Source organism: Neovison vison, chromosome 2 (genome assembly GCF_020171115.1).
Source record: "Neovison vison isolate M4711 chromosome 2, ASM_NN_V1, whole genome shotgun sequence".
NCBI classification, from domain to species: domain Eukaryota; kingdom Metazoa; phylum Chordata; class Mammalia; order Carnivora; family Mustelidae; genus Neogale; species Neogale vison.
Window position 1 is genome coordinate 86923927 of NC_058092.1, and position 72089 is coordinate 86996015.

At 41.3% G+C, this 72089-nt stretch overlaps 1 protein-coding gene and 1 long non-coding RNA gene across 2 annotated transcripts; both read left to right on the forward strand.

Moving 5' to 3' along the window:
• The first annotated feature begins 12257 nt into the window (after positions 1 to 12257).
• LOC122898775 lies at positions 12258 to 24281 on the forward strand. The gene is made up of 3 exons (XR_006383055.1): positions 12258 to 12277; positions 20874 to 20985; positions 24262 to 24281. It is a non-coding gene; the product is annotated as an uncharacterized LOC122898775 (long non-coding RNA).
• A 43211-nt stretch (positions 24282 to 67492) lies between these two features.
• On the forward strand, positions 67493 to 68458 carry LOC122899168 (eukaryotic translation initiation factor 2A-like). Its single transcript, XM_044236780.1, has one exon. It carries the CDS (start codon positions 67493 to 67495, stop codon positions 68456 to 68458), a length of 966 nt encoding a protein of 321 aa, XP_044092715.1.
• The last annotated feature ends 3631 nt before the right edge of the window (positions 68459 to 72089 follow it).

Consider the following 72089-nt stretch of genomic DNA (forward strand, 5'->3'; position numbering starts at 1 on the left):
ATAAGTGACCAATTGAGTTACAATTTACCCTATAGTAGACATTTGAACCAGCTTATCACCTTGGTGAGAATTGGCACCCAAAATGCAGGGCCCACACTCCTTGGTAGCTAGGGAGACAGTATGTGGGCTCTACTGGTTCCAGGTCTCTACCTGACCCAACTCATCCCTGCATTCAGGCTGTTATCTCTACCTGACCTGACCCACCCTTGTATTGGGGCTTGGTTACCTGGGACTGGTTTCCCAAACTTGCTTTTAAATAAGTTCCCCTGGGGGGCCAGGGTCAATTTAAGTTTTACTGGATAAACAACAGCTGAGGTGGGGCCACTCTGGCTAAATAGGCCCTTACAATTACGGCTGTTGGGAATGCAGCATATTTTTTTAAAACATATATGTAAACACAATTGTTTATGTATATAACAACATTTATGTATATATAACACATACACATGTATATCACAGACATAGACACACACACACACACGCATAAACATACAGATAGATGAAGAAAAAGACCTTAAAATCCATAATTAAATTTTAGTCATCCATGAATAAGGTACAATAATACAAAAGTCACTACTTGTAATATATGTTGAATCCAAATTGTGTTTTGGTAGATGGAATAACTTAAGTTTACCTGCTTTGATGGCTACAGAATTTTACTAACATTTGTGGAGAAAACACAACTTTTTATTCATCTACTTTTAAATATTCTCCACCTTTTTTTTCCCCTTTGTTAAGAATTACCTCCTTGAAGTTTCAATTTCCTTTTCTTCCTTCCCTCCTCCCTCCCTCCCTTTCTCTCTCTTTCTTTCTTTCTTTCTTTGTCAAAGAGATGGCCTAGATAAGGGTTCTGTGAGATTGAAAAAAAAGAGCTCTGGGAGATGATCAGGTAGAACATTTACATCTCAAAAGCAAAGGGACAGAATAGAAGTTTCTCTAAGAAGGACTTTTGTTCCTGAAGGCCAGGCTTTTTATAGTACTTTACAAGTCTTTTAAGATGAATAAGGGAGGTATGGGGATTAATAAAAAGGTAGGTAGACTTTAAATAGTTTCTGGAGCCACATTTCTGGTTTTACAGACTGTAAAATAAAGAAAGTTGCTTTTAATTTGTCAAAGAATTGGGTTGTGCCCAAATGACATCAAGGGACTGATCTGCCATCCAATCATCCCATCACATTTTTGTCAATTTGCTGTTTCTATCAGGAGATTTCCAACTAAGATGGAAATCAAAAGATTTCTATGTTCTGGATTTAGAACTTGGCTTTGGAATATTTTAGTAAATCCTTCCACAAAGGAAGTGTTCCCTGGGTCCCATCCACAGGGTCAGAGTGGGGTTTGAAGTGAAGAGTGTAAGCCTAAGTAAGCCTAAGTACCAGGACTTGGTGAGGACTTTTATTAATTTTTATTTTAGCTTCCCTTGGCAATTTAGCGGGAGACCCCTCAGAATCCCATCAGCCCTGGGAGGGGCCCATACGGGGGTCTCCTTCAAGGGTAGCTATGGAGGTGCCTCTAGGTAACTTGGTAAGCTTTTGTTAATGGCCATGTAGTCTCTTCAGAGTGGAAAGACAATTCAGACAGAGAGTTGCTAGAAATGAGTGCCTGAACAAAGAAAAATAGAAGGAGTAGGAGTTGTATCCATCCTACTGTCTTCTGTTTCAGGGACCGTTTATGTCTTTAATTTTTTCATTAGCTTTTTGTAATGACTTTTTCAGTGAAGGTGCTTGGAGTCTTGAAGCCTTTTGGAAACTTCTGTATCCCATTCTGCTTGATTTGGGAGCCCTTGCTTTAAAGTGTGCTGCTTAAATGAATAATCTTATCTAACTGAAATGTTCTCCATAATGACCATTGTCATTCCAGGCTGTAATTTCCCTGAGGGCTGGCAGTGGTTTGGTAGGATCCTTAAAGAGCCAGGATTGGAGTTTGACCCATATTTCTGTGCACACATATCTAGCTGCAAATGGGGGTGTGTGACCACATTTCTTTCCAGCTATTTACTGGGGCCCCTAACATGAAAATAAGCCAAGTTTTTAGTACACAAATTTAATAAGATTTTGCCACTTTTGTAGATATTTATAGCTTCCAGGATCATAGTTCTTAGACATAAAATAAGCAGGTGTGATGGAAAGTGGCATGCTCAACTCTTTGGAATTTAAGGATCCGATTTTTTTTAGCTAAGCCTTTGGGTCTTCTGGAGCCAAGCTAATTCCCAAGAGGGATGTGCCACTGGGCTGGGGATTGTGTGGTGTTTTACACTGTACCTCACTGCATGGAAATTTCTTGAAGTTGTTGGGTGACCTACTGTCAATCTAACCTATTCTGTGACCAACTTATCCTAACACAGGAGTCTTAGAGTTGGGTGGTGAGTGCTCTAATAGCCTCTAAGTGTTTGACCTGTGCCCACCAATTTGTGGCTTTTGGCTTCCAAGATTCCCTTTAACAATAGCCTTTACCGGGCTTGTGCACCTGAATGTTTATAGCAGCAATGTCTACTATAGCCAAACTATGGAAAGAACCTAGATGTCTATCAACAGATGAAGAGATAAAGAAGATGTGGTATATATATACAATGGAATACTATGCAGCCACCAAAAGAAATGAAATCTTGCCATTTGCAATGACATGGATGGAATTAGAGGGTATTATGCTGAGTGAAATAAGTCAATCAGAGAAAGACAATTATCATATGATCTCCCTGATGTGAGGAATTTGAGAGGCAGAGTGGAGAGTTTGGGGGGTAGGGAAGGAAAAAAATGAAACAAGATGGGATCAGGAGGGAGACAAACCATAAGAGACTCTTAATCTCACAAAACAAACTAAGGGTTGCCAGGGGTAGGGAGGTATGGAGAGGGTGGTTGGGTTATGAACATTGGGGAGGGTATGTGCTATGATGAGTGGTGTGACGTGTGTAAGACTGATGATTCACAGACCTGTACCCCTGGAGCAAATAATACATTATATGTTAATTTTTTTAAAAAATAGCCTTTACCTATACAAAACAAGAGAGATAAACACGTTCCCATTAACATCTCAGCAGTAACCACAGATATTACTGCAGACTGACTAGTAGAAAGCCTTGTGTGTATCACCCGCAATTTCCAACACTGAACCAGGGACTGGGGAAAGGACTGAACCAGCAGGTTCTAACAAATGGGGATTCCAAACAAATGCAGAACTAGGGACTGAATCATGTGAAGGATCTCAAGTTCCAAGTGGAACTGTCTGCTAGTTCAAGCTCACCTGCTAAGCCCTGGACTGGAAAGCCAATTAAATCAGCAGTGTGATGCAGGAGAGTAGAACTGCGAACCCAGAGGAACTAACCTATGGCCCTCAGAAACAGTGAGAAAGAGAACTAACTCAAAAGGTCCATGGGTACAATGTCTGTGTTTCCTGTCTCCAAAGCTGTTGAAAGTCTCTTTTGGATCCCACTGCTGCCATCATATCTGTTAAAAAATAAGAGTTAACCTAATTAATTTTATCTATTTGTTTTTCTTTTCAAAATTTTATTTAAATCCTAGTTAGTTAATGTATATAGTGCAATATTGGTTTCAGTTATCACTTATATACAACACCCAGTGCTCATCATAACAAGTACTCTCCTGGCCCATTCAGCTCATCCCATACCCATCAATTCCCAGCTTGTTCTCTATCTTTAAGAGTCTCTTATGGTTTGTTTCCCTCTCCCTCCCATATGTCCACCTGTTTTGTTTCTTAAATGCCACATATGAGTGAAATCATATGGTATTTGTCTTTTTCTGACCTATTTCACTTAGCATAATACACTCTAGCTCCATCTATGTTGTTGTGAATGGCAAGATTTCATTCTTTTTGATGACTGAGTAACATTGGACAAGGAGGTCATTAACAAAGAATGGACTGTTTGTGGCAAGGCCATCTTCCTTTAGGAGAAGGTAGAGATCTATCAGGCAGATTACCTCAGTACTGACCAGGAAATTCCAGATTAGCTGTTCTAAGATTCTACTCATGGGAGATGTTGAAAGTGTAATTAAGTTCAGTGTTAAGTCTTGATTTGGTGACCTGGGCTTAGCCCAAGTGACTCCCTTGAGGCCTGTTGTCCCTTTTTTAACTCTAGCAAGCAGCAAGTCAGGGATTTGAAGCCAGGCATGCTATTTCTGGAGTCTATGCTTCTAAGTATTAACTATTACTTCATGCTCCCATTCTCTCTTTTCTTAAAATTTTTATTTTAATTCCAGTTAGATAACATACATTTTATATCAGTTTCAGGTGTACAGCATAGTAATCCAACACTTCCATATATTACCCTGTGCTCATCATGACAAGTGCATTCCTTAATCCCCATCACCTGTTTAGCCCACTCCCCACCACCCCACCCCTCTGGTAACCATCAATTTGTCCTCTATAATTAAGAGTCTGTTTCTTGTTTTGTTTCTCTCTCTCTTATTTTTTCCCTTTGCGTGTTTTTTTGTTGTTGTTGTTTGTTTCTTAATTTCCACGTATGAGTGAAATCATATGGTATTTGTCTTTCTCTGATTTTTTCCACTTAGCATAATACTCTAGCTCCATCCATGGTGTTGTGAATGGCAAGATTTCATTCCTTTTTTATGGCTGAATAATATCCCATTATATATATCACACATTCTTTATCCATTCATTAATCAATGGACTCTTGGGTTGCTTCCATGTCTTGGCTATGGTAAGTAATGCTGCTATAAACATAAGGATGTACATATCTCTTTGAGTTAATGTTCTTGTATTTTGGGGGGTGAGTATTCAGCAGTGCAATTGCAAAAACAAAACAAAACCAAGACTCTGCCACCCAGGCGCCCTCAGGGACATTTTTATTCTTGGCCTCTATTGTACCTCTGCACTTATCACAGTATTTGGTTAACAGTGAGCACTGAGTAGTATTTGTTGAATACATAAAAAAGTGAATGAAAGGCAATACTGAAAGGTGAGCAAGAGCTTGGTTCTGGAATCAGATGGATCAGGATTTGACTTAATCTTCTGATCCTGGGAGATTTATGAAACCTCTTGAAATATGTTCTGTCTCTGTAAAAGGGAGCTAATAATAGTATCTACCTCATAGCTATGTTGTGAGGTTTAAATGAGATAACCTATCTTCTGGACACACTGTAAAACTGCAATGCATCCCAGCTGTAACTATCATCACTGTTGTCCCTGTTCTGAGCTGCATCGCAGGTCACTGTTCAGCCTGTGGGTTGACAGCCCTTGGATGAGATCCTATTCCTATCCTAACCGGCTGAGGTTGGCAGTTAGGGCCGGGGCAAGACATTCTTGCTGAGCCTGTGGGTGGAGCAGGTACTTGACTGTCATGCCCATGACGGTGCTCAAAGCCAGAAAGAAGCACTTCCCATAGGGCCTCTTTCCCCTTCTTTGTTGCCTTTCTCAACCTCTCTCCCTTCCTGTTGTTTGTATTGCTCTTAACCCAGGCTGAATTAAGCCAGTCCTCTTCTTAGCTCCCTTTCTGCCACGGGAAAGCATCTTTGGGAGTATAAGGGATTTTCTCTCTCTGTTAACAGGGTATACTCAGCAGAGACAGGTATTTGATGTTACAGTAAGATAGGTTAACCAGGCTTCTGAGGAAACACACAGTGGCTTGATATAGCCCAGAACTGATAACCTCTGTTTTCTCTTCTTCCTGGGTCACAGGAAACGCTGACAACTCCACCCTTCCCAGTGGTTACTGGCAGAAAACTAATTTGTAGGTATATTCAGAAGACAGATGGAAAAGAAAATGCAAACAGGGAAGGTGGAAAAGCATTGGGCTTTGAAAAATGGGAAAGGGAGGGTAGGAAGCTTGATTGCCTTATGTTTATTCAAGGAGAGAAGAGAGAAGCTATTGCTTTTCTAGGGATCAGTCAGAGAAGACTTCCTGGAAAAGTACCGAATTATCCAGGTTCATGTCTGCCAACTCCTAAAGACTTCCTGCCTGCAGCCCTTCTGAACTAATTTGTAGTTATCTGGGCATTTTGTCTTGACTGTGTGATACTGTCCTCTCTTCCAGGAATGGTTATTTTATTCCTTGTTCCCTTAAGGCCTCAAGAATTCCTGCCCCTCGTAACTGTTCCACTGTTGATTTCAGTACCTGTGCCCGAGACATTATAGGTATCTCATAAATGCTTGGTGAATGAATAAGGGATATTCAGAAGGTTTTCAGTGCATATAAAGATTGTAAAGTGATGAAAAAAGTAAACCCTGGGCGCATACAAGGGAGGTCCTATAATGTGACTGAGTCTTGGGAATTACTTATCCCAAAAGGTGATATACATGAATGAAAGAAATAGGTGAAAAAAAAAAGGCTGGATATAGTCCTGGAGGACAGTAGTTATCCTAGGTGACAGAGGGGAGCTTGAACTGGCAGAGACTTGAATGGGTGGTGACTTGGGCTCCACCCAAGAGTCTGGCAGTGGGTAAGTTCCTCCAGTTCCTCCGGCTGCCACTGGGCCCTGTTTCAACTAGCTGTGTACCGGTAGAGAGGGTCAGTGACAACTCTGAGGATAGGACACCTTGTTCTAACTGGTCCCCCTGGAGGAACTAAGTTTTTGTGATTTGCACAAAGTCCCACACTAGTGTTGGTCCTGGAGGGGCCATATTTTGATACCTTTTTGTTGATGCCATGAAGAAACCGTTGCCCTCTTCTCCCTAATTGTCACCACTAGAAACAGTATGCAACCACAGACTCTCCTAGGATAACAATGCTTATCTCCCTCTCTCTTTCTCTCTCTTGTTTTTTGCTACTGAGGGACAGAGAGCTACTTGATGTATGAAGGTAAAAGGAAAGATTTTTCCAATGTTGAGTTAGGTAGCTACCCTCCATAAATCCCCTTACTCTCTCTCATCCTTCCTTGATGATTAAATGTTAAAAGTGTCACCTGAAGAAGCTCTTGGGCCTCTCTTTAAAAGGAGCACAGATTGTCATCTTTTCCAAGATGGTTTCGGTGAGGCTAGGCTTGACTTTAGAGATATACTTCATATCTCTTACAAGCCTCTGTTATTATCTGATTCTAGTATTTAAAATTTACATGTACTGAATATTCATATATGCAATCAGCTCTGATTATTCTGGGGCAGAGTGTGTATATTGATTGGGTTAGTGGCCCATTCACAATCACTTTTGATTTCAAGCTCTTATTAAGATAATCACAGACTCTGCTTAATTAATTCCTTTGTTGAAATTATTACTATCGGTTTTTATTCCTACATGGGAGTTAATGCAAAGATGTTTTTCTCATGCAAAGTAGTGCTTCCGCCTTATCTTTTCTTCTGATTGCCATTTCTGGAAGAAAGAAGGCAAATAAGACCTGTATGTATTAGTCTACAGGGGATGCTGTTTATGAGAGGCACATGATGCAATGGGAAGTAGACAGAATAGGCATCATTCATTTAACAAATATTTTTTAAATGCAGCTACTACAGTCTGGGGCTCTATGCACTGGGTTCAAATCCCAGCTCTGTCACTTACTAGCTCAGGGACCCAGGGCGATTAACTATCTCAGTTCGCCCAGGGCTGTTTTGGTGTTAGCATGCAAAGTCCTGCAGGCCTGGAAGCCTCTTCCTCCTGGGCTTGGAAGTCACTTGCCCTATCTGTAAAATAGGGGAACTGATTCTTTTTTTTGTCTTGAGTTGGCGCGGGGTCAAGTGAGATAAGGTGAAACAGCTTTGTCAAGTTGTAAATTGCCACAGAAATATAAAGTACTGTCCCCCCCCCCAGCCCCCCACCTCATGTATGTGTAGTGAGGGCTAGGTTCTGGAGCTGGATTTTTATACTCCAGGCAAGGCAGTTACCATGGGGTGGGGGAATGCCCAACTCATCAGCTACTGGGATAGTTTTCATTTGACTGTCAAGTTTGGTGCCCAAGGGCAGTGGAAGTATTACATCGGAGTCCTGCAAGCAAATGGTAAAGGGGTCCAAGGGAAGAGGCAATGGGCTTCTCTGTGTTCTTAAGCACATGGCAATAGCCATGGCGGAGTCTGGGAATCTCTATGGGAGGGGATTGATAGGAGCAGCCCAGATGGTCTAGTAGAGGGGCTTGAGCACTGGGTAGGTATCTTCAACATGAACAGGGTTGAAATAGTACTAAAATAGGCACCAAGACAGAACCCTGTTATCAGACAGGACTGGAGGTTGGATATGGACCCTTAGGATGACTCAAAAGCTGGGCCATAGAATATGGGACTGGAGCTAGAGGTAGGAAGAAAAGTCTGAGAAAGGAATGGCAGTAGAATAGAAGATTTTACAACTCTGCTGGGACAGATCTCTGCATGGTTTTACTATCTTTTTACAGAGTTTGCTATTCTGGAGAGGCTAATACCTATATACTCTCAACTTTTTCTTTATTCACACTACTCTCTCTCTCTCTCTTTTTTTTTTTGTAAACGTTTATGCTTTACTTTTATGATACTCAATGCGTTTTCATAAGTGCATATTATGTGCCAATGATGGATGATAGTCAGAAGAAATGCAGGCAGGGGCAAGGGGTTCCCGTTCTAAGAGGAAAACGACCCTTCAAAGGAAAAAGACCCCATCCTGTTATTCTGGGCTTTACTCAGTGCTCCAGCTTTAAGTCTTCCTACTGGGAGGGCTTATAACTTGTATGTGCCAGAAAGAAAGGAAATGGCCTTGGCGTCCTAACCCAGACCCAGAGGCCAGCTCAACAGCCAGTGGGATATTTAACCAAAGAGCTGGATCTGGTGGCCTGCAGCTGGCTTCGCCATAGGGTAGCAGCAGCCACAGCTCCCTAAATCCCTGAGGCTAAGAAACACCACCCTAGAAGGAGCCCTGCCACCCTTTCCCACAGGGACAACTACCTGATAGGTAGATGAGGGCGTGGGCAAAAACCTAATTGAGCGACAGGCACCTGGAGGCTTAATCCGATTAAAATAGCCCACCAACATTCTCATAAAATCCCCTAGACTTAGAAGCCCTGAAGGCAATCCCTCGCATCCATCCTCTCCCTCTTTGGGAGCTTTGTGCTCTCGCTCAATATCACTCAATAAACCTTGCTTTTCTGCCTACCACTCATCATCTGGTCTACCTCTTCATTCTTCCAGCTGGTGTGACCAATAGCTGCAGGTGTTAAGGAAAAAGAAATTCTGCCAACACCAGATCTCTGGGATGTTTACAAATCCCTGGCACATGCTCTATCATGGAAACATCTCTTGTGAGGCAGGTAGGAATTCCTCTATTCTACAGACAGGGAAAGAGGCTCAGAGAGGTGAGCTAACTAACATAATGTTACACAGTATGTCATGGAGTTGGGATTTGAACTCGGTTCTGCTTTACTCAAAAGCCCTCAGTCCTTCTATCCTAGCATCCAGCTTCTCGGTTGGAGCCCTCAGAGACTGAGTTCATGTATCACTCTTTCAGTGTCTCATCCCTTCCGCACCTTGAGTTACTAGTTTTTCTTATAAGTGTATATTGTCTTTCACCCTTTCCTAGTGCATCATGACTGAACTTTTTCACTTTGATCCAAATTGTCACTAGGTCAGAACGTACTTTGGGTCAGCTGTTTGATTCAGCTCCACAAAGATAAGGCCCTCAGGTCAGAATGGAAAATGTCAAACAACTACCTCACTAAACATACTTCTAGTTCAATGGACACTTTCCCCCCCTACAATAAGGCTTTCTTGATGAAGGAAGCACAGCATGGCCTTGGGTTTACTTTCTGGCACACATTCCTTATCTCATAGTGAATCACCAAAAATAGTCAGAAGACTGACATTGGTCCAGACAGTGGCCCTGGTTCAAGTACAACACCCTGAGGAACGTTACCTAAGCTACCATCACATCTCCTTCCTTGCTGTCGTCAACTTTGGATTATTGCAATAGCTTCTCTGACTGATCTCCCTGCTGCTAGCAGTTTCCTGCCATGCATTCTCCACTCCTGCAGAGAAATCTTTCCAATACATAAATTTGTATGTGGTACTTCCTTCCTTAAAACCTTCAATGGTTCCCACTGTCTTTTTTTTTTTTTTTTTGAGATTTTAATTATTTACTTGACACACAGAGAGAGATCACAAGTAGGGAAAGAGCCAGGCAGAGAGAGAGGGGGAAGCAGGATCCCGGCTGAGCAGAGAGCCCGATACGGGGCTCCATCCCAGGACCCTGAGATCATGACCTCGGCTGAAGGCAGAGGCTTAACCCTCTGAGCCACCCAGGTGCCTCTCCCACTGTCTCTTGATCAAGTCCAAACTCCATATGGGGCCTGGGGCTCTGTAATCTGGCATCATGTACCCACCCCAGCTTTTTCTTGCTCCTTAGGTCCCAGTTTACTGAATTATATGGAGTTCTCCAAACAGGGCCATGTGCTCACTTCACAATTTTGTAGGGCAGCCTCTGTTGTCCTCCTTTCTCCTTGTGAGCCTGTTGTGCGTGCAAACATTCTCTTTCTGTCTAGTCAGAAGCCACATTAGCTACAAGGGACATCATAGGGGATACGGGAATATAGGTGAGATTGGAAAGACTTTGTTTTAATTTTAGGATTTGACTAGGGGGAGAGGAAGGAGAGATACAGGCAAAGCTAGATGGGGAGTATGTAGGATGATTTAGAGGGAGATTCTAGAAGGCTGCTGCTGCACGTGAAGTGATAATTACCTGGCAGTGGGGCAACAAAGGTAAGGAAATGCCAGGGAGATAGCGTTTCCCACAAAAATGTGTAGGTGCTCAAAGGGGATAAGTCACAGGTAGAGAGATTAATTTTTGCAAAGAGGGAATACAATACAGTAAACAGAGACTGTTCCTACAGAGAGACTCCCTTGGTATGCTCCGGAAGTGGCCAGTTTGAAAAAAAAAAAAAAAAAAGACTTTTCTCAGGCTGTCAAAGTACTGGTAATTCTGAATAGCTTCAAAGCATGATTTTCAAGCAAGGAATGGCTACTGTTATCCTAGCAGAATGGTGGTGAGCTTGGCAAGCTGGTGGAGGCAGCAGTTCAACTAGATCCATTCCTCCTCCCACATACTCAGGAGTGTGTGGAGGCTGTGGAGGGCGAGGATGTCAGAGGCTGAAAAAATAACAGCCCTAGCAGCCCTGAGGGGGGCATTCTCTGGTTCTCTTCCCTTATCCAAGGCAGGCAGGGCAGACCAGGGTCGCGGCTTCTGCTGGCCTCTGTTAGCCTCCGATAAGCAAAACCTTCAGTGGGAAGAGTTCATTCCCCCATTTTTCACTTTCACAGACAGAGGAAAGTGTGTGCCCTTTTCCCACTTCTGGGAGGCTAAGATTTATTAAAATCGGCAAACTGCCTCCTTCAAGAAAACATCATATAAAAGGATGAGCTTCCTAGCAGGTGTTTCGTCTGATGCTGGTTCTCGAAAGACATGAATAGGAATTTGTCCATTTTGCGATCTCCAAATGCTCTGTCAAGATTAACCCATTCATCGTCCTTGCTGGCTTGTGAGGGTTGTTATCCCTTTTTTTCAGCTGCGGGGATTGAGACGGAGTGCAGCACTGAAGGGCCTCGCCCAAGGCGATGCAGCTGGTGGATGGAGACCTCGGGCGCTGTGCTGGCAGGCTCGCGGGCAGCCTTCCTCTCGGAGGCAAGGAGATGCCTTGGGCCTCTGTCGGGGTCGCTGGCACGGCCCGAAGGGAGCCGCTAGAAGCCCCACGCCCCAGGATGACAAAAAACCCAGAACATACTCATTGTGGCTGCCAATCAAGGCGAACGAGTGATAAGGCAGAGGCAGCTGGGCTGAAGTTCGCCTTCCAGGGTTCTGAGACAGCCATGAAAGGATGGTCACAGCCAGTGCCAGTGACCTTGCGTGAGGACGCGGAAGCGATTTGTGCGTGAGGCGTGTGCGCGGTGACGTAGCCGCGGGGACGCAGCCGCGGGGACGTCTACGTCCCGCTCTACGTTCGTTCTGGGCTTTCCAGTTCGGAAAGCACGCGCACAGGTAAAGTGATTTCGTCACAATTGTCCCTTGAAGGAAGGAAGTAAATATTACGGGCCGAACTGTGTTCCCCACGCAATTTATACGTCGAAGCTCTAACGCCAGCACGTCGGAACGCGCCCGTAATCGGAGACAGAAGCCTTTTCGGGAGGTGATTAAGTAAAAACGAGACACTCAGGGAGGGTCATAATCTGATCTGACTAGTGTTCTTCCAAGAAGAGGAACCTAGGACACAGAAAGAGACCACAGGGGGATGTACCCAGAGGGAAGGACGCAGGGAGAAGGCGGCCATCTGCAAGCCAAAGAGAGAGGCCAGGGAAACAACCAAACGTGCTGACTCCTTCATCTCAGACTTCCAGCCTCCAGAACTGTGAGGAACTCCATTTCTGTTGGGTAAGTCTTCCAGTCTGTGGTATTTTGTTGCAGCACCTCGCAGTCGAATACAGTAGACTATTTTGGAATATCCTTAAAAAAAATTATTTATTTGTCAGAGAGAGAAAGAGAGGGCACAAGCAGGGGGAGGAGCCTGCAGAAGGAGAAGGAGACTCCCCACTGAGCAGGGAGCCCCATGCAGGACTCGATCCCAGGACTCTGGGACCATGACCGGATTAGAAGCCAGACCCTCAAGGGACTGAGCCACCCAGGCATCCCTATTTTGGAATATCCTTAAACATTTTAGAAGTACTCATTCCCAACCAGAAAATGGCCATATTAATCATAGAGCTTTCACGGTGTCTCAAAATAACATTAGGAGTGGCTCACACTTACTGAATTTTGCGGTCTTACTTCATTTCATTCTCATCCTGCCCCCCCCACCCCCCAGATAAATAAGTGGGGCACAGGGAGAAACAGTTTTTCCTTGTGGTGGAATTCCACTTAATATATGCAGAAAGAATGAGAGAAATAGAAGATTGCCATTGGGCAAACACCATAGTAATAATTGTTGCAGGTAAGAACCACTGATGGATGCTACAATTAGTGGGTGACAGTATGATGAGAAACAGGATATTCACATAGTCTCACAGTATCTCCCTACAACAAGTTTACTAATTACAAAAGGAAGAATAGTAAATTTAGAGTGGAAAAGCCCCCCCACACCACCTAATCCAGCTATCAAAGTTAACCTCATCAACAGACATATTGATATCACATACCTTCAGATACGATTCATGGAGAGGGGCCCAATGCCATATCTGGAAAACTGGTGAAATTCAAATAAGGTCTGTAGATTTAGTTAACAGTATTGCACCAATGTCAATTCTTGGTTTTGATCTTTGGACTATGTTTATGTAAGGTATTAACCTCAGGAGAAGCTGGGTAAAGGATGTGTAGAAACTCCAAACAATTTTTGCAACTTTTCCGTAATTCTAAAATTATTTCAAATAAAAATTCAAAAAAACCCCCAAATCTTCTTAAGTAGGTGCTATTATTATCTTAATATTAGTAGGTGAAGTAACTTGCTCAGTCACTCCAGCTTGTTAGGGGTATCTGATTCCAGAGCTTATACCGAACCCCACAATATATCCTCTTAGCATATTAAGGAGGCAATAGTTTTAATTTTTCTTATACTTCTATAAAAAATATATTTTAAAAGATATTCTGTACAATACTTTTTTCTAATCCATACTTGTTTGGGAAAAAAGAAGAAGGTGACCTTTAATCTGGGCCTTCAAGAATGAGAAGAATTGAAAAAAAAGACATGCTGTGGAAAAGAACATTGCAGATAGAGAGATGACATAAGCAAAGAATAAAACAAGATGGTATTGGGAGGGAGACAAACCATAAGTGACTCTTAATCTCACAAAACAAACAGTTGCTGGGGGGGAGGGGGGTTGAGAGAAGGGGGGTGGGGTTATGGACGTTGGGGAGGGTATGTGCTTTGGTGAGTGCTGTGAAGTGTGTAAACCTGGCTATTCACAGACCTGTATCCCTGGGGATAAAAATATATGTTTATAAAAAATAAAAAATTAAAAAAAAAGAAAAAAAAAGAAAAGAAGGACGTGAGGCAGCACAAAATATTTGAGTAGACCAGTTAGATTGCAATTGTGGAGTTAATTGTTTATTTAAGAAGGACATTTTAGCAGAGATCCCAAACTCACATGGCTTCAGGGGCCATCCAAAAATATGGGGGAGTTTTATATATCTTTAATAAGATATTAAAGGATGGTGGGAGATCTGGCAAAGTGGAGAGAACCTGCTCCACCTAAACTCATTTTGGATGAAGACAAAACAACAAAACCAAACACTGACCAAGGCAAACACATGGCTGCTGACCAGGTTCTGCCTAAGGGCTGCTGGTTTGAGCCTGCTTTGCGACATCAGCTGAAGCATTCTTGGTTGTTACAAAAGAGGACACAGTTTATCAGGAGAGTGGAGAATTGTTTGGAATTTCTACTAGTAATTCTGTCTGGGTCTCAAGGCCACATAGCCAGGTGGGTCGGCTGTGAGATATGAATGCAGTTTCACTTAGAGCGCTAGACCTACTGCTCTACGTTGTTAGGACACTACTGCCACCTCGTGGTCATTGGGGCTGTGCCAGCATCAACAAAAACAGTGAATTTGCTTTCTATATATGGCGCTTTTATCTTCCAAATGTTTGTCTTGTGACTCATGTTACGAAATACCCAAATAAACGACACAATCCTTTATATTATGTGGTTGTTAATAACGTGAAGTCTCACAAATGGGGAGGATTATTGTCATATCACTACTGTGATAGTGAAGGTTTGCTATTTATTTGGTGTCTGGTCAATATATTTCCTCTGCCGCTGATGTGTGCTTGTATTAATGGTATTTCTTTGGCATAGTTGCAGAGGCTCAATGAGTATCTAAGATGCTACATAGAAGGGACTACATATCTGAGAAGGCATGGAAAAAAGAATCAGGAGAAAAAAGGAAAGGATCAGGAGATTTAGATTCCTTTGTTGTGTGACTTCGAGCCAGTTATTTGGCCTCTCCAAGCATCAGTTCTGGCTGCTAAGAAATGTAGGGTTGAAAAGTTCAGTAGGTCTCCAGCCAGATCCCATAGAGGCATCCTCTGAGGAACTTCATAGGATTAGAAATTCTAATAGGTCTTTGTCTGGGGAGGGATTTAGGCTAAGGGGGAGAGGTGGCAACGTGAAGTGAAGTCCAGCCTGCTTCAAATAGAAGCGCTCTGCTACAAAAAATTAATTACTAAAAAATTTAATTTGAAATAGGTGATCCATGTCCATGCTTCAGAATTCAAAGGGTACAAGACAGTATGTAGTGAAAAGTCTCTTTACTAACTTGTCTCCAAATCTCCACCTAAAAGGAAACCATTGTCACCATCTCTGGTCTGTCTTTCTAAAGGTAGCCTCCTCCCTTCCCACCATTGGCCCATTGCCTTCCTTTTATTTTATTTTTTTTTCTATTATTTTTTCTGCCTTCCTTTTATTAATACAAATAACAACATACACACTGTCTCACAGTGCTTCTTTTAAAATCTATTTTATATGTTGGAATTTAATTGAAATTTCACTGTACTGAGATTATCTATCTATAAAATGTTTGACTAGCTTATCTATAAATCTTCCTTTCCACTAGGGCATTTCATGACTCTTAAACCTACATTTTGATTTCATAAAAAATGATTCATGGACTTGTGGCTCTGTGGAGACAAATGTCATTTGAACCTGGTCTCTGTGTCAGGCCTCTGAGAGATGGGAGGAAACAAACTTGAGGAGAACACCTTGGTCAGTGTTTTCAGCTGTATGCTATTTGGCTGCCATAAACCATCATGGTGATCCACAGTTAGCAAACGGTGGAGGAGCACAGCAAAGAAACTGCTCAGGTACTGGGCATATCAACAGTAAAAGGGATTTGAACATCTGGGAAGGATAGAATAAGAGTATGAGAATTGGTCAGTTTAGAAATCTTGCAAAAAAAAATGGCAATTTTGCCAGGTGTTAAGTTAACTGGAGATGGACTCCTCATTCCATAGATCCCCTATAAGGTTTTTGTTTCCCCTTTAAACTGGATCAGATTTTCCTTAGACTGGTGGCTCTTAGCCCTAACTACTGTTAGAATCATCTGGAGTTTTCAGAAACTTCCAGGGTCGGAGCCCTACCTGCGAAGATTCTGATTTAATTTACCTGGGCATGGGGCCCAGGGCCTGGTGTTTTTGGAAAGCTCCAGAGATGATTCTAGGTGACAGCAGTAGCTATCAGTGACCTGCCAGTGATGCAGTTCCTTCCTCCTCCAACATTCTGGGCAAATGGCCAGATTCCTTCTTGAAATCCTTTAAACCAGCATTCCTATCTCTTCTTTTTATTGCATTGTCACTCAGTTGTTTCTCTTTTGACAGTTATCAGTCTCCTGAGCATACAAAACCCCTTCAGGTAGTTCAAGAAAGAATTGATCAAATCCTACCTTTTCTAGTTCCTCTTATGTTCAACTACTGAGAGCTTTACCTGGGTGCTCTGGCCCATCAAGTTCTAGATCAGTCGTTCTCAGACTAGAGCATCAGCACTAATGGGAATTCCTTAGAAAATGAAATTCCTCAGACCATCCCACACCTACGGAATCAGAAACTCTGGGGGTGGGGCCAAGAAATCTGTGTTTTGACAAACCTTCCAGATCATTCTGGTGTATCCCAAGTTTGAGAGCCACTCTTGAGGGGGGGGGCACTTCTCACAGGAATAATTTTGGTAGCCTTAGGCCATGAGCTGGTGACATTCAGAATGAATTGTGCATCTAGGGGTGCTCTATCCTGAGCCCTCGTGGTACATCTTGGGTGCCCCTCAGCTGAGCCAGCTGCCATCTCCCTCCAGTACCCTCATCACTTGCATCTCATCTCAGTGCTAGAGAACAAACTCAACTTCCTGCTCTATTTCTCGGACTCATGCCTCAGTACTTTACTACACTGGGCTCTTCCCAAACTCAGTCTGTGCACCTCCATTCTTGCCACATCATCTACTGGGACTCCTGTGCTCGCTTCGGCAGCACATATACATCTACTGGGACTCCTGACCCCAGGAGAGACCTCTGTCATTACTCTGAGGAAGAAACAGATTTTTCTCAAGGGGCCGTCCTGGCAGAGTTTATCTTTATACTCTTTAACCTCATAAGACACACAGCCCAGCAGGACCGAATCTCCTCCTCAGTTGTGGGTCTGCTGATGACTCATTCTGTGCTCTGAAGCCTGATTTCTTACCTAATCACTGCTTATTTTTCCTCTACTGAGACATAGTCATATCAGATATGATTATCAAGTAAGGAGGACTGATTCGTGTTTCAATGGCCCTGGGGCTTGAGCATTGCAGTGAGCGCAGTCCTTCAAAGAACTCATCTCAGGAAGGTGCCCATTTATTCCAGCAAGCCTTTCATTGTTCCAGACATGACTGAACGTGCTCTTCTGGGTCTCCTGTAATCCCAAGTCTGACATTTACAGTCCTCCATCATCTGGTTTCATCTTCTACTGCCATCTCCCAAGTGCCCGTTGCTCCAACCGCAGAACTGTTTACTATTGCTTGAACTCACCCTGCACTTTCACATGGCTGTGACTCTTGTTATTCTTACTGAGTTTGGAATGTTCTTTTCATTCTTTCTTTGCTTATTGATTCTATTCATCCCCTAGCCACCAGCAAAAACACTCCTTTTCCTGTGAACCCTTTCCCTGTCCCTCAAATCAAATTAATGGCTTGCTGTCTTCTTATACATCATGGTATTTCACTTTTTGTGGCTATTAAACATGTTCTTTTGAGGATGTACTGCCTTAAAATGTAAGCTTGCTGATGGTAGGGACCGTGGAAACAGCCCCATGCCCCTGTAGGAAGACATCAACAGCTCTCTGGAGGCTCCAGAAGGAATGGCATGAGGAAATCAATCTATTTACTTAAATAAAAATGGCATTGTCTCCAGTCTAATCACACACTTGAGTCACTAGAGCTAGAACTAAAGCACTTTAGCTATTTCACACCATCACCTACCTGAAAGGATAAAGATTCGACAAATCTTAGTAGCAGTGGAAGATGTATGCCTGAGTGCTAGCAGCTGGTACCCAGTATATACCACAAATTGGAAGTCATAGTGAAAGTAGCTTTGAAACTATCGAAGGGGACAGCATTCCTGTTGTTTGTTAAAAGCTCTTCCTTTTTGCTAGAAGTATGCCCTCTGTGACATGAATGCACTGGGTCTTTGTAAGGGTTTCGAGCTCTTCAGGTAGATGGAAGTGCTACAAAGTTGAGCACCATCTCAGAGAACAAGGATAGACAGCCTCAAGTTTCTCTGTTAGTGAGTCTCTGTGGCTTCACATTTTTTACCACCAAGAGGAGAAATTGGATTTGATGAGCCCAGTGACTGAAGTAGCTCCGGGAAATGCAATACGGTAGCAAATTTATGCTTCAGTTGGAATGAAGTACATACCCAATACCGCACTTGGGATTCTTCATTGCCGTATTTGGTCCCTTCCTCTTTTGTGGGTCATCCTTCACTGAGGCTTTGTGAGTGCATTTTTATTCCCCTCTTTCTCTTCCCAGAATCTAAACTAGTCTTGAGTCATGCTTAATGTGCTCAGATTCCCAGCTATCTGCCACACCAGAGATTTGCTGCTCTGCCATGGTGAAGAATCCCCCCTCTGAGTGTGCTATCCTACATCCTGATCCTCTAACTCTTCTCCTCAGCTTGTGACTCACTATTTCCGGACTTGGTGTCCTCCCCATCTTTCCCCTAGTGTGCACCAAAAACGAAATCCTCTGCCTTTATTGGAAAGTTCAGTCTTCCTCCCCCTGTTCTAGGATTGATTCAAAATCTACTTCTTCCAGGAACACTTCTCTGATAAATTCTAGCCCACTGGATCAATCTTTATTTTACATTGTCTGAGAATTTATGCATTCAATTAGAAACTCTATTTTATCATTTCTCTTGTTGTAATCATTCTGAGCTGTTTTGTCTTACCAGATGTATTATATCAGGTAAAGAGATAAATTAGGTCTGATTCTTTGTGTCCTAAAGAACTCTCCACCTCCACCCCACCTGCCAAACAAACCTCTGGGGTTTCAGGATCATTAAGAAGGAGGGACTAGAGGTTGACACTTTTTTTTTTTTAAAGAGGTAACCCTACAAAGGGTGAGCTTTCCAAAAATTTAGGAAGGATGGTTAGTGGTAGAAAACTCCCAAGAGTGTCACAGAACTGTGCCACACTCCATCAGAGCACCCTGGGGATTAGTGGGACCACTGACGGGGGGAGTCAGGGTGGCCACACACTAAAAGTGGTGACCTTGGGGCCCATAGCAGAAGATTTCAGCCTGAGCTTGGTTCACAGGGAGTAGAGCAGATTTAATTTGATTTAGAGAGAGAAAAAAATAAACAGCAATGTGACATTTCTTTCATCTGAGTACAGCGGAATAGTTTCTCAAGCATGCTGCATGTAAGGTCCTTGAGAATGAGAACCTTACCTTTTTGTTCTGCCCTGTATGATAGCGATCTGTCTATAAGCTGATGGACTAACTAGCTTGCACTTATTTATGGAACTAACACACCAGGATCTGTATATAAATTGCTATCAGCACAGACTGGTGATTTGAAAAAAAGAGAAGAGTTTACTTTGAAAAATCATATATATTTTTTTAACCCATTACACCCAACCCCAAACCACACATGAATTTTCACAGTGCTTGATCTTTTCTAAATTAATAAGCTCAGCATACTGCTTCGGTTATCCTGTACATCAGGTGTTCATCAACATATACTGATTGAGCATCTACAAGTTTCAGAGACTGGTCTAGGTTTCCTTACAGAGCTTTCATCTTACCAGGGGGAAAGAAACCAAAAAGAAAAATAAACCCAAATCAAAAAAACCCGCCAAACCCCACCCCCAAAACATAAAAAGAAAATGTTATAGTATATTACAAATTGTCACATGGGGAAAGTGTGGGGATTGGGAGTGCTGTGGGGATTTTAAGAAGGTGTGAGAAGATGACATCTGAGCACAATCCTGGAGTGGCTGAGGCAGTTAGCCCTCTGCATTTTAGGGGGAGGAGTGTTCCAGAATGAGGGACAAGTCAGTGTAAAGGCCGGAAATGAGGGCATGTTTGGTATGTTCCAGACATCAAAGAGGCCAGTGGGGCCGGCACAGGGTGAGCAAGAGTGAGGGTGGTGGAGAGGAGTGGGGAGGCCACATCATGTCAATAGTGTGGGCTGTTGTAAAGACTTTGGTTTTCTCTAAGAGACATGAGAGACATGAGGACCTACTGAATTTTGAACAGAGGAGTGATTTGATCTGACCAATGTTTAAAAGGACCATTCTGGCTGCTATGTTGAGACTAGACTGTTGGAGAGGTGTGTGCAGACAGAAAGCAAGGGTGGAGGGATGGAGACCAGTTAGGAGCCTACTGTAATAAATTCAGGCTGGAGGTGATAACAATTTGGACCATTGTGATAATGGTGCAAACTGTGAGAAGTTCTAAGTCTTTAGATATTTTGAAAGTGAAGTCAATGGGGGGCACCTAGGTGACTCAGTTGGTTAAGCCTCGGCCTCCGGCTTGGGTCATGTGGAATGAAGCTCAGGTCTGCATTGGCTCCCTGCTCAGTGTGGAGTCTGCTCAGAGGGGAGTCTGCTTCTCCCTCTCCCTCACCCCCACTCACTTGGGCACATGCTTTCCCTCTTTCTCTCTCTGAAATAAATAAATAAAATCTTTTAAAAAACTAAAATAAATAAATAAATAAATAAAAGTGGAGTCAGTGGAATTTCCAGTCAGATCAGATGTGGGGTATAAGAGAAAGAGAGTAATTGAAGATGAATCCAGTTTCATGGGATGAGTTGTGTTATACTGAGATGAAGTCTATGGGGAGAGCAGGTTTGGTGGGAGTAGGTAGGTAGTGGTAGTTTGGAATCTCAGGAGCTCAGATTTGGATATATGATATTTTCAATGTTCTGCTAATTCTAGATAGTTCCATGAAACTTGTTCGCCAGCATTCATGTAAACTTCATAAAAATCCATGAAATTTCAAGTGATTGCTACATTTTAAGCCCTTTAGGCAGCCTCAGGAAGTTCCCCTGGCACATACTGCTACATGGACAGAAGGAAGGATGGATACCTGGGCCACTGGGATCCTGTGGATTAGCACTTACGAGATCCCAGGTATAAGAATCTTGTCTGTTGGGGGCAGTCTTCACTGGGCAGCTACTAACCCATTCATATTTTCTCCCATGCAGAAATCTGATGCTAAAGAGAAGGGCAGGGGTAGGTGGGGGGGCAGGGAACAAGAGAAACAGTGGAAAAGAAACATAGGAGGACAGAGAAGCTTGTTCCTGCAAATGAGAGAGTCAACTAGAGGGAGAACCAGAGTTGCCTACTTCTGAGGGAGAGAAGACTGAGCAGGTCAGGAGGATTGCTTTTGAATTCCAAACCAGCAAGGAACTTTTTTTGATTTACTTTTGGTTTCCTCATGGGATTTTACTCTGCAGTGCTGAGATACTTTCTTGCCTTCCTTTGTATATTTACAATATTAAAATCATACACTGCAAGGAACCTAAGATGTGGCTTATATGGGACGGGAAGAAGTGTCTAAATGATACAGTATGATGTTGTAACTTAATATATGTTGAGATGATCTGGGAAATGAAACAGAGATAGTAGAGCGTGTTCAAGCTTTGCTTTCCCAAGAGAACAGGTATGAATCACAAGTGTGAGGATTATAAAGAAATATACCTGATTGTTTTTAGTACCTTTATCCCTAAATATTTATTTGATACCACATGTAAGGCACTGTGCTAGGTCTTGGGGAGAAGCCAGACATGGCTTTATCACATGCATCTTGATGTGTCTTGATGTTTTCATGCCTTTAAATTAGATTCTTTTGTATCGTTTTCTCTTGGATTCCACCTCTGTCCCTCCATCCTTTTCCCCCCTCCCCTACCATTTTCCTCTCTTCTTCCCAGTTTTCTCAGCCAGATTAACTTTTTGTCCCCCTGCATTTGGTTACTTTCCTCACCTTCAGCTCCAGCTCTCTCTTACAGCTCTCAACTCTGAGTAGTCCTCTGTAGACTTTAAGTAGAAGTAGGTGCCCACATGATTCCTCAGAATGGACTCACCAGTAAACATTTGGAAAATGAACACAATGAATATACCTTTATCTTACACTTCTTTGGAAGTGATGAAGTTAGTCATGATAGAGATAAAGTAGGACACTTTGCAAAAGGCTAAATCTTGATCATGACTCTTAACTACTGAAAACCCTTCAGGGGCTCCACACCAGCCCAATGTTGGCCTGTCATGGAAGAGGCAGTTGTATGTACTTCTCCACAAAGGAACTGTGATAGTCTTAAGGGAAGAGACAAAGTCTTACTCATCTCTCCATTTGTATTCTCACTGTGTCTTGCATGCAATAGGCACATAGTAAGTGACCTTAGAGTCTAATTCAAACTGAGAGGGAGGAGTGGCTCATGTTAAGCATTACATGGCTTAACACTGTAGGTTCAGAAGTCGGTTGCAATCTTTGAGCAGTACCTTCCAAAAAAGAAAACCTCCTTTTATCTTATAAAGTTTTAGGCAGCTGATGATATTCACTGAGGAAACCATGATTAAGTCTCAGGAAGCAGAAAAGGAAGATAAGAAACAATTTAACATAATGAGTCCGGATGGGTGGGTCTGATGTTTAGGGCTTCTGATGTCAGACCAACCTGACTCATAAACTACTCTTCTGAGTAACATCCTTTTACTTCCCAATCTTTATACACTCAAAAATATTTTATCTTGATTCCACTTTTTCACAACCAACTCCTGGACCTTGTGATACTTTTTTGAGAGTCTATAGAGGAATCCACTCCTCGGAGTTCCCCATACTGGTTGTAAGGTGTCCTCTCACAGCATTAAAAGAGACTCACATTCTTCTGGGGTACCTGGGTGGCTCAGTTGATTAAGTGTCTGACTCTTGGTTTCGGCTAATGTCATGATCTCAGGGTTGTGAGATAGAGCCCTATGTGGAACTGACTCCATGCTCAGTGCTGAATCAGCTTGAGATTCTCTCTCCCCCCCTCTCCCATTGCCTCTCTCCCTGCTCACTCTTGCTCTCTCCGCTCACTCTTTCTCTAACATAAATAAATAAATCTAAAAAGAGAGAAAGAGAGAGACTCTCACATTATTCTGGATAGCATTCTAGTCTCCATATGGCAAATTTCTACCCAGTCATATTCTAAAATGGAAAAGATAAACATTATGAAATGAGCCTACAAATAGAAAATAAAATCAAGAAATAAGTCAAACACTTGCATTCTTCCAAATCCAGCCTCCCTCCCTAGTGACAGACCTTATTTGCTTGATATCATAAATATTGAGCTTCCTGCTCATCAGAGAGCTGCCTTTTCCTTGGTTATATTGCCCACAATTGTCAATTCCTGCGAGCTTTGCAAGACTATGAGACTATAAAGCAGGGCTCTTTGGGAATTCTTTCTAGGTGCTTTTTGGACAAGGATGAAAAACATTAAAAGAATGAACGAACTACATAACTGGGGTTGGGAGGGGTGTCCTGAGTTAGCTGTGAGGGGTCTTCTATTCTTTATTTCTTCATATCCCTAGAAACAGGGATCATTCATTCAGCAAACGTGACTGAGCTCCCACTATTGCCAAGGACTGCTCTATGCACTAGAGAAGCACTGCCGAACAAAACAGAAAAAAAAAAAAATTCCTCCCTCATGGAATTTACATTCTATTGGGAAAGTTCCTCCTGTCATCCTTCCTTTCTCCCTGTGAGCAAGAGACAAACTCATCACACAAACCTGGAAAGAAGGAAAGAAGAGAAGATTTATTCCCAGCTTGTCTCTACTTTTGTCATTCTTTCTTCTCAAGGATCCCAGCACCTTGTGATTTTCATGAAGAGACCCCTCGGGAAAATAAGGAACTGAGAAAATAATGCCCACTATTTGCAGTTTCAGGAAAGGACGTGGAAAGGGCAGGACTAAATGAAGGAAGGGCAGGATGAATCCAAGTCACTATTTCATGCCAGAGCCAGAATCTTCTTTTCCCCTATTTCAGTGGAGGATGGTGTTCCTTTGTCCCAGTGGGCAGCTGGGTTCAATATCTGAGGCTCATCCTTGGTGTCTTTCTCTTTTTAACCTCCAAATCCAGCCCGTGGTTGAGACCTGTGGACACCACATCCCATATCTTCCTTATTCTCCCACCCTACCCACACCAGTGGCCAATTTTCTCACCTGTGTTATTATAATAATCCAGACTCCTGTCTCTCTCCTCTCAAAATTCATCCTCTACAGTGTTGTTTGATTTCCCATCCAAGAACAAGCTTTAATCATTCCACTTCCTTGCCTTTCAAAAACTTTCATTGGCTCCTTACTTTATAGATCTCCTGATGCTCTCCCAACTCTACCCTAAACATCTTTAAAAATGTTTATTTCCTGACAGATGCTGGCGAGGATGCGGAGAAAGGGGAACCCTCCTGCACTGTTGGTGGGAATGTAAGCTGGTGCAACCACTCTGGAAAACAGCATGGAGGTTCCTCAAAAAGTTGAAAATAGAGCTACCCTATCACCCAGCAATTGCACTACTGGGTATTTACCCTAAAGATAGAAACGTAGTGATCTGCAGGAGCATGTGCACCCTAATGTTTATAGCAGCAATGTCCACAATAGCCAAACTATGGAAAGAACCTAGATGTCCATCAACAGATGAATGGATAAAGAAGATATGAGATATATATATATTATATAATGGAATGCTATGCAGCCACCAAAAGAAATGAAATCTTGCCATGTGTGATGACATGGATGGAACTAGAGGGTATTATGCTTAGCTAAATAAGTCAATCAGAGAAAGACAACTATCATATGATCTCCCTGATATGAGGAAGTGGAGATACAATATGGGGGGCTTGGGGGGTAGGAAAAGAATAATTGAAACAAGATGGGATTGGGAGGGAGACAAACCATAAGAGATTCTTAATATCACAAAACAAACTGAGGGTTGCCCAGGGGAGGGGGGTAAGGAGAGGGTGGTGGGGTTATGGACATTGGGGAGGGTATGTGCTATGGTGAGTGCTGTGACTTGTGTAAACCTGGTGATTCACAGACCTGTACACCTGGGGCTAATAATACTTTATATGTTAATAAAAAAATGTTTATTTCCAATGTTGATTTTTTATTTATCCTCAACTCCTGCCTGATTTGCTGACATACATTTCATGGTATGTTGAATACTTTCTGTTGGCTAAACCTTTACCCCCATTCTTCCTTCCTTTTGGAATTCTCCATTTCCATGGATGCCATTAAAAATGCTACACATTGGTGCACCTGGGTGGTACAGTCGGTTGAGTGTGCAACTCTTGATTTCATCTCAGGTCATGATGTCAGGGTCATGAGATCAAGCCCTACATCAGGCTCTGTGCTGAGCACAGAGTCTGCTTGAGTTTCTTTTTCTCTGCCCCTCCCACAGCTCACACATTCTCTCTCTCTGTCTTTCTCAAATAAATAAATGAATCTTTTTAAAAAATGCTATCCATCATGATAAAGTCTCAATGCCACTTCCTTCCTGAAGTATTTTCTGATTAGCTTTGTTTCTGTCTCTTGGCAGCTATAACCCTCTGCCTGTTGTTTCTCCTCTCCCATACTGGTTAAGTTCCTGAGACAAGGTCCATGACTGCTCTTTCTTTGTGTCCTTTTTCTTGCTTTCTATATGGCAGGTATATTTGCTTTGTAAATATTTACTGGATTATGGAATCATGTGTATTTGAAGCACACAGATGGGTGGGTTGGCAAGACGGTGGGGAGTGTATTTTGGTTGGGGTCAGGTAGGTTGGAGGGACCGTATTTTCTGTCAGGAGGGCTTTAGAGGTCACTTTTGTTGGGCTTGGGGTCAGTCACATGTGAAAGATTTCCAGTGGGAAGTGAGGCAAAGAGACCTATGTCCATGGAGATAAGGGGACAGTTCTTAGCTGTACTCCTGATTTATGGAGAACTAAAAAATAACAGGTACTGAGTAATGTTTTGCCAAAAGAATAGTGCAGAGAGAGAGAGAGCTCATGTTTATTGGAAGTCTAGAATGTGTAGGGCAGGCACCACATTTGGTTCTTTATACACAATAATAGCAATAATGAACATTTAAAAAAAAATTCCTTATTTTAGATTTTTTTTTTAAGAGGGAGAAAGAAAGAGAATCACAAGCAGACTCCACGCCAGCACAGAGCCTGATGCAGGGCTCAATCCCACAGCTCTGAGATCATGACCTGAGCTGAAATCAAGTGTCAGATGCTCAACTGACTGAGCCACCCAGGTGCCCAATAACGAACACTTTTGAGTGGTTACTCTGCGCCAGGTACTGCTGTACTCTTTATCTGGGTTAACTAATTTCATTCTCATAACAATACCAAAAGTAGCTGTTATTTTTATGAGGAAATTGAAGAACAGAGAGGGTAGTTAACTTGTCCAAAGTCACACAGCTAGTAAGAAGCCTTTTTGAATGCAGGGAGTCTGCCAAAGAGCAGCTCTTAACACTGCTGTGCTGAATTTCATTCAATCCTTGCAAACACCTGTAAGGTAGATCGTATTACCTTCATTTTACAGGTTAAAAAAATGGAGTTTTCGAGTGGTTAAACAGACTTCCCATAGATACATATGTAGTAAATGATCCACCTGGGATTCCAGTTCTGTTTTATCAGTTGCCACAGTGGCACTCACGAGGTACTATTTTTTTCCAGTGCAGTTGGTAACGAATCATTAACCTCTTTTGAGACGAGTCATGAAGCCTGGAAGAATTATTCCAGGCCGATGCCCAGAAAACAACTCTCTAGAACTAGGTAAAAAGGCTTCTTTCAGAAGAAATCCTTCTGCCCTCTTCGTTTATGCTTATTACAGTGACAATGATTCAAGCGCGATGGATTCCCTGGAAATGAGTGTCCAATTTGGGGTTAATGGCTTGATATGCACAATTGGGTCAGTGAGTGGCCTCATTGGCCGTGAATTCCCAGGAAATACTCTGAGAGTTGATCATAGTTGCTCAGAGAAGGATGTTCCCTTTTCCAGTTTCTTAACACATGTTCCCAGATGACTTCAGAAAGTGGACTTAATTCATTTATCAGATTGGGAAATGCTCTGTGACTTCTGCCCCATTATATACTTATCTCTTGGTAACGTGTCCCTGATGAGACAACAGTCCTCAGTGAGCACTTCTGGGCAGGCTGGATGTCTGCGGGCAGCATGGCTGATGGCAGTGTCATCTACATGCAGAAATATCCACTATTCCCCATATAATTAACAAAATGATCTCTTTTATTCATTATTTCTGGAATTATTTTTAAACATAAATTCTCCTCTGTTGGGAAGGCTTACATGTGGCCCTGGTTAGAGATAGTAAATGAAGTTGCCGCCCTCAGATTCCCAGGGATCTAGAACAGCCTGGAGGCAAAGAAAATGGACCCGATTCTCAGCTATCTTTGACAGTAAGAGCTCAAATGGAGTCGCTCTACAGTCCATTGCATGTCCCTAGTTCTACTCTCACCAAGAAATGTGTCTCTGAGAGGCAGATGAAGTAACAAATGATGGTCGTAATGGAAGGCAGCATTTTAAAGGCAAACTTAGGGGAGCCTGGGTGGCTCAGGGGGTTAAGCCTCTGTCTTTGGCTCAGGTCATGATCCCAGAGGTCACTTTTGTTGGGCAAGGATCAAGCCTTGCATTGGGCTCTCTGCTCAGCAGGGAGCCTGCTTCTCTTTCTGCCTCTCTGCCTACTTGTGATCTGTCTTTCAAATAAATAAATAAAATGTATATATTAAAAAAAGGTATACTTCGGTTGACTTTTTTTTTTAATTATTTTTGGTTGATCTTTTAAAGATGCAATGAATGAACAAGTAGGGGCTGGTAGGGACACATTTCAAGATAGGCATGCACCTGGGACTTGGGGTGGCTGAAGAAGTTGCATTAAAACTATTTTGCAATATTGAATGGTGGGCTAAGGAAATCTATAAAGCACGAAGTGTAGCTGGTTCGTGTGGTTTTTAAATTAACACCAAAAGGGCAGCTTTTTTCAGTGAGATGGATTACTCCAACCCTAGCACATTCTCTGCTGGAGGCAGATCTCTCTCTGTCCCCCTCTCCTTTAGAATCTCGAAGGCATTCAGGTCTGTGAGGTGGGGTTGGTGGGAAAATATGTTTGAAGTACTCTTGGCATTCCTCCTGCGTCACAGGCATTGAAGTGGGACAACTAATGGATAGGTTGTGGAGATACCTGGGAATGATCCTACATGATAGGCCTCTTTATTTTGTTTTCCTTCTCCCTATCTCACTTCTGGCCTTTAAATTAAAGGGTTCTAGGATGTTGGAAGATATACATTTGAGAAGATTTGAAATTAAGGCAGAGAATCCTTTAATTCTCCTAGGTAAAAAACACCAACCTCTGCATCTCTGGCATAATCGTCACCCTTGTGTCATTTTCTAGCTTACTGACAGCACCAGGGCTCTGTCCCTTTTGATGAAATGGCCTCAAAAAGCCTAGGAACATTTCTGGGTGTCAAGGACATAGTTCTGTGAGACTGGGTGTAGGGTGAAGTTGGTAGCTGAGGGAGCTTGTCTTAAAATATGAATGAGGATCTCTCTTTTAGAACCCCTGATTGCTCCTCCTTTATCCAAATTCCCCTCACATACAAAGAAAGAGTCTCAAGCAAGAAAAACAAGGCCATATGTATAGCTCTGGATGTTTGGATTTCTTTAAAAAAATCATACCTGATCCTTAACAGCATGGAGGATGCTCTTACTGATTCTCCCAGGAAGCTACATGGGCTTGTGAGGGATCACTTATTGGACCCTGGGTTTGGTGCTTTCAGGGGCTACAGGGACTCCATTCCTTCCACTCTTGCCTCTGGAAACCCCACCTGACTCTGGCTGACATGTTGTTTGGGTCTTCCATGAAGTAGTTGGGAAGATGAAGTCAGGAGTACAAGAGGTTTAGTGGAGAGGAATGCCTGTGAAAGATAAAAGGGAGAAGAAGCAGGACTGGCCATGGAAAGTCTCAGACTACTGTAGAGATCTGACCATCAGCCAACCCAACTGGGAGTTTTCACAGAGAGGTTGCCGTCAGAGCGGTCCGTATTAGGCAGAAATGACCATGAGCCAGGCCCGCTGCTATGCTGTGTTCTTGGCTGGGAGCTTATGGGGATGAGCATCGGCAACGCTCAAAAGTAAGTGAAGCCTGGAGTTGCTGGAGAGCTGTCAGCTCACTGCACTCCTTGTAGCTGCTGCTGGGATATTTTCTGAAGGGGGATGTGATCAGCACACCCCCATGGATGACATCGCCGACACTGTAGTTGGGAGACCCTGGTGCTATTTTTCTGCCGCACCCTTTCATTATGGGGCTTATCCAGTGTCTTTATCACAATGTGTGGGGTAAACACCGGATAATGAATCCAGACACCTGAGTACAATTTCCTATCATTTGCTAAAAAAACCTTGGGAGCAGGGACAATTCATGCACCTGTGTCTTCTCAAATTTCTGTAATCCCTACAACGATGACACTTCAGAATTTATTATTTTTTCTGGGATTGCCAGGATTCAGCATAACATGCCTGTGGTTACCTCCTGCGTTCGGAAACATGCCTTTTCTTGCATGGCCAGGGGGCTGAGAACAATGCTTGTGGCCTTCAAATGCCCTCTGGGTTCACCTCCTACTCCCTTCAGTTTATGTGGATCCATCCTGATCCTGTGTTCACACCTTCTCGTTTAGGTGTGAACCATTATATTCTAGGTACTGTGCTAGATCTGAAGGTGAAAGCTGAAAAGGGCAGAGTCCCTGCCCTAAATGAGTCTAGTGGGAGGGCCCGTGACCACACGATTGCCATAGGTGTGTGGATGCTGTGGTCTGCCACTGGGTGCTATAGTGGAAATGCTGTGGCGTGGGTTTCTACTCAGTCTTGGGCAGGTAGTTGAGTCCTCGTGGATATGTGGAGTGCTTCAGACAAGGGTGGTGGAAGGAAGTGTCACCGAGAAGCTGAGGGAATGGCCATCCAGGTAGAAAACCCGTAGGCGCCGAAGTTCAATGGGGAGAGAGGAGAAATCATAATTATTTAGAGTTGCTAAAGCATAAAGTGAGAAGAAAAGGGGAGTTGGGAGGTGTGATAGAGTCCTGCTAAAGAACGGATCCCGAGGGCAATGCAGAGCCACAAAGTGGTTGACAGCAGCAGCAACAAAGACCTGGTTTTCTCACACCTGCTCCCACAAGCTGGGCTGCAGGGGAAAATTACCACAGCCACACCTGACTGTGCTCTTGGGCCATAAATCTTCAGAATACAGGTGGGTGTGGCTGGTGAATGGGCCCCAAGGGAGGGTTTGTGAGTCTGTGGTAAGTCTGCCTATCTCAGCAACATTCTGAGGTGTGTTTTTTCCCCTGGGTGGCAGTTACAGCTGTTACACACATCAAGGGCCTGTTGGGGTACTTAAGGCTTAGCACATTATAATGTGGGGGTGTTGAGACCTTGCCTCTCATTCAGATGGTACCACCTAATACCTTGAGGGACCCCAGCAAGTTGAAACCTTTTTCAGTTACTGAGCTCTCTTCCTGCTTAAGAATAAGGTCCACTACTTCATAAAGTGCCTTGCTATCTCACCCAGTGCCCTGTGTATAGATCAGTGGTTCTGGGACTGTGCTCCCATACCAGCATCACCTGGGAACTTGCTAGAAATGCAAATCCAAAATTACTGAATCAGAAACTCTCGGGGCGGAACCCAGAAACCCTGTTTGAATGAGTCCTCCAGGCATTTCTTGTGAGTGCTTAAGTTTGATAACCGCAGATATGGGGCAGACTTTAATAAAGATTTGCTGCACCGAACAGGAAAACTTGGCAAATGGTCTTTCCTTCCTTCTCATTGCTACAGCTTCCCAATAGCACCAGGAGAGGGCGCCAATGGACCTGTCTTTTGTCTTGCCTTGCGGTAAAACCCAATGACAGAGTAAACACTGGAACAGTAAGTTTTCTGTCTGTTGCTGAAGTAAATTACAAATATATGAAAAAGGACTTGAAAAGGCTCTGGTATCAAAGTGGCAGTTAAAGAGAAGGCAACACTTCAGAGTCGCAGCTGCAGAGGGCAGAGGATGCATCAGCATCCTAAATTCCGGAAGCATCTTAGGCTGAATCATTTCTTTGCAGCATTTCTTCGAGCCCCTTTCCTTTGATATACACGAGCATTCTGACTTTCCTTTGTTCTCTCTCTCTCTCTTTTTTTTTTCCCCTACACATCAGGTTTTACGCTGACAAACTCTGGGTGTGAAAGGCATTAGGTCTGCTGGCTGCACCAGTCATTTCGGTTCCGCATTGTTCTGCAGCCCTTTGCAGGGTTCACGGTCAAGTGTGAGCAGGGATTGCCCCAGCTTTCCCACTTCCTCATTCAGACCCAGCCACCTTTACTCTGCCGACCACCTTTTGATCCTTATGTTGCATTTGTGTCCCTGCCTGCCTCTTTCCCTTTATTCCAGCTTCCTGGAGGGAGCCCCTCACTGTGGAGCCATTCACAGCCTGAGCTCCTGCACAAAGTGCTTTTGCAGCCAAAGACCTGGGGGGCTGTCACCAGACACAGCTCTGAATACTGGGGTGGTGACAGGGTAAGAACAATAGGACCTCTCCACTCTTCCTTTTTCCTGTCCCTATCTGCCCTTTATACTGAGTCACACTCACATGAGGAAATCTGAGGATGGGCACGTGATGACTTGGAGTTTTGCATTTGTCTTAGCTATCTCCCAAAGAAATATTTAATTCAAGAAAAGAATGAACATATCAGAGCTTATTACAGTGTTTGTGCTATTAAATGGTTTAAAAACCTTTTTGCAATCGTGTTCTGTAAATTTCATCCCAAAGCATATTTAAAGATTGCATCTTCTGAAATAGCATAATTCAAAATAATGAGATTTCATTAGTTGTTATTTTTTAAAGACTTTTTTAAAGAACAGGTTTAGGTTTACAATAACATCGAGAGGAAAGTACAGAGATTTCTCATACTTTGCCCCCATAGATGCATAGCTTCCCCATTACCAACTTCATTCAGAGGATGGTACTTTTTTTTTTTTTTAATCAAGAATGAACCCCCCAACACATCATAATCATCCAAAGCCCATGGTTTACCTTAGACTTCCCTCTTGACATTGTACATTTTATGAGTTTGGACAAATGAATAAAACATGTACCCACCATTATGGTATCACACAGAATAGTTTCACTGCCCTAAAAACTCTGTGCTCTGCCTGTTTTCATCTACCTCTTCCCCCTTCCCTGACAACCACTGATCTTTTTACTGTCTCTATAGTTTGGCCTTTTCCAGGATGTCATATGGTTGGACTCATATGTAGCCCCTTCAGGTTGGTTTCTTTCACTTAGTAATATGCATTTACGGTTCCCCCTTGTCTTTGCTTCATTGGTTTTTAAATGTTCAAGGCATCTTCTACTTTGGGGGATCAGGAAAGGGGATTGTAGGGATCAGCACTAGGAGACAAGTGCCTATAGGTGTAAGGGAGACATATTTTTTCACTTTCAGAATATACACAGGCATCATTTCTCAGTTTACATTGAGGTGCTCACATATCTATTCTAAACAATACATTCCAATGGAAAATACTCAACTGTTTTCAAGGGTGGGGGAAAGATAGGAAAAGGAAGGGCAAAATCATTTAGAGCATGGTTTTGTGATGACAGATTTAATGTATTGAACTCATATGATGTTTCATTCCTTAGAGCTACATTGTTTCCCGTTTACAGTGAGTATCTATTTAAGTGATGGTGTGCAACCGCAGAGTTGTTATCTTGACTTTAGAATAATAAGAAAAATATAGAAGACACGTGGGCACTCCACAGCTGTTCTTGCTTTGTCATTATGACTTTATTGAGGGTTTTTTCTGTTGATTCGTTTTTTGGTTTTGGTAGTCCCTGATGAAGAGCGTTTCCTTGACCAAACTCTACTCATTCTCCTCTGAGCTCTTTTTCAATGAGGCCTTGACTTCTGGACTTCTCTGTCTTGGCACTGTCCAATTTGTAGCAAGAATCATAAGTCATTTAACCAGAGCCCCTCACCCTCAATATCGAGTCACCCTTGATATCTACTCAAGTCCCTCATTGGTGTCTGATGACCCTGGCCTGATTTCAGCAAGGATCCCCTCTCACCCCTGCTGTTTCGTCTTAATAATGTTCCACCCAAGGACACAACTGCCCTCCCACCCCTTGACTATAAATTCCCACTTTTCCTTGCTGTGCTATAGTTGAGCCCTGGATGCTCCTGATACACATTTCTGCCCTGGTTACTCGGTCCTCCAAGGCTGTGTTCAGCTGCTCATCATTCTTGTTGGGCGCAACAGGGCTTTGTGACGTCGACACTCCCAGGTTCGTGTTCCCTCCTAACACTTACTCAGCCAAAGAGATCTGGGTGTCTTCAGGTCTCAGCTGTCCTAGTTCTGGCCCATCACTCACCTCTTACCCCTTCCATCTTTCTTTATATAGCCTTTAGAGTGACTTGCTAAAAAAGTGTGTGATCCTTTCACCATTTGGCTTAAAGCTCTCCCAAGCTTCCTCATTGCCTTCAGAATAAAGTTCAAATTCCAAGTGGTAGTAGCCCCTGCCCAGACTGTAGTAGTGCAACATTGTGTTGGGGTTAAAGGCATAGACCTCAGAGTCAGCCCTCTTGCAGTCAGACTGTCTGTGTCACACGCCAGCTGTGGGACCTTACTCTCTAGGCTACCATTCTCTTCAGTGAAGCAGGATATTTCCTTATAGAGCTGTCTTGAGGATTAAATGAGTTTTATCTAAAGCATTTAGAACAGAATTTGGCATATGATAATCACTATATAAGTTACTACTGTTGGGGCCCCTGGGTGGTTAGGCGTCAGTTAAGCATCTGCCTTCTGGTCAAGTCGTGATCACAGAGTCCTGGGATCAAGTCCTCCTTGCTCAGCAGGGAGCCTGCTTCTCCCTCTGCTTGCTGCTCCCCCCTCTGCTTGCTGCTTGTGCACTCTGTCTCTCTGACAAATAAAAAGTATCTATTTCTTCTTTTACTTGGTACTTTATTCAGAGTGGCAATGAATCAAACCTAAAGACCACACTACATACCTTGCAGCTAGAAGTGGCCATAAGAGTAGGTTCTCTCCCTCATGAGAGACTATGGACTCTGAAAAACAATCTGAGGGGTTTGAAGTGGCGGCGGGGTGGGAGGTTGGGGTACCAGGTGGTGGGTATTATAGAGGGCACAGCTTGCATGGAGCACTGGGTGTGGTCAAAAAATAATGAATAATGTTTTTCTGAAAATAAATTAAAAAAAAAAAAAGAGTAGGTTCTCATCAGTGACAGTGTTGGTTGATAGTGTTGGTTGATACTTCTGGTAAGCCTTTGTAGAAGGGGAAGAGTGAACCTTGCTTCCTCCATCCTGCTGTTTGCAATGCAATGCAGTGCTTGTGATGGCTGCAGCTCTTGGCCCTTGTGGGTCAAGAGACCAAGGCCCAAGCCTAGAGGGGAACAGAAAACTAACAGGAGCCTGGGTCCCTAACTTCTTTAAAGTCACTGTAGCAGCCTTGGTGTACCAACCTCTGGCTCTTGCCAGGGACATTTTTGATTTTCTGTCCTATTCAGTTAAATGTAATTCAACGAATTAGGTGTGTAAAGTATTCTTGTCTTAGCAGGAGCATGTGAAAAACTTCTGGGTGGATTTGGACCATGTTTCAAAATCAAGCCTCAAATGGACTCTCTACTCTGCTCTGGGAGTTTGTATCTTCTCAGCCTATGGAAACCTTTAGCAACCTATTTCTCTTTGCTTGCGTGTGCCCTCTGACCTTCTGCTCCCACTCCTATGTGATTCCTGACCTCTGTCCCTCAGCTCTCTGGTTTCTCCTCTCCTTCATTTGGATTCCCCCCACCCTGCCCGTGCCTCCTGGTGACACACCTACAGCCCACATGTTTCAACACCACACCCTCAGGCTCCAATTCTGCTTCGATGATCTGTGTCTGTAACCCTTAGATACTCTCTGAGTGCTCACAAGTAGACACAGCATAAAGAGCAGAGGTGACACCTCCAGAAGTTCCATTAACAGGAATTTCTTCATCTCTATGAGCCCACAGGACCTTTTTACATGAGCTTTTTAGTTTTAAGGTTGCTGTGCCCCAGTTCTCAGATGGGCTCTTCCTGTGTTGGGGGAGCCCCCAGGGGATGGCCAACCATCCAGAGCCTACTGTGGAAGGCTGGGGATCATTATTTCATGTCACCCTGCTGATCTATGAGGGAAGCCATTTTGCAGCCGTCTTAAAGAGGCCATAAATACCGGGAAAGCCACAGCCACCTGGCCTTGCACGCCATCAGTGTGGTCCCTGACAGCTTGGCCTCACCCTTGGGACGTTTCCTTTCCCAGTGCTAACCTTAATCACCAGCTTAATTAGAGTTTCTTAGAGATGATTACATCTTTCTCTGAGGAGAACAGATCCCATTAGGCTGAGGGCTGAACACCCTGCTTCTGGCTGCTCCCCACAGGATGACCTGGGGGTACAAGGTTACAATTGCCTCGTTAGACCTCACACGGGGGATTCTGAGGTTGAGTAACATGTCTTTCTCAAAGCGCTCCCACATCCAGGGTTCTGTTTTAATTAACTTTCAATCCCAGGCAAATACGTGACAGCCCACTTGAAGGGTATATGTTTGCTTGTTTGGCAGAAATTCAGGGGCTCCCTTTTAAGCTGGCTGTGTTTCTCAATCTGGGTCCTTGGAAACGGGCCCAACAGCAGCAGCCAGGCCTCTCTCCACTTGAACAAAGGTGGCACAGATTGCTATTGTTTCTATGACAACTGATGGCTTCCCTCCACCCCCCAAAAACCATTTCCTAAAAGCTGCCTGTATGATGGACAGCAGAATGTGGAAGAAATTTGCAAGGCAGAAACTAGCCTGGTAAATTGCCGAACCAAACATGCACAACAATTTTATTGTCTTTCTTGGTCCTGGTGTTTTGTCTCTGCATTCTGTTCCCGTGTTTGCCATGCAAGTCACATAGAAATAGGAATAATAGCTGCTAGGCTGAAGGAAGAGAGACCCCAGCAATTTGTATGCAATCTCATTTGAACCCTTGGATTTTGGAGGGCAGTTTTGCTTCCTTTTCCTTTCTTCTTCTTCTTTTTTTTTTTTTCTTTTTAATTCTGCTGTTCAGCTTCTTGTGCTTAATGAGGCTTTTCAGAAAGGAAAACTAGCAAACGCCAAACAAGTGTTCTGTCCTTTACGCAACCGCCTTCCAAATCCTTTATCGGAATATAGTTGTGCTATGAGGGTTAAGTTAAGAATCTCCACATTTGTAATCTACGTTACATCAAACAAACCAGACGCTCCTTGTGTCTGCTCTAACAGCAGCGGCATTTAACATCTCATTCCACTGAATGAGGAAACTAGGAAAAATTAATTTTCTGAGGATAATAATTGCTTAAGTAGTTAAGTAGCTCTAGTCAGTGGTTCCCAGTCTGAGCGTTGATTATCTGTGGAAGGACCTTAACATCAGTGCAAAGTATGGCTAATCTATTTTATTAGAAGATCGGTACTGTCCATACTCTTAAAAAATACAAAGGCTCCCATAGATAGATAATTTTATTTTTTCAACTCTGTGTGTGGCTGCTGCTCCAATTAGTAACAGGTGAATTCATTTTAAGAAGTGACTATATCAGCAGAAGCTTTGGCCATTATTCTCTCAGTCAACTGAGACAGACTCCTGCCACCAAGGGAGAGGGCTCTCGGCAGTTTTAAATGTTAAATGAGAGGGATCATAAACAAAGTGTTTTGGGAACTACTCTAAGTGTTTTGGGAACTACTCTAAGTTCTAAGAACATTTTGGGGGCTGGGGTGTCAGACATCTCTAGAGGTATTCAGAGACTGCATAAGCTATCTGGGAAGTAGGGACAGAGATCATTCCATAGAGAGAGTTAGGTATGAAAAGTTAAGTCTCAGATTTGAGATCACACAGCCAGAGGGACAGAGTGGGAATGAGCCTTGCATCTAGTTTTTTCCCAGTTTTATTGAAAAATAATTGACATACACCATTGTATAAGTTTAGGCTTACAACATGATGGTTTGATTTATATGTATTCTGAAATGTTCACCACATGAGATTCAGCTAACACCCATCTTCTCATATAGATACAATAAAAAGGAAAGAAAGAGAAAAAGAGGAAAAGGTAAAAAAATTATCCTTGTGATGTCTCTTAAACTTTCTTGTTAGCTATGGTCATCATGTTGTCCATCATATCCTCTGTCCTTATTCACCACCACCACCTCCTCCTCCTCCCTCACCCCCCTCCACTCCCTCTCCCTTTCTCCTCCCCCTCCCCATCCTCCTCTTTCTCCTCCTGCTGTTTTTTAGATTAAAAAAAATTATTTGGGAGAGAGAGAGTACAGAGCAAGGGAGAAAGAGAGCACACAAGCAGGTGGAGCAGCAGGCAGAGGGAGAGGGAGAAGCAGGCTCCCCACTGAGGGCTCTATCCCACGACATTGGGGTTATGACCTGAGCTGAAGGCAGACACTTAATTGACTGAGCCATGCATGCGCCCACTTATTCATCTTCTGTGAGTTTGTACATAAAAGCTGGGAGTTTGGATCACCTTCTTCCAATTCCCTCCCCTACCACCCTCCACCTCTGGGAATAACAAGTCTGAAGATTTCACACATAAGATCATACAGCATTTGTCTTTCCCTTCTGACTTCCTTCACTTATGTCTTCAAGATCCATCCACGTTCTTGCAAATGATAGGATTTCCTTGCGTTTTATGGTTGATGGATATTCATCCATTGATGGACACTTTGGCTGTTTCTATGTCTTAGTTGTAAATAATGCTGTTATGAATGTGGGATGCAGATATCTTTTCAAGTTAGTGTTTTTGTTTCCTTTAGATATAATTCCCTGAAGTGAAATTATTAGATTTTATGGTATTTCTGTTTTTAAGTTTTTGAGAATTCTCCTTACTGTTTTCCACAGTGGCTGCACCAATTTACATTCCCACCAACAGTGTACAAGTGTTCCCATTCCTCCACATCCTCTCCAACACTTGTTATTTTTTGTCTTCTTGATGATGGCCATCCTAACAGGCATCAGGTGATATCTCATTGTGGTTTTAATTTGCATTTTTCTAATGACAATTCATACCGAGCATCTTTTCATGCACCTGTTGACCTTTTGTACATCCTCTTCAGAGAAATATCTACTCAGATAGATATTCTTGCTTATTTTTTATTTTTTATTTTTATTTTTATTTTTATTTTTTTAAAGATTTTATTTATTTATTTGACAGAGAGAGATCACAAGTAGACAGAGAGGCAGGCAGAGAGAGAGAGGAGGAAGCAGGCTCCCTGCCGAGCAGAGAGCCCGATGTGGGACTCGATCCCAGGACCCTGAGATCATGACCTGAGCCGAAGGCAGCGGCTTAACCCACTGAGCCACCCAGGCGCCCCTCTTGCTTATTTTTTAAATTGGGTTATTTGGTTTCTTGCTATTGAGTTGTATGAGTTCTTTGTATTTTTTGGATAGTGACCCCTTATCAAATAGAAGATTAACAGATTTTTTTTTCCTACTTCATAGGTTACCTTTTCACTTTGTTGATGGCTTCCTGTGCAGAAGCTTTCCAGTTTGATGGTCTCACTTTCTAATTTTCTATTTTGTTGCTTATGCTTTAGGTGTCATATACAAAAGAATCATTTCCAAATCCCATGTCCAAGAGTTTTATTCCTATATTTCAAGACCTTGGGTTTTGTATTTCAGTCTTCAATCATTTTGAGTTAATTTTTGTGACTGTTGTAAGTTATGGGTCTAGTTTCATTTTTTTTATTAACATATAACGTATTTTTTGTTTCAGGGGTACAGGTCTGTGAATCATCAGTCTTACACAGTTCTTAGCTCTCACCATGGCACATACCCTCCCCAGTGTCCATAATCCAGCCATCCTATCCCTCCTTCCCCATCCCCCTAACAACCCTCTGTTTGTTTCCTGAGATTAAGAGTCTCTAATGGTTTGTCTCCCTCCCTGGTCCCATCTTGTTTCATTTTTCCCTCCCTCCCCTCCACGACCCCCCTTACCTCTTAAATTACTTACATCAGAGAGAACATGTGATTGTTCTCTTTCTCTAATTGACTTATGTTGCTCAGCATAATACCCTCTAGTTCCATCTACATTGTTACAAATGACAAAATTTTGTGTTTTTAGATGGCTGCATAGTATTCCATTATGTATATACATATGTGTGTGTGTGTGTGTATACACATTTATCCATATATATATCCATATATATCTTTATCCATTCATCTGGTGATGGACATCTAGGATCTTTCCATAGTTTGGCTAGTGTGGACATTGCTGCTATAAACATTTGGGTACAGGAGCCCCTTCGAATCACTGCGTTTTTATCTTTAGGGTAAATACCCAGTAGTGCGATTCCTGGGTTGTAGGGTATCTCTATTTTCAACATTTTCAGGAACCTCCATACTGTTCTCCAGAGTGGCTGCACCAGCTTGCATTCCCACCAACAGTGTAGGAGAGTTCCCCTTTCTCCGCATCCTTGCCAACCTGTCGTTTCCTGACTTGTTAATTTTTGCCATTCTGACTACTGTGAGGTGGTATCTCATTGTGGTTTTGATTTGTATCTCCCTGACACCGAGGGATATTGAATACTTTTTCATGTGTCTTTTGGCCATCCGGATGTCTTCTTTGCAGAAGTGTCTGTTCATGTCTTCTGCCCATTTCTTGATTGGATTATTTGTTCTTTGGGTGCTGAGTTTGATAAGTTCTTTATAGATTTTGGATACTAGCTCTTTACCTGATATGTCATTTGCAAATATTTTTTCCCATTCTGTCGGTTGTCTTTTGATTTTGTTGACTGTTTCCTTTACTGTGAAAAAGTTTTTGATCTTGATGACGTCCCAATAGTTCATTTTTGCCCTTGCTTCCCTTGCTTTTGGCAATGTTTCTAGGAAGAAGTTGCTGCAGCTGAGGTAAAGAATTTGCTGCCTGTGTTTTTCTCAAGGATTTTGATGGATTCCTGTCTCACGTTGAGGTCTTTCATCCATTTTGAGTCTGTTGTTGTGTGTGGTGTAAGGAAGTTTCATTCTTCTGCATGTGGATGTCCAATTTTTCCAACACCATTTGTTGAAGAGGCTGTCTTTTTTCCATTGGACATTCTTTCCTACTTTGTCAAAGATTAGTTGACCATAGAGTTGAGGGTCTATTTCTGGGCTCTCTATTCTGTTCCATTGATCTATGTTTGTGTCTGTTTTTGTGCCAGTACCATACTGTCTTGATGATTACAGCTTTGTAATAGAGCTTGAAGTCTGGAATTGTAATGCTGCCAACTTTGGTTTTCTTTTTCAATGTTCCTCTGGCTATTTGGGGTCTTTTCTGATTCCATATAAATTTTAGGATTATTTGTTCCATTTCTTCGAAAAAAGTTGATATATATTTTTTAAGTTGATATTTTGATAGGGATTGCATTAAATGTGTAGATCGCTCTAGGTAGCATAGACATTTTCATAGTATTTGTTCTTCTAATCCATGAGCATGGAACATTTTTCCATTTCTTTGTGTTTTCCTCAGTTTCTTTCATGAGTATTCTATAGTTTTCCGAGTACAGATTCTTTGCCTCTTTGGTTAGATTTATTCTTAGGTATCTTAGTGTTTTGGGTGTAATTGTAAATGGGATTGAATCCTTAATTTCTCTTCCTTCTGTCTTGCTGTTGGTGTAGAGAAATGCAACTGTTTTCTGTGCATTGATTTTATATCCTGACACTTTACTGAATTCCTGTTTGAGTTCTAGGAGTTTTGGAGTGGAGTCTTTTGGGTTTTCCACATAAAGTGTCATATCTGCAAAGAGTGAGAGTTTAACTCCTTCTTTGCCAATTTGGATGCCTTTTATTTCTTTTTGTTGTCTGATTGCTGAGGCTAGGGCTTCTAGTACTATGTTGAATAGCAGTGCTGATAGTGGACATCCCTGCCATGTTCTTGACCTGTCAGTTTTTTCCTTTTTGAGAATGATATTTGCTGTATTTTTCATGGATGGCTTTTATAATATTGAGGTAGGTAACTTCTATTCCTACACTGTGAAGAGTTTGATCAAGAAAGTATACTGCAATTTGTCAAAGGCTTTTTCAGTATCTATTGAGAGCATCATATGTTTCTTGTTCTTTCTTTTATTAATGTATTGTATCACTTTGATTGATTTGTGGATGTTGAATCAATCTTGCAGCCCAGGATTAAATCCCACTTGGTTGTGGTGAATAATCCTCTTAGTGTGCTGTTGGATCCTATTGGCTAGTATTTTGGTTAGAATTTATCTCTGTATTGGTCTGTAATTCTCCTTTTTCATGGGGTCTTTGTCTGGTTTTGGGATCAAGGTGATTCTGACCTCATAAAGTGAGTTTGGAAGTTTTCCTTCCATTTCTATTGTTTGAAACAGTTTCAGAAGAATGGGTATTAATTCTTCCTTAAATCCTTGGTAGCATTCCCCTGGGAAATTGTCTGGCCCTGGGCTCTTGTTTGTTGGGAGAGTTTTGATTACTCCTTCAATCTCTTTGCTGGTTGTGAAAATTAAAAATGGTTTTAAAAAGGGAATTGATAAGATCAGAAGTTGGTTGAAAAAAGAAGGGAAAAAAAGAAGAGAATGTGATCAGGCTGGAGACTAGAACAAAGCTGTATGCTAGATTTAGGGTATATTTTGATCTGTTAGAAGAAACTGTATCCCAAAATTTTAAAGAAAGAGAAACTTACATGGATACAAAAAATAAGGTTAAATACAATGAAGGTATAGAATATGACTATAACAATGAAAATTTAAAAAAAATTTTAAAAAGGTATTGATAAAATAGTTAAAAAAAGGTTAAAATAGGAAAGAAGAAAAGTTTAAAAATTAGAATAAGAAAAAAATAAAATTAAAAAAAAATAACTTTGGGGGCGCCTGTGTGGCTCAGTGGGTTAAAGCCTCTGCCTTCAGCTCAGGTCATGATCTCAGGGTCCTGGGATCGAGCCCCGCATCGGGCTCTCTGCTCAGTGGGGAGCCTGCTTCCCCCGCTCCTCTCTCTCTCTGCCTGCCTCTCTGCCTACTTGTGATCTCTGTCTGTCAAATAAATAAATAAAATCTTAAAAAAAATTAACTTTGAATGACTAAGGTATAATGGGAAAAACGCCATGAATTCTATGTGCTGTATTCCCATAGCTCTGAAGTTCTGCACTTCTCATTGAACGGTGAACTTGATCTTAGCTGGATGGTCTTGTTGATCTTCTGGAGGAGAGGCTTGTTGCAGTGATTCTCAAATGTCTTTGCTGAGGTGGAATTGTAATGCTCTTGCCAGGGGCCAGGCTAAATAATGTGCTTGGTTTTGCTCTCAGGAGCTTTTATTCCCTGAACAGTTTCCATTCAGCTTTGGAAGAGGAGAATGAAGATGGCAACCTCCTAATCTATGGTCCTAGAGGAGTTCAGAGCTTGGGGTCCCACACCTTAATATACCTTTTCAGAAAAAAGCAGTCAATCCTTCCCATCTCCTTGGTCTTCAGCCATATTCTGTGTTCACCAAGCTTGTGACTCAGTGTTTCTATCTCTGGCACATGGCCCCGTTTGGTCTCCAAACCCAGCAGATTCCCGCAGTGGGCTCTGGCGCCACTCCCCATGGGGGAGGATGGTAAGTCTCCCTGGATCTGCCACTTGTCCTGCTTGAAGAGTAGCGGCCTAGCTGTCCTGGGGATCATGGTTTAAGGTAACCCTGAGCTGAGAGCGCCCATCTTGGCTCCATCTCTGTAGCTGGTTTCCCCGTTCTGCTGCCTGGGAGCTCTGCCACACTCAGACACCCCTGGTCTTTTTTGTGACCCTGCAGGTCCTGAGACCACACTGTCCCCACGAGAGCTCCCCCTCCCCGCCATTTAGCCTCTGGAGCAACAGCCTTCAGTGGAGCAGACTTCTAAAAGTTACGGTTTTGTACTCTGCTGCTCTACCACTTGCTGGGAGCCAGCCCCTCCCACCGTGGTCTATTGTCTATCTTCCTGTATGTCACCTCAGATTCACTTCTCCGCATGTCCTACCTTCCAGAAAGTGGTCGCTTTTCTGTTCATAGAATTGTTGCTTTTCTTCTCTGCAATCTCCTGTTGAGTTTGTAGGTGTTCAGAATGGTTTGGTAACTATCCAGCTGAATTACTGGGACCCAACTCAATTTAGATCTCCTACTCCTCTGCCATCTTGCTCCTCCCCATGAGTCTAGTTTCATTTTTTTTTACATGTGAATATCCTATTATTTCAGCATCATTTTTTAAAAAGACTGCCTTTTATTCATTGAGTATTCTTGACTCCTTTGACAAATACTAGTTGACCTTATATGCGTGTGTTCATTTTGGACTCTTGGTTCTGTTCCACAGGCCTGTCTGTTTTTATGTCATTACCATACTATTTTGATGACTAGCTTGATAGTATAACTTGGAATCAGGAGTGTGGGTCCTCTTGCTTTGTTCTTTCTCAGGATTTCTTTGGCTATTCAGGATCTTTTATCATTCTATATAAATTTTAGGAGTTTATTCTACTTCTATAAAAAATGCCATTGGAATCTTGATAGGGATGGCATTGAATCTATAGATGACTTTTGATAGGTAGTATGGACCTTTTAATGATATTAATTCTCTCAGTGCATGAACATGGGATACCTTCCCACTTGTGTATTCTTCAATTTCTTTCATCAGTGTCTTATAGTTCTCAGAGTAGAAATCTTTCACCTCCTTAGTTAAATTTATTATGAAGTATTTTATTATTTTTGATGCTACTGTAAGTGGGATATATTTCTTTTTTTTTTTTCAGAAAATTTGTTATTGGTGTATACACGTGGTTAATTTTGTATCTTACAATTTTACTGTATTTATTGATTAGATCTAACAGTTTTTTAGTTGAGTCTTTAGGATTTTCTATATATAAAATCATATCATCTGCAAACAGGGACAGTTTTACTGCTTTCCAATTCTGATACCTTTTGTTTCTCTTTCTCGCCTGACTGGCAAGACTAGGATTTCTGGTACTGTATTCAATAGGAATGGTGACAGTGGGCACCCTTGTCTTATTCTTGATCTTAAGAGGAAATGCTTTCACCTTTCAATACTGAGTATAATGTTAGTTGTGGAACTAACTATGTGGTTATGGCTTTTATTATATATATATTTTTTTTTTTATAAAGATTTTTATTTATTTATTTGACAGAGAGAGATTACAAGTAGGCAGAGAAGCAGGCAGAGAGAGAGAGAGGAGGAAGCAGGCTCCCCGCTGAGCAGAGAGCCCGATGCGGGACTCGATCCCAGGACCCTGAGATCATGACCTGAGCCGAAGGCAGCGGCTTAACCCACTGAGCCACCCAGGCGCCCTGGCTTTTATTATATTGAGGTATGTTCCTTCAATGCCTAATTTGTTGAGTTTTTTAATCTTGATTATCAATTTAAAGGTTTATCTTTTTAAATAACCACCTCTTAGTTTGGTTAATCTTTTCTACTATTTTTCTGTTCTTTATTTCATTTGTTTCTACTCTAATCTTTATTGTTTTCTTTCGCCTGCTAACTTTGGGCTCAGCTTGTTCTTCTTTGCTGGTTCCTTAAGTTGTAGAGTTAGATTGCTTATTTGAAATCTTTTTTCCTCTGAATGTAGGTGCTTATTGCTGGAACTTCTCTTTTAGAACTGCTGTTGTTGCATCCCACAAGTTCTGGCATGTTGTGTTTCTTTTTTCCATTTGCCTCAAGAAACTTTTTAACTTCACCTTTAATTTCTTCTTTGATCCTTTGGTTGTTCAGGAGAGTATTTTTAAATTTCTATGGGTTTGTGAGTTTTCCAGTTTTCCACTTGGTATTAATTTTTGATTACATGCCACTGTGTTTAGAGAAGATACTTGGTGTGATTTCAATCTTCTTGAATTTTCTGATTTGTTTTGTGCCCTAACATATGATCTAGCCTAGAAAATGTTCCATATGCACTTGGGAAGAATATGTATTCTGCTTTCATTGGATACAATGTTCTCTATGTATCTGTTTGGTCCATCTGGTCTATAGTATTATTCAAATCCACATTTTCCTTATTGATTTTCTGTTGGGATGATCTATCCATTGTTGAGAGTGAGGTATTAAAATTTCTAACTTATTGTATTACTGTTTATTTCTTCTTTTAGCTCTGTTAGTTTTTGCTTTATGCATTTAGGTGCTCCAATGTTGGGTGCATAAATGTTTACAATTGTTGTATCTTCTTGATGTATTGACTGTTTTATCATTATATAATGAGCTGACATGGGCAAAGTGGGCTCTAGGGCTGGCAAAACCCTTTGTTTGAAAATCCCAATGAGGGGGCACCTGGGTGGCTCAGTCTGTTAAGTGCCTGCCTTTGGCTCAGGTCATGATCTCAGAGTCCTGGGATCAAGCCCTGCATTGGGCACCCTGCTCAGCAGGGAGTCTGCTTCTCCCACCCCTTCTCTCCCCACTCTGCTTGCTCTCTCTTTCGTGTTCTCTCTCTCAAATAAATAAAATCTTAAAAAAAAAAAAAAGGAAAAGAAAAGAAAGAAAATCCCAATGAGGCAGATCTATACTCCCATTAAGTTCCCTGGTCAGTGTGCCCCTGGCTTGGGTTCCACAGATGAGCAGAACTGCTGGTTGGGATTACGACTTGGGCACTGCAAGTATGAACTTGGTCTGCTAAGTTGCATGTGCTGGTGGTTGCAAGATTTCCAGTGGTTGAACCCCACAGATTTCCCTGTAACTTCTAGGGTGCAAGATCAGTTGGTGGCTCAGTCGGTTAAGCAGTTAAACATCTGCCTTCAGCTCAGGTCATGATTCAAGGATACTGGGATCGATCCCAGGATCAGGGGAGAGTCTCCTCCCTGCTCAGGGGAGAGTCAGCTTCTCCCTCTCCCTCTGTTACTCCCTCCAATTTATGCTTTCTCTCAAATAAATAAAGAAAATCTTAAAAAAAAAAAAAAGATCTACTTGTCCTAAGTCTTGAAGTATGAATGAGTTAGTGGAGATAATTGTGCTGAGTTTATTGGTACTCACATAATGGCTACTCAGTGAATGAGTAACTTGTAATTACTCAGAATGCCCTCCTTCATCTATGACCATTCAACCCCTGCCCGTCCAACAAGATTTTTACCCAGGCATTTTTTAAATTGCAAAGAGTTTCCCAGCTCCTTCTAGCCCACAGTGATCTCTTGCTGCTCTGAACTATCTAGTATACTTATCTGACCATTAGTACCTGCTAATTTTTTTGTATATTTTTGTGTATACTGGAGTTTTAATTCTATCTATTGTTAGAAAATAACTTTTCTGTGGAATTTCCTCTGTTGCCTGTAAGATTTTGAGACCCTTGGAACTATAGCTTAAATACTGACTATAGCTTGAATACTACTGACCTGCAATGTGATAGTTTCTTGGTAGGTGTATCAATAAGAGCTGTTTTATTCAATAAATGAATTCTGGTGTTGATTGTTGTAGTCCTAGACACAGAGTAAAAGGATCTTTTATAGGACATGTAGATAATCCTTTGTGCAGGTTTTAAGATATGAGAAGGTATTACTACTGAGAATCTAAGCCCATGGTTATGAAAGAATTGATGGAACTGTGAATACTGAGCCTGCTGGCATCCTAGCTCCCCACCAGGGCCATTTGAATATTTCACATTAGTAATAACTTCCTCGCAGGGTAGTATGGGCTTCCCATGAACAGCTAATTAGGGGAGCAGGTTCATTACTGCAAAGTGGTTGAGTTTAGAACAAGCTAAATAAGAAGATTAAAATCATTTCAGAGGAAACATTTCATGGGATATTAATACAATGGCTGTAAATAATGAAAGATAATGAGAGCATTAAATCCTAGCAACAATATATTAACTGCAAGGGAACTAATTTGTAAATGAGTACTTTGCTTCTGAGATACATTTTCATTTGCTGAAAGGAATGCTGAGAATGACCACCAAGGAGACACCTTTGGTAAGATTTGAGAGTAGCTTCTAATAGCTTAGTTGTCCCGGGCTCATTGTAGTGTTTGGGCTTAGATTCTTTAGTAGTGAAAAAGAAGTACCCTGGAGGAGAACAAAGATAAACTTTTTTTTTTTTTTAAAGAATTAATAACATTCTCTTAATGGAGATGAGAAATTCACTGGATGTTTCCTTATACTATATTTCTATAGCATGCCCAGGAGTAGATTCCAATTACAGGGCTTTTACTGTTAACCATGGGTGAGTGGGTATGGGAGAGAGGAAGCATTGGTGGTGACTGTTTTCCAGTCTAGTTTACCCTTTCCGCTTCTGCAGCAAGGTAGTACTAAGATTGGGACAGATGCTGAGTGAAATAAGTCAAGCTGAGAGAGTCAATTATCATACGGTTTCACTTATTTGTGGAGCATAACAAATAGCATGGAGGACAAGGGGTGTTAGAGAGGAGAAGGGAGTTGGGGTAAATTGGAAGGGGAGGTGAATCATGAGAGACTATGGACTCTGAAAAACAATCTGAGGGGTTTGAAGTGGCGGGGAGGGGGGTGGGAGGTTGGGGTACCAGGTGGTGGGTATAATAGAGGGCACGGATTGCATGGAGCACTGAGTGTGGTGAAAAAATAATGAATACTGTTTTTCTGAAAATAAATAAATTAATTTAATTTAAAAAAAGTAAAAAAAAAAAAAAAAAGATTGGGACAGATGCTTAGGGAAAGGGAGCTCTGATGGACAGGTAAGCTCCTAGGTTCTTTTTCCTTGCCCCTGATTTGCTCCAGAAATCATCCCACTGGGAAAGCAAGAAGGGAATAGGCATCCGAAAGGACTAATGGAGAAACAGAAAAAAATCACTCTTGATCTATGGCTGAGCTTTGACAATACTTATAATGAGAGTTTAAAGGCTGTTCTCTGGAGCCTATCAAATGAACGAGCTATGTTTTGTGAAATTTGTTGTAAGTGGGGAAGGGGAGGTTTGAGCTGTCTCTGACATTTACCTCCTTTCCTTTTTTATTGACCTCGAATTTGAGTTAAATTAATATTACTTAACCTAGTCTAGCTCTTTGTTCTTCTTGCTAAACATCCCTCAACAACTCCTTTAATTTTAATGGAAACAGACCTAGAGACATGAAGGTAGATTATAATTTACCATGGCTACAAATTAGTAGCCGAACCAAGAATAGAATACAAAACTAGAGGGCGCCTGGGTGGCTCAGGGGTTAAGCCGCTGCCTTCGGCTCAGGTCATGGTCTCGGGGTCCCGGGATCGAGTCCCGCATCGGGCTCTCTGCTCAGCAGGGAGCCTGCTTCCCCTTCTCTCTCTCTGCCTGCCTCTCCGCCTACTTGTGATCTCTGTCTGTCAAATAAATAAATAAAATCTTTAAAAAAAAAAAAAAAAAAGGGACGCCTGGGTGGCTCAGTTGGTTAAGCAGCTGCCTTCGGCTCAGGTCATGATCCCAGCGTCCTGGGATCGAGTCCCACATCGGGCTCCTTGCTCGGCAGGGAGCCTGCTTCTCCCTCTGCCTCTGCCTGCCTCTCTGTCTGCCTGTGCTCGCTCTCCCTCTCTCTCTGACAAATAAATAAATAAAATCTTTAAAAAAAAAAAAAGAATACAAAACTAGAGATGAGCAGTTATTTGCTTTAACTATCACATGTTCTTTGTTATCAGGGAAGAGCTTATTATGTTGCTAGGATACATTCTGGTCACTGTTGAAGGGCATTGTTCTATGTACAATGAAGACACTTGGCTTGATTCATTGCCTTGGAGTCTTAATAATCATATTATTTCTTCCCCCAATTCACAAAATTTTATAATTCATCATGAGTGTTTTAGTCAATTAGCACAAATTAAAAAGGTCCTGAGACTACAGATTTCCTGCAGGACCCTCTTTGGTGATTACAAATCCAGTTTCACTAAATCTTGGCAAGGATAAAGCAATTATCTCAAGTTCATAGAAGACCTCACATTTCTCTCATTGTTTTCTGTCTTGTCCAGTAAATTCAGTATAATTATTTGAATGTCAAATTACATCCATTGAATTATATATACCTTAATATATAGGGGTAAATTTAGAAATTTAGTGGAGTCCTATTTTAAAAGAATTGACTGACTCTCTAAACCTTCTCTTCGCATCTTAAACAAACAGGCAGCAAGAATCAGGAAAGGAACACTTCCCAAACCAAAACTTTCTTGTACAGAAATTCCAATTCTGGTCTGTTCTATAATCAGATTTTATTGGAGTCTAATGTAGTTGGTTTATGATCCTTAAAAAAATAGTATTAACTGTTGTGTTTTTTATCTACCATTTTGTTGGGCAATGAACAGTAAGTAGTTTTTTTGCTCCCTGTGAAGGGTAAAGACAAAATGTTCCAAGTCTGTAAAAGCATTAGTACCATTTAGAATCGAAAATGTGAAAGGTTCAACATAATTAACAGAGTATCAGTTTGCTTCACAGCTTTTTAAAATTGACATATCATAGACAGTTGTACTGCTCCTCAGCTTGGTAACATTAATAAACAAGTGCTTGTAATTTAAGAGTAATTATGAATCCATCCATGTGTGATTTTCTAATGAAGTCAAATAAAGAAATCAGCAGTTGGGAAGCATTCTTTAGTTTTTAATTAGGAAACTAGCAGCAAGTTTAAGGTCTCAATTTTCATCCACTTCTAGCAACTGTATTGCTCTTATGTAATGGATGATAAAGTCATTGCATTCAGACGATGCTGAGTTTGACAGCACACTACTTGGAGCTGTGAAATCCTTTTTTCTGTCACTTTTAGAAGCTGTGCTATTAATCATGTAATATATTTCACTTGACAGAAATAAAACGCTTTGAGATCCTTGGACTGAAAGTGCTGTAGAAAATTATAGCACACTTCATTCTCCTAAAGACTTTGTGAGGAAGATATGTGGTATTATTGGATTTGTTTTGCATCTAGAAACCTTTGATAGTGTAACTGACTTAGCTAGAGTCCCACTATAAAATAGGGAAGGAGGGACGCCTGGGTGGCTCAGTTGGTTAAGCAGCTGCCTTCGGCTCAGGTCATGATCCCAGCGTCCTGGGATCGAGTCCCACATCGGGCTCCTTGCTCGGCAGGGAGCCTGCTTCTCCCTCTGCCTCTGCCTGCCTCTCTGTCTGCCTGTGTTCGCTCTCTCTCCCTCTCTCTCTGACAAATAAATAAATAAAATTAAAAAAAAAATAAAATAGGGAAGGAACATAGGTGTTGATTTCTGATACCTTCAAAAGATCTATTGGTCAAACAAAGCTGAGTTTATTACTCACTGAAATAGGGAGAATGCCCGCTTGGTAATGTCTAGGATCTTATAAGAGAAACGTCAGAGGCAGAGATTTATAGTACTTGGAAATCCGTTTGAAGGTAGGGAAAAATTCAGTGTGAGGATCTGTTTGGAATATGGTACAGATCAAATTATACTTTAGGATGGGTGGACCAAGGGTTTACATTCTTTAATGCCCTTATCTTCCTTAGCAAGAATTTTCTGGGACAAATAGTAGAAGCCTATTGATTTAATAACTTTCTTCTGTGTTGACCCTCTCTTTCAGTACAAAGGATGGCAGGCAGTGTTTGAAAATGGCATAGTACTGCAGAAGCAAGTAACCTTTATAATGTGCCAGGTACTTGCTCATTGTTTCTTGCGTTATTCAATTCTTACAACCAAAAGAATAATAGTTAATGCACAAATTTTTCTATTAACCATAGCATGACCTAGTGTAATGGTCCCCACAGAATAAATAAACAAATTGCCTACATAGCAGCGTGAGCCATAAACATGGGGTTTATTTAATCCTCATAATAACCCTAGAAGTCACACAATATTATTATGTCCATTCTTCAGCTAAGTAAACTGAGGGATTTCTTTCTGAATCAGGTTGGATTCAGGTTCCTGTTCTTATTCTTCTTCTTTTTTAAGATTTTATTTATTTACTTGAGAAAGAGAGAGAGTGAGAGAGCATGAGAGGGGAGATGGTCAGAGGGAGAAGCAGACTCCCTGCTGAACAGGGAGCTGGATGCAGAACTTGATCCTGGGATTCCAGGACCATGACCAGAGCCGAAGGCAGTTGCTTAACCAACTGAGCCACCCAGGTGCCCTGGTTCTTGTTCTTCTTGATACCATTTCAAACCTTAGTCTGGTGATTTTTTTGTATTCTACTCAGATTATGAAATTTTCCTTCTACCGGCTTCACTTTCCTAGTGTACAGTCTCTTCCAATTAAGCTTTCTTCAGCTCGTCCTGCTTTATAGACTTTCACAAACTACTTTGTAGAATTTTCTAAATGTTCACAAGTCCTCTTGCTCTGTAATAATTCGCTTACTTAAGTAAGTGGGAAAAATCAGTTTAGAGTGTTTTCTTTCTTACCCCCACACACTTTCCCTACCTCTGCTATTCTTCATCAGCACTTTGCTCAACCTTAGAGCTAGTCCAAAGTCACCATAGCCAAGCACAACTGCTGGCATTTATTCGGCAGCCCCCAACACAACATAATCCTACATCTAGAAGCCAGCCTTATACAAGTAAGTAGTGTGATGGTTAAGTTTATGTGTCAACTTGACGGGGTCATAGGGCACACAGATATTTGGTCAAACTTGTTTTGGTTGTGTCTCTGAAAGTGTTTCTGGATGAGATTAACATTTGAATTGGTAGAGAGAGCAGATTGCCCTCCCCTAGTGTGAGTGGGCCTCATCCAGCTGCTGAAGGCCTTAATAAAAGGAGAAGACTGAATAAGATTATTTCTTTTTCCTGATTGTATTTGAGCAGGGATATCAGCTTTTTCCTGCCTTTGCACTCAGACTGAAGCATCAGCTCTTCCTGGGTCTCCAGTTAAAGACCTTTAGACTAACACTACACCAGTGGCTCTTCTGGGTCTCTCACTTCCCAACTGCAGATCTTGGACCTTAAAGGCAGCTAGAAGTTAGTTATAAGAAACTGACTCAGGGGGCACCTGGGTGGCTCAGTGGGTTAAAGCCTCTGCCTTCGGCTCAGGTCATGATCCCAGGGTCCTGGGATCAAGCCCCACATCGGGCTCTTTGCTCAGCAGGGAGCCTGCTTCCTCCTCTCTCTCTGCTTGCCTCTCTGCCTACCTGTGATCTCTGTCTGTCAAATAAATAAACAAAATCTTAAAAAAAAAACACAAAACCTTTTAAAAAAAAAAAAGAAACTGACTCATACACGTGGTGATAGAGGCTGATAAATTCAAGGCCTTTAAGCTCTGTCTCAGTGGCTATGCATTGTTCTTTGAAACAAGTACAAACTTTTGCCATGGGCTTCAAAGCCTTGGTTGATTTGACTCCAATTAGTTTCCTCAGCTTCGACCCACATGATACTTCCACTAAGCACCCCTTCCCAATCACACTGTAGTTTTTGCCTTCAAGAAGATAATTTTTTTGTACTCTGCAGAGTGTAAGCATGTGCTGTTACCTCTTTCCACTGGTGTTATCCCACATCCCCTTCATTGGGTTGGCCACTTCTCATCTTTTATGTCTAACCTCCATTGTGATTCCTAGGACAGGTCTTCTCTGGCCAGTCTATCCAAAGTGGCTGTGGTGTATTCCTCTTGTCACATTATCACCTTGCCTTGTTTATGTATTTTATAGCAACTCTCACAATCTATAATTATCTTAATTAATGTAAGATCCATGAGGGAAGATATCATGTTTGTCTTGTTTTCAGTTTTGTAGTACTTATCCAGACCCGACAAATAGAATGTGCTGCAGAAATATGTGTTGAATGCATTATATTTATTATGTACCTACATGTTCCTTTTAATTAATACACTTTATCATATGCCCTCTGAGAACTGAGCCCAATGTTAGGTACCTGGAAGGACATAAATAAAGTGGTATTATTGGGTCCTACATTACAGGAACTTGGACAAGTCTTTTTTACCTTTCTGGAACTCATCTACTTTGTAAATTGAGAAGATTAGATGCGAAAAAGAGACAACCTTTTATTTCTTCCACACATTTATGGTCACAGCACATTCCTATTAGTAATTTCTCTCATTGGATACCCTGAATATTGGAGAATTGTTCAGTGGATTCTCCAATCCTTTGCCTTAAAATAAATGGACTCAGTTATTCCCCATGTTTCCCAGAACATTTATGCCACATTTATGATACCTGCCTTTACACAAAGTAGTTATGTGAGTCATCTAACAGCCATTCCGGGATATTTTATCACATTTTCAATGACAGAAATATAAAATATAGGTGAAATACTTTAAAAACACTTCTTTATTAAGCACATTCTTTATTAAGTGATCTTTATGTGCTGGATATTCTGCTGAGTTCCTTGCAAAGAGTAGTGAACAAAAGCATATCTAAAGCTTACTCCTATGGATCTTTTGGTGGTGGGTGAGATAGGTTACACAAATGATTGTACTAATGGATGTATAATTATAAACATAGCTAAATTATCTGAAGGAGGAAAGGAGCCTTAGACTGGGGTGGCAAAGAACCTTCTGGGGGAATTGATGGTTTAGCTAAAGCATAAAGGATGAGTAGACTGTTAACTTGGCGGGAGGTAGGAGTGAGAAGGGGAAGCGAGAACATTCCATGCAAAGAGAGTGACATGTGCTAAAGCCCTGCAGGAGAAAATAATTGCCAAACTCAAGGAACTGAGCAAAATGTCAGTGGGGTTAGAGAGTGGAAAATGAGGGAGAAGATGGTACTCTTTGATGCTCAAAAGATGGGCAAGGGCCAGGAATACAAGCCCATGTCAGGACTCAGATCTTTAGTTGGTGATTAGTTGGTGTGGGAAGTCAATAATAGTGTTTATAATGGTGCTGCCATCAACAGATCTTGGTTTTGAAAATGTCACTCAGGGGTGCCTGGGTAGCTCAGTGGGTTAAAGCCTCTGCCTTTAGCTAAGGTCCTGATCCCAGGGTTCTGGGATCAAGCCCCACATTGGGCTCTCTGCTCAGTGGGGAGCCTGCTTCCCTTCTTCTCTCTCTGCCTGCCTCTCTGACTGCTTGTGATCTCTGTCTGTCAAATAAATAAATAAATAAAATTAAAAAAAAAAAAAGAAAATATTACTCAGGATGCTGCTTTGTGGAGAATGTACTAGAGGAGGGTTAGTATGTAGCAGGACCAGTTGGTAGTAGGCCATTGCAGAAGATTTTGCAAAAGATGGTTGCATAGATTAGGGGCATGGTAGTGGAGGAGGAAAATGGTAGACATAGTTGAGAAATATTTAAGCTAGGATTCTAGTTTGGCACCATTCACTGATACTGAGAACATTGGAGTAAGATCAGGTTTTAGGGGCAGATCATGAGTTCAGTCTTGTATACATTGAGACTGAAATACCTTCAAGCTATTCAGTTGGAGATTTCCTGGTGGGAATTAGACATATTATTTGGAAGCTCAGAGAAGAGGTTTGATCTTGAGAGTCTAAGGCACTGAAAATGTTAGTCAAAGGCATGGGTCTAGGTGAAATTGCCCAAGAAGAGAACAAAGAATAAGAAAAGAAGGAGGTAGAGGGCACAGTCTGAAGGATCTCTACCGTGGGGCCCTTTAAAGGACAGAGATAGCAAAAGAGGCGAAAAGATCAAAGACATGGAAGGAAGACCAGGAAAGTGGAGTGTCATAGACTCCAAAGAAGAAAGTGTTTTAATTTGGAGAGACTGACATATGCTATCGGTAAGATGGACACTAAAAAAATGTTCTCTGGATTTATTGACATGTATCTCAAAGGCTTTTTCAATGGCAAGTCAATCATAGAAGCCATGTAGGTATAAGTTTTAGTTAGTGGGAGGTGAGATGTGGAAACTGAATTTAGTCAACTGTTTTATTTTTTTTTAAAGATTTTACTTATTTGGCAGAAAGAGAGAGAGAGAGTACACACAAGTAGGCAGAGAGGCAGGCAGAGGCAGCGAGAGAATCAGACTCCCTGCCGAGCAAGGAGCCCGATGTGGGACTTGATCCCAGGACTCTGGGATCATGACCTGAGCCGAAGGCAGCGGCTTAACCAACTGAGTCACCCAGGTGTCCCTAGTCAACTCTTTTAAAAGACTATCTGTATGTAGTGAAAAGAAGGGCCATCTGTACCCAATGTTTATAGCAGCAATGGCCACGGTCGCCAAACTGTGGAAAGAACCAAGATGCCCTTCAATGGATGAATGGATAAGGAAGATGTAGTCCATATACACTATGGAGTATTATGCCTCCATCAGAAAGAACGAATACTTAACTTTTGTATCTACATGGATGGGACTGGAAGAGATTATGCTGAGTGAAATAAGTCAAGCAGAGAGAGTCAAGTATCATATGGTTTCACTTATTTGTGGAGCATAACAAATAGCATGGAGGACATGGGGAGTTAGAGAAGAGAAGGGAGTTGGGGGCAATTGGAATGGGAGGTGAACCACAAGAGACTATGGACTCTGAAAAACAATCTGAGGGGTTTGAAGTGGCAGGGGGTGGGAGGTTGGGGGAACCAGGTGGTGGATATTAGAGAGGACATGGATTGCATGGAGCACTGGGTGTGGTAAAAAAATAATGAATACTGTTATGCTGAAAATTAAAAAAAAAAGAGATTTAAGAGACAGATCAACAAAATGTAATGTGTGATTAATCTCATTTGGATCCTGATATTAAGAAATCAGTGCTGAACTACTGGGTATGTATCCTAAAGATACAAACGTGGTGCTCCGAAGGGGCACGTGCCCCCGAATGTTTATAGCAGCAATGTCCACAATAGCCAAACTATGGAAAGAACCTAGATGTCCATCAACAGATGAATGGATAAAGAAGATGTGGTATATATATATATATATACAATGGAATATTATGCAGCCATCAAAAGAAATGAAATCTTGCCATTTGCGACGGCATGGATGGTACTAGAGGGTATTATGCTTAGCGAAATAAGTCAATCGGAGAAAGACAACTATCATATGATCTCCCTGATATGAGGAATTGGTGATGCAATGTGGGGGATTTAGGGAGTAGGAAAAGAAAAAATGAAAGAAGATGGTATTGGGAGGGAGATAAACCATAAAAAACTCAATCTTAAAAAACAGAGATTGCTGGGGGGATTCCTGGGGGAAGGGGGGATGGGAGAGGGTGGTGGGGATATGGACATTGGGGACGGTGTGTGCTATGATGAGTGCTGTGAAATGTGTAAACCTGGCGATTCACAGACCTGTACCCCTGGGAATAAGAATACATTATATGTTTATTAAAAAATTTAAAAATTAAAATAAATAAATAAATTTAAGAAAAAAAAAAAGACTATCTGTAGGGGTGCCTGGGTGGCTCAGTGGGTTAAGCCTCTGACTTCGTCTTGGGTCACGGTCTCAGGGTCCTGGGATCAGGCCCAGCATTGGGTCCAGCATCAGAGTGTCTGCTCACTAGGAAGCCTGCTTCCCCCCTTCTCTGCCTGCCTCTCTGCCTACTTGTCATCTCTCTCTCTGTTAAATAAATTAATAAGATCTTAAAAACAAATAAATAAATAAAAGACTATCTATAAAGGGAAGCAGAGAAATTGAATGCTATAGAGTGATAAGGGAATTCTTTTTTTTTTTTTTTTAAGATTTTGTTTATTTATTTATTTGACAGACAGAGATCACAAGTAGGCAGAGAGGCAGGCAGAGAGAGAGGAGGAAGCAGGCTCCCCACTGAGCAGGGAGCCCGATGCGGGACTCGATCCCAGGACCCTGAGATCATGACCTGAGCCGAAGGCAGTGGCTTAACCCACTGAGCCACCCAGGCGCCCCAGGGAATTCTTTTTTGAAGACAGGATAATCTTGAGCATGTATTATGGCTGATGGGAAAGAACCAGTTGAAAGGAAGAGATTGATTTATATCGGAGAGAGTGAAGGTACCACAAAATGGAACTGGTGGGAAGAGGGTCACCTCCTCTAATATAAAAAGAAGAATGAGGCATAGTATAGGTATACACATTTACGAATTCATTGGTTATTTCTTCTTCATAATTATGTACTAATTATAATTCTTCTAATCCTTGGCTTTAGGGGAGGGAAGAGATCATTCCCCAGTTATTTTGCTTTCCTTTTTATTTTAAAGAGCACTTAGAGCATCCTTAAAACTTTTGCTTTCTTCATTTTGCTTCCCAACTGCTTCATTAACATTTTCTTTTATTCAAATCCTCATTCATGACCTTCTATATAGGATAGAGACAAATTGCTTAATACCTCAAAATTAGCCCCTCTAACACAATGTTTATGCTTTTTTCAAAAGGAAACAAAATAAAAAAGATGTGTGTAACTTTTTTTTAGAAATTGTATCTACATGATAAGTCACTAAAATTCTGTATCCGTAATCATTACCTTTAGTTCCTAGATTAAAATAAGCATTCTCACTGGTTGCAGAGAAACCAATTAAACAGGCAACTTTATTGAAAGCAATTGTGAGTTTGGGAAGGGACCAAGAAAATAGAAAATTGTGTAATTTCAAATATATATAATACCTCAATTCTTTGTGGTGGTTAAGTCTCTTTAACCTTCTGTGATAGGAAACCTGCCTAGAATTCTAATTACTCCTGTGTCCAAAAACTGCCAGGTATACAATCCAGCCAGAGCGTTATTTGCAGTTTGAGTGCTGAGCAATTGATCAGTTCCATACAGGGGTGAGCCATTTTGTTTCTAAGACAACAAAGAGTTGGACTTTAAAATCATCGATCTGGTTGCTTTGGCTGCCCTAATGGTGAAATTAGATTGATGGAGCATGATCTGACAATGGTTTGATGATCTTTATTAGTCTTGGACTTTCCACTGAGGGATAGTTCTACATCATCCCTACACCTTTATAGTCAAGGTGGATCCTTTCTGTCGAGCATCTTTATGGAGAAGTTTTAATTATAATATCGTTTCCTTACTCCAACTTCAATACCTGAAAAGCAGGCTGCAAACTAGAACCCAGGGAGTAGAAATAGCCTGTCTCTCAGATACTCCTCATTGTCATCACCAACTTCCACACAGTTTCCTTTTAAAAGATGACCTGACTGCAAAAAACAATTACTCAAAGAGACACCTGATTCCACTCCCTTTTTATTCTTGACCAACCATGTGTTATATTTCCCAAGACTTTGTCAGTTTTTTTTCCTTCAGTGTTTTTCTTCAGAGAATGGCAAATCACTGGGGATGGCTTCTGGCTGCAGTTCTACTGGAATTTATGAGTGGGACAGTCACCATGATGTGGAATTGCAGAACAAACATGGTGAATATTCTACTTGAATTTAACTTCAAAAATGGTCATGGGGAAAGTAGACAAAAGTGTGAGAAAAGAGTGTTCTAGATGGGCCAAGAATGTGATAAGAGCATCCAGTGAAGAAATGGCATGGCATTTGGGGAAGACAGAAAGTAAACCAGGTTGTTTGACTAGTGAAGAAGAGACAAATAGTAATAAATAGGTGTTATCTTGAGTACCAAACTGAGGTAACTGGCATTGGCTGTCTGGAATGGCATGTTGAGGAGGATTCTGAAATAGACTCTGTGTTGTAGAATGAGTACTGTGAATGCTTTGTAATGTCTGCAAATGGCAAGGGGGTGGTAGGCATTGCTACCTGTGTCATGTGTTTGGCATTCCTGCTATAGATATCCTACTAATGGAACCTATGAAAAGAGGTGTGTTTATAGGATAGTCCAGAGAAGGTTTGGGGGTTTGGTTTCTTTTTCCACTTCTTAGATCATTAAAAAATATTAGGCAAGTAATTTTTCTTCTCTCTGCTTCTTTTTCTTTCTTAAAGTCATTTAAAAATACCCTTACATTATAGGATAAGGTAGGTGAAGTTTTGCTACACACATACACATACACATACACATACACATACACAATTAGTGTGATGTGTTTTGTTCTTAGAATGGGTTCCTATTCTAAATCTGAAGATGAAAACATTTATAAGACCAAAAAAGAATTTAAGTTTCAGCTTGCCCAACCATTTTATTTTATAGAGAAAACAAGTCTCACAATAATACAGTTTAGCCAATATATAGTAAAATGGATAATGCACTTATCTTGAGATTCAGCCATTCCACACCAGGGTATGTACTCTATAACCATGCTTTCTAAAGATTTTGTTGTCCTATCATATGTTGAAAATGTTAAAATTCCTCTTTATTGCAAATACCAACCCCCAAATATCACCCATATAACCTGTCGATAAGACAAAGCATAGTTTACTGTTTATACCAACACAGAACTTTGATAGTATCTTGGAATGGTAAAATCAAGATCAGAATTTATTGGGAAATGGAATTTTGGTTTAAGATAGGTGCCTCAATGTGGAAACCTGGGTGGGATTAAATAAGGATTATGATTCAACAATCCAGGATTGATGGAAACACCAAGGCAAGGATTTTGAGTCAGGAGATTCAAAGAATCTTAGGGCACTCACAGTCTGCTGATGCTTTCCATAGAAAAATTTGGTTATTCTTTTGGGAAGTTTCTACAATCATCAATCAAATAATTTGTCTGAGCAAGACAATCCTGAGAAGTAAAGTAATACTAATGTAGTGAAATAACAAAGTCATGTTAACGTGGATGGTAAGATCTGGTCTCCATCCTCAGTATCTTGACTGAGTGTGAGAATAGGTCATTTTGTTCTTATTTCAAAGCATGCACTGCTATTAATTGGTGAGGTAGCTTGTGGATAGAGTAGACCCGTGAGACCAGGTCAGAGCCCTGATCAACCTGGGCTCTGACCTGGGCAAATCTGAGGGTGGGAGGGATACATTTACTGGAACACCCATTTGTGCCTCAAGTGGTCAGAATACTGACTTAAATTCTCTGTTTTAGCAAAGCAATAAATACAAACATTTCCATAGAAGCATTGTTAAGAACAAAAAATTGGAAATAACTTCAATATTCATCTCCAGGAGAATGAATAAACTATGGTACATTCAAGATAACACAGGATACTGTACAACAATGAAGAAGAATGAGTTACAACTACACATACCAATATATGATTCATAAATACAATCTTAAGGGAAAAACCAAGTTGCCAAAGAATTGGTATAGTATTATAACCTCGAAATACAGAAAACATTTCTACCTATTTATTAGATAGCATAAACACATATGAAGCCTATGAAAGATGAACTGTGTGAATGGTAGTTATCTTCTCTATTTGGGAGGGGTACATGGGAAACGTCACATGCATTGCTAATGATATTTGTAAAGTTAGATGATAATTCACAGGTGTCTGTCACATTCTATTTTTATACCTTTTGTGTACCTTAAATATTTCCTAATAATTTTTCTGACATTTGAAAAATTGTTTTAAAAAGATGTTAAGGTTTAGATAAGTGAGTGACTTTGACAAAGCTCAACAAATCAGACATAGATCTGGGTTTCTGCTCCTCTGAGCAAAAGTGCCATAAGTCCTAGTGATGATCACCTGTGTGTGTGTGTGTTTATGTTCTGGACCCAGGGGGAGGGAGTACAACCATGGTGATTCAGTCAACATTGTTGCTAGCTTCTTGGAGCCAGGTTTTCTTGTATGTGTCTTCAGTTGTCTGCAGCAGAGAGGTTAGTAGTTGCTGTAATTCTCTGAGGACAACTATGCTGGGAAAAGAGTTGGAGATAGATGGGTTTGGAAGAGGATTTGAATTCACCATTATTTTATGAGACAAGACCATCAATTGTTCCTTATGAATTGAGAAAGTGATCTTATTTGGGGGCCTGGGGCTGTAGGTTGCCTCAGTGACAACTTCTCAAGCCAGAAGTCAGTGTAGGGTAGCCACATTTAGGCTATAAATGCGACATTTAAATAATAAACATGAATAAAACAAGAACACCTGGGTCGCATTTAAATTTTCACTTCAATGTCCAGTAAAAATACCTGTTGGATTTTTATTGATATTTTAAATGAGTTTGGTAGTGTTTATCAATGCTATTTTAGTTCAATGAATCTACCACTTAACTTCCTACAGCATAACAAAGGGGGAATAAGTGAGTGTTCATGCAGAAATTGGCTTGCATCCCACTTTGACATGGAACCAGGACAGTTGAAGCTCTGGCAAATTTACGGTGATTGACAGCCCATGAATAAAGCAATTATTTTCAGTATCTCTAAAATTACCTTAAAATTTGAAAATGGATAATTAGTTTCTAATTCTTTAGTCAATTAAAAAAAAGCAAAAAACAAAACAAAACAAAACAAAACAAAAACAAAAAAACCCCAACCCCCAAACCCTCAGCCTTTGAGCTAGGCTGAGCCTGGCAGTGTTATTTTGAACCTTTCCAAACACTTCAGTTAACCTGTTGTATGCCAGTAACTTAGCTCAGAAAGATATCTTGTAATAATATTAAAATACTTGATACTTTTTTTGGCCTCAATGCTCATATACTCTAAGAAATCAGACTGATTCAGTGGGGGTATGTGTGCATTTGATATATACAGGAGAACAATCTTTTCTTTCCCCTCTTTACCTAACTCTTAAGTAGATTTACAACCCCAAAGATCCACAATTATGGTTTTATGGAGGGAGGATGCCTGGGTTCTTGGAAGCCTCAATAGTAACTTTTACAGAGTGTTTGAACTCAAGGAGGATGGCATGTGTGAACTCATGCTTCCTACTCAGGTGCTCTAAACCACAGTAATTTGTAGATTTTTATTTTATTTTATTTATTTTTTAAAGATTTTTATTTATTTATTTGAAAGAGAGAGAGAGAGACAGCAAGAGAGGGAACATAAGCAGGGGGAGTGGGAGAGAGAGAAACAGGCTTCCTGCTGAGCAGGGAGCCCAATGCAGGGCTCTATTCCAGGACCCTGGGATCATGACCTGAGCCAAAGGCAGATGCTTAACCGACTGAGCCACCCAGGCATCCCTAATTTGTTGATTTTTGACTGAGGATTGAGAGAGCAAAAGCAAAATTAGTATCTTTGAAATAACAGACTGTATCAAATTTAAGGTGATTTTGTGAAAAGTTCCCTGTCAAATAAGGTGATCAAATAAAAATCGATCAATGAAATAAAAGCACTTTCCAGAATGTTCTTTGCTTAGAATTTTGTTAACAGAGGGAGTCTTGGTATATTGTAAAATAAACATCTCAGAAATATCGAGTTTAGATGAACAAAGACCAGCAGTAACATGGCGTACAGAGCTTAAAATCCCTAAGCAAAAAATGGTACATTTTGTTTGGAAGAAAATGCATCACTGTTGTGACATTAATTACTAATGTCCATGTTCCAATTTTTAGTATATGTGCCGCCTGTCAGTGCAAGCCCCTAATTTCCCAGTTGCTTTATGTGGCACTAATAATTTCTGACTTGAAATATGTTTGTGTGATTTTTATCTTTAAGCAAATAATCATTTGCATGTGATTTACTGTGAACATACTGATTAAACAAATTTTACTTTTCCCCTCTATCTCTTTCTCCCTTCTTTGCTGACTTTCCTTCTTATTCCATCCCTTGTGCTCCTCACTCATTTGTTCTTTGGGTTCCATAACTAAATAAAATCTCAACTAGCTAATAACTTCATATTTCCAGTAGATACTTAGTCTTCAGTAAAGTTGGTGGAGGAGGGTGTCTGGGTGGCTTAGTTTGTTAAGCATCTGTGTTTGGCTTGGTTCATGATCCCGGAGTCCTGGGATTGAGTCCTGCATTTGGGCTCCCTGCTCAGCGGGGAGTCTGCTTCTTCTTTTGCCTGCTCCTCACCCTGCTTGTGCTCTCTTTCTCTCTCTCTCTGTGACAAGTAAATAAATAGAATCTTAAAAAAAATAAAGTTGGTGGAGGAATGCAGGAAAGAATGGCAACCAGGCACCTGCCTCCACCTGGTTCCCAGCACCACAGGTAGCCTGGGAAGGGAGACTGCCCCAAGAATAGCTCATCTTGTATTTGCCCATCTTGGTGAGAAGGAAACTGGGTCTGGATTTGATTTTTTAAAAACTTCCCTTTTCTGTATCTGGTTTATGAGGCAGCCGTCTCACAGGTTTTACATACATATGCAGAGCAAAACCTTGTAGTGCCCTAGTTTATGGAAGAACTTCGGGTTTGCCCTTTTTCATTAATAAGACTGCATCTAAAATTTGGAACTGAAAACATTCAATATGTTATAAGATGTTATAAGAAGAGACTTCTGCTGACAGGGTGATTTCTTCTTGATGTTTACTAGGACTCACTTAGTGAATACTAATGTTAAGTTGGAAATGTGATCACATAAGTAAAGCATAGTCTTTTGCTTTTTTTTTTTTTAAGTGGAAGAGGGATAATCAGTTTTATTTGATTGGTGATGCAGTCTTCAAACTGTTGTTGAGTCTTAATATATATTTAATTATGATCTTAAAGAGGGAAATAAAAAAAAGAATTTAGAAAGCTTCTTATTGATTATTGCAGAAAGGTCAATTTGTATCAGAAATGGGCTTGCTTTGACATTTCAAGTGCTTTATAATCATTTATCTTCTTGTAATTTAAATATACTGTATTAGAGACAGAGGATATGTGTAGTAAATTCAGACTTGAAAAGAACTAACACAATTAATGAAATATGCAAAAGAAACAGGTACAATAGAAGAAGTTATACACCCAAATGGAAACCTGAGAGTGAATTATCCAGTACCCAGAGTGATCCTTCAAAACTGTAAATATGATTTCCTTCACTGAAGCAACTTCTTAGACAAATTGATGACAACCATGTGTCAAAGTTTAATTTCAAACTTGCCATAAGGGAAGAGGCTTCTGAAAAAGCCAATTCAAAGATTCTCTCTTGGTAGAGATATTTTATATGAATGTTTAATTGAAGACTATAAGACTCAGACTTCTGACAAGACCTGTCTGTCAGGTAGGTGGGTGATGCCTTTTCCAGAAGGAATTCTTAATTTCAATAAAGTCTACCAGAAAACTATTAAAGCATTTTTATTAGTGGTGGCATAGATTTCCCAGAAAGGGCTATACATTATATCTCATAAAATTCATGTTTGGTACAATTTTCTTTCTCATGTCAGTTCCCTTTCTGTAACCCTCAAATTGCTTCCCACACTGTTTGGAATAAAATCCAGATCCACCAAGAACTCATACCTTGCCAATGTAATTTCCTATTACTTGACTTCTTCCTCTGTGCTCCTTGAATATGCCAGTCATTCTCCAGCCTCAGGTATGCGTCCTGACTATTCCCTCTGCCAGGAATGTGTGGATCCAATACAACCACAGAGTTTGTCCTCATTTTATTCATGTCTCTGTTGCAATGTGTCCTCATCTAGAGTGACAGCCCTCCTAGCTCTATACCTCTCTGTCACCCTACATCTCCTGGTCTGTTTAGATTCTAAATACCACTATCAGGCATTACAAGCTCTATTTACTGTTTATTGCCCACCTTCCCCAATTCCTACCAGGGCATGAAAAAACTCCATGAGGGCGGGACTTTTTTGCTTTAATTAATATATTCCTGGGGCCTAATATATAGTACCTTTTATGGGCTAAATTGTGCCCCCCAGAATGAATAGGTTGAAATCTTAACCCCCAGGTACCACAGAATATGACTATATGGGTCTTTACAGAGGTCATCAAGTTAAAACGGGTCATTGGGATGGGCCCTTATCCTATATGACTGGTGTCCTTACGAGAGGAGATATCTAGACACAGATACATATAGAGGAAAGATGATGTGAAGACAGAGGGGGAAGATAACCATGCCCAGACCAAGGAGAGAGGCCTGGAGCACATCCCTAGTTCACAGCCCTCAGAGGGAATCGACTCCACCAACAGCTTGATCTCAGACATGCAGCCTATAGAACTCTGACAAGATAAATTTCTGTTGTTCAAGCCACCTGGTCTGTGGTACTTGAACGGCAGCTTTAGCAAATGAACACAGTACATATGCTCGATAAGTATTTGCTAAATAAATAAAAAAATGGTTTGGAACATTTTTAAAAGTAGCGATATTATTTAACACTTACCCAGAGAGGGAACACAGATGATGATCTCAATAGAAAGTTAAAGTTGGCCTGGAAACAGGGTGTTGACTTGTTGGAGGGTAAGAACTCTTCATCCTCATCTAGCCACAGAGAGCTCTGATCTGACAAGAACAGAGCACCCAAAACATTGACGTCTTGAAGGTAACTTCATCTCTCAGAGGTTTGAGAATACAATGGACTGCTTGCTACTTGGGGCTTAAGCATCACCAACAATGAAGAGAACATGAGGGTAAATGATGGTAATCTGAATGTAACAGGAAATGACTCTGTCATCTTGGAGTGTGTGGTCAAGGATGCAGGTTATTGTCACCTGGGGAAATCAGACTGAAAACTGAGAAGGGAAAAATTAGGTATTAATTCCATTATTAAAATCACTGCCTGGAAGAAGCAGAGGTGAGTCTAAAAAACATAACTCCAACATTGCAGTGACAACTAACTTCAATGAGGAGTGCGCAGGAGCTCAGATAAAGGATCCACAAGCAGCATATTCACAAAACACAGAGGGAGGCCTTGAACATGGCCAAGAACAAATACAGAAGAGTGGCATAAATCAATAAGACCAGTGTTAGGAATCCTGCAGACAAGAATGCCCCAAGACTCCAACAGGCTAAGGACAGCAACATTTCAATTTTGATTTAACTTGTTGGAAACCCCCCAACAAGGAATATTTCTGAAATACCCAAGACCTGCTGCTTGAAACAGATGGTATAATGCTAACTGCCAATGACAAAGAGAAAACAAAATTGCTCCAGTCTGATTTTATTTGCATACTCTTCATCTGCAAAAAATGATTTCAAAATTGGAAAGCCCAAGCGAGTGACATTAAGAAGGAATTACAAGTCATACTAGGTCAGGATAGTAAATGAAGTAGTTGTTTTGAATGAAGTCAAATCCCAGACTCAGATGAATACTATTGTAGAGCCGTGAGAAAACATGCAGGTGTGATGCTAGACCATCCTCATTCCTTGCTTTTGAGGAGTGACAGTGACTAACAAAATGAGAATATTTAGAGGTGCACAATGTTGCATCCATAAAGGGGAGAAGATAATTTCTAAAAAGCATGCATGATGGAGCTGACCATTGATTTTTATTAGTAAACAGAATATTAGGCAGATGTTTTGTAGACACTTCAAGAAGAAAGTAGCAGTCATTAGTGGTCATCCATCATCACTACCCTCCGTGACACGCATTGTCATGATGTCCATGATGCTTAAAATAATTGGTGCCAAATCAAGCCCATTTGTTTTTGGAAGCTACCAACTGGTGGGTCAGGGGAGCATCTGAGACATACTTGATTTTTTTTTTTTTAAGATTATTTACTTATTTATTTATTCGACAGACAGAGATCACAAGTAGGCAGAGAGGCAGACAGAGAGAGAGGAGGAAGCAGCTTCCCTGCTGAGCAGAGAGCCTGATGTGGGACTTGATCCCAGGACCCTGAGATCATGACCTGAGTCAAAGGCAGAGGCTTAACCCACTGAACCACCCAGGCACCCTGCCATACTTGATCTTGATTTTATTAAGGTAATCTGTATCTGAGGACATCCATTTTTAACTGTCTGCTGGTAAGTCATTTCGTCAACCACAGCATGACAATCTTCCTCCATAACTTTTCCTCTTTAGGGCTTAGTTAGAGGCGCCACCAGTCTTCTAAGATAGTGTTGTCTTAGTAATCCTTGATGCTTTGCTCCTCTTTCTCCCCTAGGCTGTTGGGCCAACATCTTACCTTTCTCTCACTGCTCTGGATCATACTCTGTGCTGCTGCCAGAGTTATTGGAAGATGGAACTGTCAGCTTAGAACTTTGCTGGCTCTTTGATTCCACAGGATAAAGACCCAGCACTGATCCAAAACTGTAGTCTGCTCCTGGTTTTGTCAGCCAAACGATTCCTTTCCAAAGCACTGCATACCGTCTTTCATTTTGCTGCACTGAACTTTTCCTTACCGTTATTTCCATATGCCATACTTCTTTTTTTTTTTTTAAATTTAAATGTTTTTATTCACATGTATGGTAAATACTGTCCCCTAATAAAAAACCAATAACACTGTCTTTCAATCATTCAAACTTATTAAAAAATTCATGTGTTTCTTTTCTGTATCATGTGTTGACATGATAAAGAATGCAGGTTGTAAAAATCAATTTAACAGACATTATTAAATAATTTCAAACATATGCAGAATCTTGGATAAATGGTTAAAATTATAGATGAACATTAAATGTGGGCACATAGATATTTCATGTCCATCAATGGGTTTAACAGAAAATATGTTTGCTGATTTCTGGTAAGAACTTGCTTTCTGTGAATCTTTAAATGCTCAATTCCAAATCTTCCAGCTCCTGGATAAGGGCTTTCTCTTTTTGAATTTTCTCCAACTGATTTTTTTCTAGCTGTTTCCCAGCTGCTGCTTGTTCTTTCAGTTGTTCGATTGCTTTCAGTTTCTTCTTTAGGTTCTTGATTTTTTTGTCTATTTCAGGGTCTCCAGAGGTTGATTGTGAGACAGTATTTCGTGGTGTGCTCTGTGGGGCAGGAGTAGGTGCCAAATCTGGACTCTTCTCATTTCTTGCTTCCTGTTTCGCAGCTTTCTTAGCCTCATGCTTCCTTTGATTTTTAAGGGCTGTTTTTGATAATGGCTTATCACTTCCTGCTTGTGGTTTCATATTCTGAGGTGGTTCCTCCTCATGCAGTTTGGAATTGGTGATTTGCTTATTTCTTAAAGCTGGGGGTCTGTAAGCTGTTGCGGCTTTAGGTTCTTCACTGGGTACATCACTTGGAACTGCTTGGTAAGTTATTGCTTTTACATGGTAAATGGACCACCACATTTTACAGAAAGCACTTTGTTTCCAAGGGAATCTGGGAAAAATTGCAAAGTCTATACTTTTAGTAAGGATGGCACCTTGTTTGCCTGGGGCAACGGAGAAAAAATAAATGTTATCAATGTCACTAACAAGGGACTTCTGCACTCCTTCGACCTCCCAAAGGCAGTTTGCCTTGAGTTCTCACCAAAAAACACTGTCCTGGCAACGTGGCAACCTTACACTACTTCTAAAGATGGCACAGCTGGGATACCCAACCTACAACTTTATGATGTGAAAACTGGTACATGTTTGAAGTCTTTCATCCAGAAAAAAATGCAAAATTGGTGTCCATCTTGGTCAGAAGATGAAACTGTCTGCGCCCGAAATGTTAACAACGAAGTTCACTTCTTTGAGAACAACAATTTTAACACAATTGCAAATAAATTGCATTTGCAAAAAATTAATGATTTTGTGATATCGCCTGGACCCCAACCATATAAGGTGGCTGTCTATGTTCCGGGAAGTAAGGGTGCACCTTCATTTGTTAGATTGTATCAGTACCCTAATTTTGATGGACCTCATGCAGCTTTAGCTAATAAAAGTTTCTTTAAAGCTGATAAGGTTACAATGCTATGGAATAAAAAAGCTACTGCTGTGTTAGTAATAGCTAGTACAGATGTTGACAAAACAGGAGCATCCTACTATGGGGAACAAACACTGCACTACATTGCAGCGAATGGAGAAAGTGCTGTTGTACAATTGCCAAAAAATGGCCCCATTTATGATGATGTTTGGAATTCTAGTTCTACTGAGTTTTGTGCTGTTTATGGTTTTATGCCTGCCATATGCCATACTTCTAATGCCTGCCCTTTGCAAATGTTATTCTTTCTGGTTACTGTGTCTGATTTCCTTTTGTGCCTGGCAAACTCCTACTCATACTTCAACACCAAGCTGGTGTCACCTGTGTGAAGTCATCTCTTGAGTCTTCAGGCATGGTGAGCCATATTCATTTTTATATTCCCCCCAGTGCTTATTCATATTTTTTTTTGTTACTGAACTTATCAGGTGGTATAGAAGTTATTCTTCTACTCCTCTCCTTCTGCAAGCCATCCACTGGATCTTCCAGAGCAGCTATTTGTCAAATGCATTTTACTCTTTCCCTCTGTTAACATGTTGCATGCACACGCTCAATTAATGTTAAAAAGCCAGACAAAAAACAAAAAGAGGGAACGATTCTTTTTACTGACGAGATGGAGAATTTTGGACCCACAGCTGGCTGAACGGTGATATCCAAAGAGTGGCGTAATGGATGATTGTGACCTTGCTGCCCGCACTCTTTCACATAGCTTCTTTTCTACTACAGATTTCCATTTATCTTCATTCATTCTTTCCAAGTCTTCTCAAGTCAAAGTAAGAAGTATCCCACATCTCTTCACAGTTAGCCCTTGCACCTCTATTTTCAATCTGTATCCTTCGATTTGTTATGGACACTTACATATAGAAGTAATGTTTTCCCTATCCCCCTCCCTAATCCCCATGTGAATCATTCACAGGTTAGACTGGAGAAAAGACTTTCGTCTGTGTTAAGGTGATGAAAGGGATCCTTGCAACGTTACCAGAGGGCAAAAAGGTGACATATACCAATAAAATCATATAAGAGTAACATGATTTCTTATAAGAAAAACTAGTGAGAACTTGTTTGTTCAGGACAGTTGACTTTTATAGTGTGGACTATATTGCTGTTCTTATTATTAAGCTATTTAGAAAGAAACTGCAATGTCTAGTCTACCTTAGGACATCCTTCTTTTTACTCTGAAGCACCAGAAATGGGGATAGAAGAGAATGGTTGTATTTTTTTTTCTTTTAAAGATTTTATTTATTTATTTGAGAGTGAGAGAGAGCAAGAGCAGAGAGAGAAGCAGATTCCCCACTGAGCAGGGAGCCTGATCCCAGGACTCCAGGATCATGGCCTGAGTTGAAGGCAGACACTTAACCCACGGAGCTGCCTAGGTGCCCTGGTTGTATTTTCATAAACCATGCTAGAGAGGCTTAGTGTGTTTGCTGGGAGGAAATAGAGCAGTGTTGAAATAGGAGGGCAAGAGGAAATCCTGAGGGACCCTGAGTTAAAGAGGGCCAAGAGCGCAGATGTGAGGAGAGAAAGGAGGAGGTTGAGCAGAAGTCTGAGGTGGCCTAGCCAATGTTGAGCAGGAACTTCTTGAGAGTTTGCATTGATGCACTTGTTCTTTCATGTTATGATGAGATAACTAGTTGGATTAGGGGTACAATAACCAATGCCCAACATGTATAACCTAAAACTTGCTGTTCTAACCATTTGTATGTGTCCGGTTTAGTGGTATTGATTACATTTACAATGTTGTGCAATCATTACTATATTGAAAGCTTTTCCAACACCCCAGACTGAATCTCTCTCTCTCTATTTTTAAAAAGATTGTATTTATTTATTTGAGAGAGAGAGACAGAGAGAGAGCAACCAAGCAGAACTAGGGGGAGCGGCAGAGGGAGGGAGAGAAGCAGCCTTACCCCCCTGAGTAGGGAGCCCAACTTGGGGCTGGATCCCAGAACCCTGGGATCATGACCTGAGATGCAGGCAGATACTTAACCAGCTGTGCCACCCAGAGCCCTCTTGCCCCAGACAAAAATCTCTGAAACAACTACTCCCTATTCCCTTTTCAGTCCCTGGTAACTTCTAAATCTCCTTTCTGTCTCTATGAATTTGCCCATACTAAGGACTTCATGTAAGTGGAATCTCAGAGTGATTTTATCCTCTTGTCTTTGGCTAATTTCATGAGCATAATGTTTTCAAGGCTCATCCATGCTGTACCATATGTCGGAGCTTCCTTCTTTCTTAAGGCTGAATAAGAGTTCATTGTGTGCATATACCACATTTCCTCTGTCCATTCAACTGTTGACCAATGACCAACTTTTTAAGCCCCACGAATTTGCATTTTATTACTGGAACCTTTGAGAAAAAAAGTCTCTTTGAGTTTTTTTGGTAGATAATTGTATTTGTGTTTTCTCAATAGTGAGAGATGGAAATACAAGATGTTCTCTGTCTCCTGCCCATTTGAGGGTCACAGAATGATCCCCGCTTCCCTCTCTTCTTTCCTAACAGATCTTAATGTCTCTTGATTTTGCTTCAACCCCTGTACATAACCCACTCCTACTATCCATCTGTGGCTCTACATCTGTCTTTATCACAGTGCTATGCTGAGTCATTACCGGAGGTAACTGACTTCTTAATCACCCTGACAGAGGAGTGAGTCTCCTGCACAGGGTAACCTCATTCCTAAAGGACAGAGCCATGTCTCAACCTTGGATCTGCCAGGTTCCAGGGAATGAGCTGCCACACTGGCTCTCTTTAGCCTCCCCTTCATATCCTGGTCCATTCCCTTTGCCAACCCTTCTTCCAACCTTCTTATCCTGTTTTCTGTGATTCTAGCTCTTTTCTCTTTTCACAGCCAAACTTCTTGAAAACATAGTCAGTTCTTGAATTCTTTCTCAGTATTCACTCACCTTGTCATTTCTTTGAATTTGCTCTCTGTTTCATCACCCTACTTAAACAACTGTCTTGAAGGTCATTAACAAAAACAGTGATCCTTCTAGTGACATTTTCTTGACCTCCATCCTGCTCATTCTGTCTAGAGCATGAGACACCATTTACACCAAAACTTAGAAAATTTCCCCTTCTTTGTTATCTATATATCGCAGGCCTTACCAAGCCTATGATCACAAAAAATCATTTTTATATTCAGATTATCATGGCTTGCCTGAAGAGATTCTAGCGTTTCACCGAGTTTTCTTTACAAAAACCTTTAGAGGTTTCCAGTGAATTCTTCTTTCACATTTCATAGATTTTACTCTAATCATCACAAGTCACATTAGCTGACCAACCCAGATGACACAGCTGTGACATTTTTCAGCATGTGCCTCTTTGTCATTTCAGGTTGGGTTGTCCCAGGTTTCTGCCCTTCTCCATATCCTATCTTCTTGTCTCATTTTTATATTGATGCCTCTATAGGTAGTAACCTTAGTCACTGATGTCCTCTGGTATTGACTTGGTTTACTTAGCCTTAGAGAGGGGACTCTCTTCCTTTAACTGCTCTCCCTCCCACACATGGTACAGATCCTCCAATTACTTTTAAAAATTATTCTTGTGGCCTAAATGCAGGTCTAAGCCTGACCTCAGAAACCCTTACTGGCTGCCACCTGGGAAATCCCTTGCCCCATAATGAGTGTTCCTCTAGAGGTTCACGCCTTCTTTCCTCCCTTTAAAAAATTTATTGTATTTTTAAAAATTATTTATTTATTTTAGAGAGAGTATGCACAGAAGAGGGGCAGAGGGAGAGAGAGAGAGATAGAGAGATAGAGAGAATCTTAAGCAGGCTCCTCACTAAGCTTGAAGGCCAATGTGGAACTCCATCTTACAACCTTGAGATCATGACCTGAGCCCAAACCAAGAGTTAGATGTTTCACCAACTGAGCCACCCAAGTGCCTCTAAAAATTTGATTTAAAAAACTTCATCTTCCACATTTTCTAAAATTTCTGCTTTTTATTCTCTAAAAGCAAGTTCCTTTACCT

Bases quoted from the DNA above. Each gene is read 5' to 3' on its own strand.
- LOC122899168 (XM_044236780.1), top strand. From the start codon at position 67,493: ATGGTAAATGGACCACCACATTTTACAGAAAGCACTTTGTTTCCAAGG.